The sequence below is a fragment of the Paramacrobiotus metropolitanus genome, unplaced genomic scaffold (genome assembly GCF_019649055.1).
Source record: "Paramacrobiotus metropolitanus isolate TYO unplaced genomic scaffold, Prichtersi_v1.0 Parri_scaffold0000176, whole genome shotgun sequence".
Lineage (NCBI taxonomy): Eukaryota > Metazoa > Tardigrada > Eutardigrada > Parachela > Macrobiotidae > Paramacrobiotus > Paramacrobiotus metropolitanus.
Window position 1 is genome coordinate 1 of NW_026570396.1, and position 68,681 is coordinate 68,681.

The window sequence follows — 68,681 nt, forward strand, 5'->3', positions numbered from 1 at the left end:
GCATCCAGAAAAGGTCTCTAAGGAAATGTGTGCTCAAGCGAAACCACCTTGTCGCAGGAATAATGTACGACGGGAATTTCTGATGCTGATAAGCATGTGTGAATACAGGATCTGATGGAATACCAAGCCAGCCAAAATGAAGGCATAATCAAAATGTCGACGAAGTCCACGTCTCATTAGGTTTACGCTACGGTAGCTCCGTATAGTATATCGCAGTTTGCCTACTGCCCCACTCCTCTCTAGTTCGGTTCCCCGCCGCTGCGTCACATACTCAGAGAGAGACGCTTTGTGTCCAGAAGCGAATTTGACAGGCTGTTTACTTTTCCACTGGTCAAGCCGCTTCCAGAGTGGAAGCCACTTGTTCAACCCATCGAGATACAGTATGTGACTCATCGCACTGCTGTCCGGCAGTCGCCGGGCAGACGAGTGATAAACAAAATTTTTATCTACTGCATTAATATTCTGTGCTAGCTATCAATAATGCGCTGCTTTCATGGATATTGTTTAACAGTTTTCGATTAGGGTCTTCGGTTACGGGCATTAAACGCTGAGAGTTTAAAATTCAAATATAACAAAAGTTTTCTTTAAATTTTGAAAACTGAAAAGTCAGTTTAAATAATACGGTAAAAACAGTGCTTTTATACGGTGCCTTTACCGTCGCTATAGCAGATTACTAGTAAACCCAATAACGCAGATCGAAGATTTGAATGTTCATTTTAAAATAAAGAATGTTAATAGGTGATCTTCCGTATTAATAGTCCGTTTTTAATTTAAATCTATGGTAGCCGTTATTTTGGCCTGTCTCACAAAAAAAATTTATTGAATTCCGTGGTGCGAAACCGGGTCGCTTTCACGATGCAACAATGATGAACAAAAGTGTGTCGTTTCGGATGGTCGCCGTAACAATTGTCAAACATTACCAGAGTGAAAGAAAAGAAACCCCTAACGAAGTTGACATCTTTAATTGCTTGTGTCATAATTAAGCAACTCTCTATTCGAGCCTGCAGGAAGTGATCACTCTACAGTCACGTATATGTACGCAACGGTTGTTTTTCAATAATCCTAATTCATTCTGCATCTGTCGAAGCGCGGTGTACATTAATCCACTACGAACAATAGATATACATAGTAATTTTTCGACTATATTTTTACAATTGCTAGCAAAAGTGCAAAAATGTTTGCTCAGAAAAATGTGCTGCTTATCTGTGTCAGTATATTTGCCTATTGTGGGATAACTGCTGCCGACAATTACGTGGATAAATCTTTGACGGGAAAGCTTTCCGTGCAAGTTGGTATAACTACTGCCATAGTACGAATGAAGCGAATTTAAAATAACAGACTTCAGTGATTCTATGGTACTTCATAACAGATTAGTTATGGTCATTCTCGATTTGTCAGAACATTATAGGAGTGATTTAGTACTATTTAAATACGGTATTTTTAGCTCATAAGGGAGTTTAAATCTCTACACGGTCTACCGAATAATACACGTATACAAATTATACCGGCACGTATACACGTATACGTGCCGGCACGTATACACGTATAGAATTATTTATTTATGCGCTCGTCCAGCTTACGCTGCATAAAGTTGTGTAAAGTGTATACTCGGTAGACCGTGTAGAGATTTAATGTACAATTAAATTTGGCATTTAATTATGGTTAATTTACTTGAGCGGAAGTGATTCTTTTGTATTCTACTGGCGCTCATTGCTTAGCAACAGTCTTGTGGTGGGTTGTACTCCTGAAACGTGCATACAGATTATTAAGTTATTCGAAGTTTCAGAACAGTTGCGGCTGCATCCTGAATTTATGTAGTTCTGGTTTGCATGGTTTTTTCTCCCGTTCCGCCCGCCCTATGCGCGGAGGCTTTGTCATGCTAGCATCCCATGTGCAGTTTTGTTCATAATAAAGGGGAGGTTCGGCTTGCAAGGGATCGGTCTGATAGCCAGCACCCGCACACCTGATCGTGGGCATTCGGGGCTGCTATACAGAAAGGTTGAGCGCACGGATGTGCCTCAATCACCGCTTCCCGCACAACCGGCATCTCAAAACGCCCAAACATGTCGCCGTCGCTGCCTTCGTACAATGAGCGAAAGAAAATTAAACTCCCTTATGAGCTAAAAATACCGTATTTAAATAGTACTAAATCACTATAACGAGCGCGGTATGGAAACTGTTATTTTAGGTGATTCCAAACGGAAGTCTTCGCAAGATAGAGAGACATTTTTTGGCAGCCCCACAATATGGTTGAATGCAACAGTGCCGGTTGCTTTTGCCGAGAATTTATCCGGTAAGTCATTTCTCTTTTTACAGTAAAGAACCGCACTAAAAGATTAACAAAACATTTGTAACGAAACAAAAGCAAGAATGAAAAAGTGCGTGTACCAGTGCACGAAACTCTTTGTAAAGCGACGCTCACACAATTTCAGGCAACGAAACCAATGCACTCCTCGACGTGCTCGGGAAGCTGGAGTCACAAACCTGTCTCCGATTCCCAGTGAAGTCAAACGAAAAAAATTACACCTTGTTCACCAAAGGGCCGGCGTAAGTGCAAAAATGAGCTCCGTTAGCCCAAAAGGACGCTCAAATTACTCAATCGTTCTCGTTTACCCAGTATACTTATATTTATATATGTATTCCAGATGTGCTGCAAATGTCGGGATGCAAGGAAAGCGACAATATGTTTTCTTATCAAAAGGTACGTTTTACGTATATATATTATTTGTTCTGTTATAACAATACCCAATGCCTACAATAGAAGTACTGTCTAGTACTATCGTACTACAAGTACAAGTACACGACGTATCGATAGTTTTGAACAACAACACACCAGGTACAACGCTGTTTTCAATATTAATAATATCATAATAAATTTTGTTATTTATCCATGCAGGCTGTTTCACGCCAGCTCGAGTAGCCCGACAACTAATGCACGTTCTAGGTAAGAACATCTGTGCTCTATGGTCTGGTTCGGTTTGAAATAATCTATGTTTCAAGAAAAAATTCTTTACAGTTATCTGTTTTCATCATTGTTCGTCAGTATCGATATAAGAAAAACGTAACGTACCCCAGAACATCGAAAGGAATATTTTACTGTACATTTTATTCTCTCTTAGGTGTATAGTTATAGCAGAGTACAGTATGCAATCTAATAATGCTTTGTAGGCTTTCACAGTGAGCTGAATCGCCCAGACCGGGACCAGTATATCGAGATCAACTGGCAAAACATTCGAACAGGTATAGTAGTAACCAAAAACCAATTGGCCACGTAAAACGTTTTAAAAGTGCTTTTAATCAAAAAGCTGTGAGTTGAGTTACACAAAACAGCAGCCAGAACCAACATCGTTGCAGGGTTCGTGCGGAGCTTCTCGAAATATTTGCCGGAAGCATTCCTCACACTGGATTTTCCATTTGATTTTGAATCTGTCAGCCACTTCGATGGAAACAAATTCGCCAACGATCCTGATACATGGACCGTACGATCCAAAAGTGATCCCAACGAACATTTAGGCAGCTCCAATTCTTTTAGTGCATCAGACATGGCAAAGGTAAACAAAATTTACTGCCAGTCGCAGCTGGACAATTCAATATTTGGGCATTCGGGAATGAAAGCGGTCAGGTAATTCCATATTGTTCCATCTGTGCCGCTCTACTGGTCTGCAATTTTTCTGGATCGATGTGGAAATAATCCGTAATATACTGTACGACATCTTCTTTCTTCTGCAAATCGCTGAATCTGATTCGCTCAGATTTCGACAGTATTTTTCCGTCATCCATATTAAATGATGGTGGAAAATGCGAAATGGACACGACGGATCTCTTTGATTAATCTGGAGCTAAACAAAAATATTAATGTCACAGTAACTGTTATCAGTTCTAACACGGCAACCAAGAAAAATGCGCGTGAATTCGGTTCTGATGTACGAATTGTGGCTATGTTTTAACATCGCGTTTCATGAGTTAAACAAGCGATTTTAGCAACTTACCCAGTCTTCAACACATTCCACAGGTGTCACATCATAGCCAGAAAACAGAGCAGGATGTAATCAAAAACCCCGTTAGCCGACATAACTCCATCAGCACCTGTTGCAGCCACACACCGATCAATATCTGCGTATGTTTTAATATCACCGTTAGCGAAAACGGGGATCCTGACGGCTTCTTTAGCAATCCGAATGGCATCCCAGTCTGCAGGCTCGTTTTTCTGCTTCAGTGTTCGTCCGTGAATGGTTATGAAAGAAACACCAGCCGCCTCGAGTTGCCGGCATAAATCCACGGTTTTGCTTTGAAGCAAAAAAGCTTCGAATAATTTTTTTATTACGTGACAATTAATATTATTCACTAATACCGAAAATCTTTTCTACAAAACCTACGAGATATCCTCATTCACTCGAATCTTTATAGATTTCGTAAAACTAGTTTCCGGAACCCGGTTCCACAGCTGCCGCACCATATCTTGGATCAGTTCAGGTCGACTCAAAAGATATCCTCCAATCTTTTCTCCAATCGCCCACCTTAGAAATTATATCGTCAGCAACAAGGTTAACAACACAAATACCGGAAGGAGCTCACTTCTGAGGGCATCCACAATTAACATCAATCCCGTCGCAAAGCCTATACGATAAATTTTACAAACAATCGAAATTCCTGGTGAAACTCACTGCACTATAATCATTTGCTGAAAAACGAAATTAAATAATTTCCGCGCGCGTACCCAATTACATGTTCAGCTGCGTCCAAAAGAATTTCCGGTGAGCTAGCACCAAACTGAACGATAAGCGGGAAATCATCTGTGAAAAAAGACATACTATGTGAACTTTACTACTATGCGAAAATTTCCGAAAACCGTACGGCGAAGACTGTCTACACAAAACGATCGTTATTTTTTAAGACACACCGAGACACCACTCTCACTTTGATCAGTAGAAAAATCAGCATCGCGAGCCTTAGCAGACTTTCTGAAAGTATCCGCAGTAATCATCGGGCTGAAAACCACGTCCGCCCCCCATTTTCGCATTAAATGTCGAAACTGCAACCTGAAAAATTGCGTATGACTCAAAAGATTTTATGGTTCCGTAACACCGGGAAAACAAAAGTGTCTATTTAACAAGCAAAAGTTCAAAACTTCCGCACATATCCCAAATACGATAATTTTTACAACGAAGTGAAAGCCAAAATACTGTAGCTCAAAGCTGGTGTGAAAACTTGAAATTGATATGAAGAGCAGCCAGAAAATGTTGTGTTCACTTACTTAGAGTACCTCACCATGGGAGCGCAAATCTTCAAAGGTTTCTTCTCGTCCAAAAGTTCGAGTACACCAGATCGTTTCATCCTCATTTTATAGCACCACCGAAAGAACGACTGCAAATAATTGCTCTAGGAATTAAATGAAAGCAAAAGTTTGGCGTCCGTACTCAATGCGATTTCTAAATTTTTACAATTTTACCTAAAAATGTTACTGAGATGTGTGCTCAGCTCTGTACGCTTTGGGTTGTTGTTTCCCCTTTCTACGTTTTCAGCCAAATGGCATGCCATACACGGCGCTCAGTAAGTACTGTAATGTCTTGCTGGACTGTGGCGAATGTGGAAAACGTTTTTCGTGTTTCAGCTGTCTGTCAAAACTAGATTTACTTCAACTTCAATTTTATGTTCCCTGAATCTCTCACTTTATTTTTTCGCATTGTTTTGAGTTGACTAACCACCTTTTTTATTAAAAGCGTATGAAGTGACCCATTTGCGATTAGAAATGCTGCAGATCGAACAGGATCATGCTGAAACTGCCGAACAAGTCGCGGAGCAGTTCGATTTGGAACCCGTCGTAGCTGACATCATGCTAGCTGAGGTTGATCACCACCTGGTACAGCTTGAAAACTGGTACGAAAAGTGGCAAAAACTCAAAGACCGAAAGGTATGCAGTGTCGGACTTAACTTGGAGACTTCAAATACTCGCCGTTTAAAGGATGGCACCAGCTACGCTTTTCGGTTTGCAGGGAGCTGACCTTACTCGCGGTCAGCAGAAGTATGCGGCCATGCTGCAAGAACTGGAACGCTCAGAAGGTGAAAAACTGAAACTGGAAACGACACTGCAGAATGAAATCCATTACCGTGACCAGAGCGGGACAAGGTATCATGATCAAACCTCAAACTTCTTCCAAAGGCAACTGCTGCCTGTGCGATCTGGTGCCCGTCAGGTCAGTTATTATAGTGTTTAATAATCCTAGCCTTTCCCGTATTGTAGAATGGATAAAGTTCGTCAAAGACTGGATGTTCTCATCGAGGATGTGGATTGCCTGTCGGATGTTATTCAGCAGTGTAAGTCGCCAAAAACCCGGAGTGTGATGAGATACTTAATCACAGCTGTACTGTCTGTACAAGGACGCAAATTTTATGGTTATACATACATGATAAACCAGCTCAAGAGCGAATTAACGTGTAAATAAGAATTAACGTGCAAATAAGTAATAATTTTTAATAATAAGTAATAATTTTTAATAATAAGTTAGAGCGAATAACGTGTAAATAAGTAATAATTTTTTCTTTTGACATTGTTCTAATTAACATGAGCTTATCGCAAGAGACAGTAAGCTGCGTACAGAAATAAGATATGCAGGTACAGATAAAGTAATTTAGAGAAATTTACCGCATGCTCTTGGATTACTCTTATTCGTACGTTGCTTATCCCTGTCCAGTTAACAACTCTTTCGTCCCTTCGGTTGTTGTTGTTGTCTTGCTTTGCTGTAGTGAAACATAAGTTTCATTTAAATTATGCAATTGTATGTATTTAAATAATTTTCATCCCATGTGCTTTTTAGAACCATTGTTTTGGGTGTTTTCAATTCTGTGTGGTTCTTTTAGATGACCTAGGTAAAGAAGCGGTTGAAAAAAACAATGCCTCCCGTCTGGAAAAGCAAAAGGTATGTTTGCAATTGATACTTACATTTTTCCTGAATTTTTCATTATTTCTTGCAGTCAGCCATTATTTACATGGGTCATTACTTTTCAGCAACTACTGTTTTGGTACGAATCGGCTAAAAAAGATTTGGTCAAACTTGAAAAGCATCACAAAAATAAAGGTCAGTTTCCATGCTCGACTTACTTGGCTTGTTTCCTTTGTGGAGTTTTCGTCATTTTAGCCCGTCAGAAAGAAGAAAGCCTCGTGAGCCTTGCAGCAGCGGAAGCGGATCTCAGGCTTGAAGTAGGCTATAACTTTCGCTCAGTCGTTGGTAATTTTCACATTCGATAAGGAAAAGTGCTTTAATTGTTCAGCTGGAGACGCACCGGAATTTTCTATCCCGACTCGAAATGGATTTAGCACGGTTGAATGAAGAGCAAAAAAAACAAGAAGGTGACAACACCGACAAAGCAGATGACATCGGTAACCGCAGTTTTGTTTTGTGTTCGAAATAGACTGAGCTAGGTTGAATCCGTTTGCAAAACACTTAGGGCAAGCAAAAAGCAGCCTTTTGGAACTGCAAGTCCAACTGGAATGTGGCAAATCGGCTCTCAGCCTTGCGGAAAAAGACGCGGAGGGAATATCTGTACGACTTCCTTTTATCTTATTTTAGCTTCTTCCTCTGGTTAAGTGTTGCCGTGTATACTTGTTTGTAGTCGGAACTGCAAGAAACCAAAACGGTACTTCAGTTACGTCGTGTGGAATATGAACAGCAACTGTGCAACTTGATGGCTAAAGAAGCAAAGTTATCTGCTCTTCGATCCAACTGGGAAGAAACCATTTTGTCAAAGGAAAAAGTAGTTGAAGACTTAGAAACAGCTGGAAAGTCATGCCAGAACCGGTCAGTTTAGTTTTAGTAATTTGTTAGTAATTTTATTTTTAATTTTTGAGATTAAAATGGCTTCCGTAAAGTTAAGGTAGCCGTATACCTATTTAATCCTGGATTATGCAGTGTTGAGAAATTGTCGACGTGATTTGTGCCCTTATTTTCAGTCTTGATGCTTTGGAAGTCGAAAGAGTTCGTTCAAAGGGAACTTTGGCTGAACTGCAGCTGGAACACGGTATAATACGAAAACTGTCTTTGTGGTTGCATTAATTTGAGGCTCTCTCTATTTAGGCAAGAAGGATTTTCACATTGCGGAATTGAAAGACCAACTTCAACTGCTCCAAAATGCAAATGTAAGATCGCTCGCTACAGTCTGTATGGTGTAGAGAATCCTATAATGGAAATCCGACAAGTTGATGCCATTTAAATTGCGGTATCTTAATTTGGGTTACGCGCGCTTTTACGATTTTAGGAAAATTTCCGTGAAAAACATTCAACTGCTCAAGATCAGTTACGTTGTATTGGAGATGCTCGTGATTCCTTTGAGAAAGCATCGCAGGAGAAAAAGAACGAAATTTTGGTACGTACCAGTTCCATAACATTTTTATGTCTGCATTTCTTGAATCACGCTAGATGCAAGGGTAAGGTAGACACGGGCGTTGTCTGTGTGCACGGGTGACCCCGATCACCGATCAAGAATTAAGAACGTTTTAAGCAGTCATTCAGTTTGAAAATGTTTTAGCTCCGGCGGTGTTTCCGGTGTAAGCAGTGTCGACCTTTTTAATTTCAATAAACTATTGGCAGGAAACTGTGAGCAAAGAAAAATCACTTCTTGAAAGTGCGCGAAACAAGAAGGACTTTCTGGCGAAGTTATGCAGTCTGAAAAGGGAAGAAATCAGTTCGTTGCAGGTACATATATCCTTGACACAAATACTTCAGTATTTGATGTCCACATTAACTTCCTCGCATTTTAAAGCAGACATTATGCTTTTAATTTAACAAATTATGTGTTATAGACTCGCGTCCAAGAACAGAATGCTGCAAACGAACTGGAACAGCAACGGCTTTCCCAGCAGGAAATTACTACCATCATGTTGAGTCCGTAAGTCGTCCATTGCGCACCTAGATTTCTCCTATACGGATAACGCCTTCGAATAAACCTTACTTTTGTAGTCCACCTACCCAGCAAACAGAACAACCGGCACAAAGCAAGCCGGGTCAACCAACATTTTTGCAACCACGTCCGCCTGCCGCGGGAAAGATCATGCATCCACGACCCGGTCCAGTGGTGCCACGAAAGCGTGCCCTTTCTATGAGCAGTAACGAAAGCGAATATGTTGACCTCCCAGTAAGAAAACATTAATTCTAAGAATTTGGAGAAGTAATATTTTGAACTGAATGCGACTTTCACAATTTTGTTGCAGACTAGCGTCATCATGTCGGAGGATTCGGTTCGTGGAGATGATTCCCCAAAACGCGTTCGCGAGGCAGCAAATACTGTAAATCGAACTTGAGTATTTCAGCTCCCAATTGTTTACTGGCTTAAATTTTATTAGATTACTATTATACTTTGCAAATTTAAGTATGCGGCAACGTTCCCCCATTTTTTAAATATATGTGATTAATAAACAAAGAAGTAATATTACCCATTTGTACTGAGTAGGCCTTACCAAAACGGTTAAAGAATAAAATAATTACTCATACGAATAAATCGGTTAGTTATTTCTTGAAATTTTTCTTTAGCAGGAATTCTACAGCGATCGCGCCACTGCAGCATCCTCAACCATGAAAGCTCGGATGAACAGAAAGATCTCGGAAGGACTGAACAGGAAGGGTATGGCTCCGCCGAAAGTGCCCGCTCGTGGTCGGCGTGGTGGGTTGAATCGCGGTAATCGTCATGGCCGTTTGGAATTTTTGTGATTACTTTAATGGAATCTGTTCAGCAATTGCGACACTAAGCTTTCCCCAAGAAAAGTCCGTTAAAAGAAAACAGTTCCCAGACAAAGGTTGAACGTAGAATTCTGTTGCGTTACATTTTGTTCGGTTTCGTTGTGCGTGATCAGATAGGGGTCGTGTTTTGTTGGCTTTTGGAGATTATTGTTTGGTTTGGTTAATTACACGACGTGGCGACGGTTAGTCGACTGGTTGCGGTGCCATATTCTTTCCAAAGTACTCCAATTTTGGGCATAAATAAGTTTTTGTTATTTTCGATGTGGTGTTTTGCTTTTTCTTTCTGTTATATTAAATGCCAGAAATTTGAGAAAATCTTTGTGCTTCTATGTGATTTCCGATATTTATTTTAACATTATTTCGATATTTATTTGAACAACTTTTTGTACTACATACAAAATCAAAGGAACATAATATACGAATACCGGATACCAAGTACTTATCACTTTCACAGATATCTTGTAGGTGCACTTTGTTAAGTGGCGCAATTTTTATTGAATGAATCTGTCAGTAACGAATTTAAGTTTTGAGGAATATAATAGAATCTGGAAGTCTAGCCTCAGCGGTTTTGCAGCTTGACCACGACTTCGAAAGGGCAATCGGTGTCCTTTAGGTCTTGTCTGAATAACTGAGCGTGCTGCCAAGCTTCGCTTCCACTTCCACCGTGCAGTTCCGCAACAATAGAGAAACTGTGAACACCTTGAAGATGTTTGATCTTTTGCTCTTCTCGTTGGTGCTTATTGCTTGGGTTGATCTCCATTTTTACTCCTTTATCGCTAATGAACGTGGCCTTGACACATCCGTTGTGATAGGTTTTGGTTGGAAACTTCAATTTCACCGTTTTCACTGAATATCCTGCAACATTTTTTATATCTACAGTATATACCTACTGACACTTCAAAAATTGTAAAATATAAGTTGTAAATTGTAAAATATAAGTTTAAGCAGTATTTTACAAACACAACAAAAAGACGGTTACGATATGTGGCAATAAAGTGCCTGTGTAGAGCTGAATTCTCACCGGTCCCAGAAACGTCAAATCGCCATTCGATGCGAGCGCTATCACTATTCGGCACACGAGCAATGTAGGCCTTTTTCCAGTCATGTTCCACTTTATGAAACATATTACGTTCGTCATAAACACATGACCGCCATCCTGTAAAATTGTTTTAGTAAGCATTACCACTACTCATAAAGCAAACGATTCATGTGAACTGTAGCATACCGGAACTTTTTTTATCGTGAGTGGTGGATCGCACATAATAATCGCCACTGGCACAGTATTGCACTTCCATTTTTTTATGTCGAACTTCCTCGGTCGAGGGCTTGAATACAAATCCCACATTGCCACCGCCCTGCTGTTGGGCATAATGGGGATTACTAGGATGGCCAGTGACAGGAAATCCATGCCCACTCGCCACTGAAGCGCCGGGATAACCGGGCGGAAAAGTTCCGGGTGGCAGATGACTGTGAGCCGCGGGAAAGACCGGGGACACATTGACATGCGGCTGGGGCACACCCGTCGCATACCCGGGCGGTACTGCTCCGGCACCCGCATGGGCAAACGGCTGGGCGCTGTGCGGAAGATATGGGCGTGGCACTGACACGGGAGGGACTGGTTGTGTCGGCGTATACAAGTTCGGATATATTGGTTGTGAAGGGGGATAACCGGCAGTTGGCATCGGAGGCCCCGGATACGGAGGCGGTGGCATGGAATGGTTCATAGTCGGATTGTAGGCCGGATTGTACGCTGGCGGACGATTCGGATCCATCTTTTACCGAGGTGTGTAGCGATGGTACCACAAAGTATAATTTAGTATCGTAATTAAATGTAAAGGGAGGTTGAAATATGACAAATTAATGGCGTTTTAATGGCATGTAGCACTAACTGTTGTTGCAGATTTTAAATTCACATTCGCGGAAAACCAAATCAACCAGTGTACATATACTGATCGTTTGGAACTTTATAACCTTCAACACGACACCAGTGAGTAATATAATATTTATGCATCTGTCGTCCGAAAGAGGAATCGTCAAATGAAACACCGATAAGGTTATCGCTGTTTGATTAAGGCATGGACATTGGACACATTGCGTTCAACTCGCATAAAGAACTCACAGAAAATACAAATCATGCAAACGATTAAAAATTAATTTTACAGTATAAGTACATAAGTACATGCCCATGGCACTGCTGGGCGCTGTCTATGGATACTACCTCGTATTACATGTAAGTACTGTATCAATCAAACATGTATCACATATTCGTATTAACATATTCATATCACATATTCATATTCACATATGCCGCGCCTAAAGCTCGCACAACACAATGGTTGTGTATCTGATGCGCGATCCGGCTCGGAATTCTAATTACTAAGGTATCACTTCCGGATCATGACCTAACATGGGTTAACTGAGAAAAAATCATGTTAAGCTGGATGGATATACTTTGCACACTACAGGAGTAGCCATACTTACCGTATAAGTACCAAACGGTACGCTTTGGTTGGAATCTTTGTTTGGATGATAGCATGTTTTATTCTTATAATCAGTTTCACATTTTGAAATTTTCGACTATGGCTAGTTATTGAATCTACCTACAAAATTAAAAGTGTTTGCAAAGCTGTCGAACATAAAAAAGGTAAGCTACTCGCTACTCCTAAATCCTGGTCAACTTTGGAAATCACAAGCAGAAAAACATTAACCGCGACTATCAATAACAAACACCACCATCTGCCTTAAAACAATGTTGGGATGTTACTTTTGATCATTTGTCCTACTGTTATATAAACTATCAATTTAATTACTCGCAAAATGCCTATTGTGCGAATAATACCATATTTCAAGTAAAATGTGAACATTCACATTATCTGCCTTAAGTGCTCAAAAAGGTCACATTTTTAAGGGAATTTGCTATTTTATGGTGCAAACCGTTTTCAGTACACATTTATGAGCAGCGGTTTAGCTAGTCGCTAGTCATCCATAATAATTTCCTTTTGAGATGCCTTCTCGCTTTGGTTTTTCTTATAGTTCACTGTTGACTCCCGACATTGCCCAGCAAACCACCATTTATTCATATTTTCATACGATTTACGAATCCGCTCTTTCGGTGGGCGGTGCAGGAGTTCGCATATTTTACAAAAACTGCTGCTCTCCCTAGTGGGAATTCCTGGCATATACCACAGCGGATTTGGGGGGTATTTCCAAGCGAAATGTTTTAAATACGCCTCTTCATTCCGCATTAGATGGATTAGATATTCCGCCAACGCTTTGGGAGATGGATAATCCTCGACGTTTATCACCGCACCGGGAGGCAGAAGTTTTTTGTAGTCCGCGCCTCCGAGTACAATTGGTACGACGTCATTGTTGAGAGCGCGATACAGCTTTTCGGTGGCATAGCCTTGGCAGATGCTGAAACACGCAGAAATTTTGGCACATCAAACTTGACAACATACTATTAGATATTTACCTGTTTTCAAATGACAAATAAAACTTAAAATGCTTGATCAGATCTTCCGAATCGCAGCCATTGGCGCCGTGCTTATGCCGGCATGGATCCGGCTGGTCACATTTGCCTAATTTGTCGATGCTGACATATTTTCCCAGTTCAGCAGCATAATCCTCCCGCTTACTGGCCGTGTCGCAATGGGATACCAGCCACAGGATGTCACGCTTGGAGGCATACCACAGTGGGTCGGTTAAGGATTGATTAAAATGACGAGGCGTGTATCCTCCTGAAAATCAGCAGTCTATAATTTAAGACAGCCAATTTTGTTATAAATGCAAATACATAGATACAATACTATTATGGATACGTATACGTACTATTATCGCATCTGTATTGTAAATTTTTAGATTATGTAATTAGCATGATTATATTAATACATACAATATAAATATTATAACAAATAAGTATTACAAATGTACTATTTTAATTTAGATTTTATCATACATACCAGTATGTTTAATATATCCAGTTTATAATTACGTACAGTGCTATAAATCAGTTTCTAAAACTATACTCTCCTAAACTGTGCACTAACATGAATTTTAATACGAATACGCTCACAAAGTCACAATCAGTTGTCATGCATGTTATCATTAAAATGATAGTCCGTTAATGATACTGCACCTGTGGCTGTATATAAAAATGTTATTTTGAAAGGTTTATGTAAAACTGACTACTAGCTTTCACATCTCCGCATGTGCCTTTATTGAAGCGGATCAACTGTAGAAAATTACCGGTGTATAAATCGGATATATGTCGGAGTCCAACCGATACGACATGGTCAGATTGAAGAAACCCGGATGATTATCCCAAGCGCGATAATTCATCAGCTTCTTCGTCGTATCAGGTGATTCGTCCAAATGAAAAATATAGTACACAGACCGATTCCTGGCGGACTGATGGGGTAAGTCCTTCGGGTTAAAATCGGGCATGTAAAAGATGATCGCACTGGCTTGCTTCCGCTCATTGCGATTCGTGACGGCGAGACACCGGCTTTCTGGACAGTTCTTGAACCAGCCGGGCTGATTGTGCTGGTCATACGCCAGCTGTTCGCTGTTCCACTTTGTCCAAATTAGCATTTTTTTGTACGCACCGCCGGTGTTTGTGGAACTCTCGGCTATCATGTTCTGCGATGAAGCAGAATCGTTTTTCACTTCCGTATCGCGAAAAACCTTGTCATAGTAGTAACGCTGATCAAACAACAAAGTCACGCTGTCAATTAGACGCGAGTGTGGAATCACGGTGTAAATGCAGAGAAAACTTAGCAGTCCCATAAGAACAAAATACGTATGCCGTTTTTCTGGCTCCATTGGAGTTTCGCTGTCTGTAGTCAGCCATCAGTGGGAAGGTAAATAAACATTTACGTGCAGATACAGTTAAATGCTAAGCAGTTCGAAACTATGAAGATTTTAAAGTGTGATGGGAATTTTTCATCAACCATATTGTTCATTGATGATCTCTGAGCAAAACGTTGGTCACAGTCTCACAGACAATGCGCGGAATATAATCTTCAGCTACCGGTCAGACGCACGCAGGTTTATACGAAGGTCATGAACTATCACTTGCCTTGAGGCATACGAAAGGTTCGTATCGCAGATATTGTATTGTAGAATTAACGAATGTCTGCGTACTGAAACATTTGAGTAGTACTTTCTTTTGTAACAAAATGCTCGCGGCTTCCACAGACAAATTTTATTTGCTTTAAAAAACAAAATAAAACGTAAAGGCTAAATATGAACAGCAATGAACAACAGCGCACTCAGATACGGGTTAAATACGTGACACACCATACCAGCTAAAACAACTTCAGGATTAGAATTTCGGCAACAGTTGGTCAGTTTGAAATCTAAAGCATTCAACGAAGACGGCAAAATACACAGCATATTGCATAAGCCGTTACAAGCAGTTTATTTAAGTATAACAACGTAAATGATATATCGTCTGTAAAATATAAAACGAAAAAAAACTGTCTGCTGAATAAAGTAAGAACTTTGGTAAAACAGTGAAAAATCCTAAAATCATTTGGTAAAAACCAACTGACGGCCATCCCAGTCTCTCTCCTCCACGTTTTGATGTGCAAAAAAATTGTCCAACATTCTGCTTGGCCCAGTATTCATTCTCAAACATATATGGCACACACTCAAAAAACTGGAAGCTTGGAAACTGAGCCATTCAGTTATGGGATTTCTGACTATCCCGCAGCACTGTAGGTATATTAATAACAAAAGGTTGCGTATGAATACTTCCGCCGGCACAGTTGAGCATCCGGGTCGCCATAAGGAAAGATAATGGAAAATTATGGATATATGTTGTGAGATAATTGTAATATAAGTAATCCTGCAAAAAAAAAGAGCAACATACTAAGTTTTGGTTGCGTAGATCAGTCCATTTAATTTAATTAACATATACAGTACTTGCATTATTAGTACAAATATATCAATCAGATCGTAACATTTTATGTACCGCATATATATGATTTAAAAAATTGTTAGACGTTCTCAGTTGGCAGCTGCAGTATGCTTTAGCTGTCAGTGGTAGCATAAAGATAACGCACAATTAACAAACAAGCAATATGAGCGCAATACTTACTTGCTAAATATCGGAGCATACATAATTTAATCGATCGCTGATTAAAACATGCGACCATTGGAGTCTTTGGGCTTTTTTAATTGTACTTTCATACGCTTTTGTCCCATTTGGTAATTATTGAGAGCGGAAAGTGCGGCCTGAGCATTTGCGGAACTGTCATACCCCACAAAACCTGCAACCGAAACGGAGCACCGTTATAAATTTCAAGGAAGACTGTTAACTCAAAAATAACAATAAGTTTGGCAGTTATTTTTGTAAGTGCCAATATGCTCCAAAATTGGAGATAAGCAGCACCACCCAAGAACGCAAACGAACTCTGACTCAACAGAGATCTGTATTAGAAAATGATCCGCGGCATTTGCTCCACAAGAATATTAGTGAGTAGTAGCTTCATGTCTATGTAAATGTATGTATATAACGTTTCCTAAACTAAACAATATTTACGTTTAAAATGTTTTGCATACGCAAATAAAGGTAACAACAAAATTTACGTAGCTTGTATTAAATGCGTAGCTGATTTGTAGGATAGTTATACCCGGTTGTGCCGGCGAAGAGTTAAGAGTTGGCCAAAATGAAACCGATGAATAAGTAATAATGATGAGCAGTATAAAATGAAAGTAAATCATCTGCTTTAAAAGAGGCTAGAGTGTTTATAGCTGTGGATATAAAAGGTTTATTTGGTGTAGGAAGTGTGCAAAATCAAGTCAACTTGAAGGCGAGAGAGAGAAGCATGTGTAGAGACTGATCGGGTTAAACATTGGGGTTTTTTCCACATCCACCACCCGATGATAGCATGAGGGAAGCGGCGATCGTGGAAAACGAACCCAACTGCGGCTTTTAACGCATCAGGCCGCAAAATATCGACGGCATGCTGAAAAAACCAATAAGACCGGCGTCAATTTTCACCTGAATTAATCAGTGACGTCATCGGGTTATGCAGTGTACTACTTCCGGCCACATTGTGCCCGTTCATGTGGCCATAAGAGCTCCCGGAAGAGAAAGAGCCTACAACACACAGACACATACCATCACAGCAACCACGAACACAACGCGCGCGCATCTGCGGCCAGCCAATTAAACAGGTACAAATACCAGCGTCAATTTTCACCTGAATTAATCAGTGACGTCATCGGGTTATGCAGTGTACTACCACATTGTGCCCGTTCATGTGGCCATAAGAGCTCCCGGAAGAGAAAGAGCCTACAACACACAGACACACCATCACAGCAACCACGAACACAACGCGCATCTGCGGCCAGCCAATTAAACAGGTACAAATACCAAACAGAAACGATGACAGCACCAAGCTGCTCACTACTACAATACAATGATAGGCATCCCCATCGTCAGCGTAAGGCCGAGCGAAGGTGGTAGAAAAATCATTCCGAAGAGCGTGCAATTTGGAAAAGAGTAGGTGCAAAAGGTGACTACTACGTAACTGTACGAAGAAAGGCCATTCCAGAATACTCTGCACTTCTAATTACATTGTACAGGTACATCTGCAAATGTCATGTTGAATATAAGTAAGTAATTCTTACCGTTGGCATCGCCATGTCCGGAGTATAAACTGATACCCTGATACTGATTCAGCGAATGCGGAAAACTTTGGTTCATATTATCCCCACTGTGCATCGTATTTCCACCTTCAAAAGAAACCCCATATAATATCGACAACGACGATGACTACAATAATTAGATAAAAGACGGATACGAATCTGGTTGCCGAAATCCACGATATATATACAGAACACGTTGGGACATCACAAGGGAGATGCAAACAAGTCCACGAAAATAGTCGAGACCACAAAAAAACATAGAACAAACAAACAAACAAACAATACCAGATACACCACACTCTTTCCGTTTCTTCTGCAGCACGTGACCGCGCGCGACGGAACTTTCGACGGAGTGCCGTGATGATCTACCTGGGGCAAACTGATGGGCCGCTTGGGCTTGCAGCGCCAGTGCATCGAGCGACGGCATACTTCCGGGTAGGCTGGCGTTGCTGAAACTGTTGCCGGACAGATGACTGAGCGGATTACTCAGATTCTGACTGCCGCCCACGGTGCCCATGGATGTCGTGCCCAAGCTGTTGAACTGCGAACCCGCGGCGGCTGCGCTCAGCACCGGGTTAACGAAGGGGCTGGAGTTCAGTGAATTCATTCCCATGAGTGCCGCTTGCTGCAAACATTTGACTTGCATTAGATCAGTAGAACTTTTTTGCTTGAATGACTTCCTTGTTCCCAACCGAGGAGCTAATTTATCATGACCGTAAACGTTGAAGCTTAATGAAATTATTATCTTAATACTACGAGTAGTAACTTTGCATATATTTGGACTAGCTAAAGAAAATTTCTTCACTAAGTAAAGAGAGATCTTGAAATGGTTTTGCAACCCTTTATGTCGTTAGAGGATACGATAGTCCATTTTCGGGTATATCGATCAGGAAGAGTAAAGTTGAGCACAAAGCCGAAATAATTGCATGTACATAGTGTCCGTCTTGGTTACCTGAGCGTATGCATTGGCGGAGGCGTTGAGGAGCAAAGGATTCAGTAAACTATTCAGTCCCATGTGGCTTGCCATTTGTTGCATGCGTCGAACTTGGCGTTCTTTTTCCGTATCAGCAATTTTGACCACCAGGCTCGATGATGCTCCAGGCATTGTTTGTGCTCCATGTAAGGCGGAAATTGCTGACTGTGCTTCAGCAGGAGTGGAGAATTTGACAAAGGCACAGCCTGTTAATGACAGAAATTAATTTTATCGTGCGAATGCCGACCATCCAAGATTATTAATTTGGTCCAAGAGGCTTCGCAATTTGCGACTGTATGCTCTTATAATTCAGATCCTTTGCTGTTGTCACCACTTTTATTTTGTATCGTATGGTCATGTAAAGATCGAGTCAGCCGGTAACACATTACTGATACAGTATATTGCTGTACTTCGCACGGTCCAGGAAACACATATAGATATATTCGGTAGCAAGGATGATTTGTTCGTGCGAAAGATAATCAATGAATAAATTAATTAATTTTGTATATAGCTACATTACCACAAATCCGCATCGTTTATATGCTGATCCAAGCAATCGTAAATTCTTTAATGCTGGTAAGACGACAAATACTGCGGACAGCTGACCTATATCGTTTGATTCGCGATATCAGCAATTCGTCAAATCGTATCGTATTCCGTACAAACAGTAATCGTATCCCCTAACGGGAGGATTTTTATTTACAGTAACATTTTACCGGCCGTAATGGAGTCGATCACTAAAGTCAGTTTGGGGTCAAGCAAAGCCCAGCAGCGCGCCTGAGCACAGTGGGCACTTTACCTCGACTAGATCCTTCGTTATTGCGCAGCACCGTACACTCCTCGATGTTTCCGTATGGCTCAAATAATTTACGAACATCCTCTTCCGTCTGCTGTTTTCCCAGCATGCCCACAAAGAGCTTTCGATCCTCTGCAAAATAATAACGGTCAACAATTCATCCTATCCATTATGCATCACTCTAACCGCTAATCAAAATCGTCGCACGGTGTGTATATGTAAGATGTGGTATAGAATATGCGAAGCGTTTTCGTTGCGCATGCAGGTAAACTTACCGGCTCGGGATTCACTATCCGCCGGCTTCACTTGAATTGGTCGTGTCATCTACAAAAAGGTGTATGTATATATACAGCACATTCGTTATGTTGGCTCTGTTAGCCATTCGTGCTTCAAAACGTTTTGATCCATTTATTTTGGCAATAGCCCTTTCTCAATTCCGTCTGACGGCTTTAGTGTAATTACGAGTTTGCTTTGCAGTTGCCTGGCATGTAAGGACAATCTGAATAATGTGTATAACAGCGGTAAATGTACCGTTCATTTAATAACATACATAAGTGGCGTGTGCGTTACTGATTACGCAAATGCCGACGATGAAAAATATTTATAAACTACCCAAAGGACTGTGCATGGTAGACCCGCTACAACACCACTTCAAAGACACCAAAACATAGAATTTCACTAGGTAAATATACGAAAGGATGCAGTCCAAATAAGCAGTGTCTAAAGTAGGTGGAAAATACTCTAAACCTGATTTCAAACATATAAGAATTGTTTTCGTTGCGGTTACAGGCGCGTGTCGACATGTTGATCATAAAATACTGCACTTATTATGTGTTTGTGCGCATAAGCACTTATTCTAGAAGCGATATATAGCAGTAAGCATGCATTGCGATTGCCCTATGCACTTTACAGTAATTAGGGACTTATATTTTGTAACTACAATACAGTTTGCGCAGATGCAATGTGCAGATATGTAGATGTTTTTCGTATGGCGAAGCAATCCATTTCCCTGTCATTTCGCCAGGGCAAGATTAGCAAAAGAAAAATCTCCTGAGTACCATGGTCAGCCGGTTTGATGTACACTATAAGAACGTTGGATGCGTGTCTGGTCTCATACAAAATAACGCCGCATTCATGAGGATTGTCAAATATTGATACTGTTGTAATCTCCAAAGGCCGTCGTTATGCCATGGAATTGTATACGTAACTTAACTACTTGCCCGGATAACGACCCTAGGCAATCACTTGGGAATGGCTGCTGAATTTTCCTGGACAACAAAAACTCTTGCGCTAGAAAATTAGGATAGAATTTTTATCTGCGCGCCGTTTATGCGCTTTTAAACTAAACCTGTCAAATTTATTTGAAATTACGGGGCGGAAAAATTTCCGTCTAAACCTAATTAACCGAGTTTCTTTCAGGACAAGATCGAGTCGTTTCGTTTCTTTCAGGACAAGATCGAGACAATTAAATTCTGAGTCGCTAAAGTAAATATGAAGTCCTATGCAGATGATTATACGCGAGATGTTCGATGTTGTAACCTTTCATGCTACGTTTAGTTTCATTGTTGTTCTCCCGTTGTCGTCTTGCATTGCTGGAAATTAGTCACAACGTGGAATTTCTGGACTTTTCTTGTTGCATGGATGTTCGCCAGTAATGAGAGTTCACACTATGCGCAACGGAAATGCGATAAATTGACCAGCCAACTCAATCTTGTTCACAGTATTTGATATTTCAGAAATCATCTGAATCGGGGCGTCAAATGGAAAGCTTTGTTTGAGTACCCATCCATCGTAGCAGAAGAACCTCGTCCATTTTGCTGTTTGTAAGTGCGCATATGCATACCGAAGATCGGTTAAAATCCGGGAATATATGTATATCAGCCGGCGATGATCGAACTCTAGCCAACAGGAATAAGCGTATCATCTTGCATCATCTGGCCCCGGCTGTCGCACCCCAATGACAACACTCCTCATTTGCATTCACATCTATCTCATTCAGGCTTTTATTCCCTATCATCCATCTTGTCCTTTTTGTTAGTATTGGTTTATCCAGTTGGCAAACGCGTTCACTTCCCCGATATTACAACTTGTCTGATATATACACGCTCGCGCTATATAGGCACACAGAATACGGGTACATAGCTCTATATAACGCGGTGCATAAGGATCTGTTCCGACTCCGTTAAGCCACATCTCACCATCATGCCAGTACTTTTCATGCAAGCCAAATGATCCAGAGAGAAAACGACTGACTTCCGGTTCACTAAGCAAATTACTAGCTTTGAATACAATGCTTTTTACGATCGAGGCCCCCCGAATCCCGTCGGTAACATTTACCACGCTGACCATAAAACCCAACCGACATGGTATTCACCCTGTTACGCACCGTATGTCTGTACTTGTACATTCACAATGGATGTGTGCAATATATCGCATGCAGCCGCACCTTTGTCGTTATGTGCTCTAATTTCGCCATGCATTTTAAAAGCGCTTAGTTCGCTTAAATTAAAAGAGCCAGAACCGCAACGTTAGAAAGAAAAAGGAACCTACACGGCATTGACTAGGCTCATTTCCCTTTTCCTTGTATCACAATACGATACAGTTAAGTGCAATCCCAAAATGGTTTAACAAACCGAAGATAAAAGCCCAAATACACGAGCATTTTTGTTTTTGGTACAGTCTTCTTGAAGAATTATGGGCGAATGTGAATGCTGTTGTAAAAGTAACTCTCAATATACAAGGTTTTTCGGTTCATGATAGTAAAACGTTATAGTGATTTAAAATGCAAAGGTTTTTTGGTGTATTCAAAGCTATATCTCTTGACAAGAGTAGAAGAACAAACTGGCAGAATATTTTCCTACCGCGTGATTTAATGAAACAATTTCAAACGTGCTATACATAATTTGAGGAGTCATGCCCTGATTACAGAATTAAAATCTGTATATTCCATTATTTTTATTGAGTTGAGTTCAAAATACTCTACTTCCATCTGTTTGACCGGCAAACTACGACGTTCCTTGTTTTACCAAGATGGTTAAAGGAACATAATGCATAACTCACAAGGTTTTGACCCATTCTTAAAAGTATACCTGGATACCGTGTGTTTCTCTACAGTAGTTGAATGCCGCCTGGTTCATATAATTATGACACCAAGTCGGGACAGTTTTACTGAAAAGTTAAGTACTCAAGCAAGCTTTACACAACTCTTTTTAACCTTAAAAACTCAAAATGTGTTACGAAACAAACTTCGCAATTTTTGTAATGAAGAACTTACCCCAGGAAGGGTTTTTTGTTGATGAAGGGTGTTCTGACATCTGATAGCACTTTCGCGGTCACAGTATGTAAGGAATGCGCAACCTGTAAAAGTTTAAAAATAAATATGCAGGAAAAGGAACATTTGTAATCAAAGAAGGCAGCGACAGGAAATTCTAGAAGTGCATGACCATGCCTTTTTACTTAGTGCAGTGTTTATGTTTTTGTACTGTACGTTTTGAGCATGACAAGCTGTATAAACCCTAGACCTATACAGTATAATATTTTCCCAGAATACTGTAATTACGTTTTTATTTGGTACATTTTATAACTTTTCTTACCCGAAATTAAGTTATGAACATAAGACAATCTTTCACATGTTTTATTTCCTTTGTCGCAATTATAAATATTTTTTCAAAATAGTAGTAAAAATTAAATGCGCCAGAAACAAATGTGAAAACCACAAATTATGCACGGTGTCCAAACGCAACTACAGTACAAATAAAAAATCCAAAATGGAGGTTTTTTACTGCACGCTTAAGAAGGCACTATACTGCATTGAATGGATTGCATTTATAATATGTACAACACATGCTAAGTATGTCAGTTGCCGAGTGTTTTATGTATTTGTAAAATTTTTACTGGAAGGTAATGAAAAACAATCCGCAAGTTTATTATTATGTGAATGACGAACTACGAATCATTGTACGTTTTCAGTGTACAGATATGGCACAAAAGAAGAGCGCACATGCGCAAGAGCGAAAGTTTTATGGCTTGATTTCGTAAATCCAGCTTCAGATTAATTATCTATTTTCGTCAAATTAAAAAGATAATTAAAATAATCTATTTATCTCTCCTAGATCCATTTCTCGACTTCGAGTTTTGCGAGACCTGACATCTCTAAACAAACTTAAATACAGAAGATCTAGATACTGACACTTCAGTATAGAGGGATCTGACATTAAGCGTGTGAAATTTGAATTCGTATAATTTATATAATCCCATGTATGCACAAAATTATACAATATTATTCGACTGTGGGAACAGCATATTCACCAAATTAGAACAATTTCTCTCGTACAAAATTTTGCCTTATACCAGAAGTTCAGAACCGTGTTATATATAGCTACATCTAGTGCATTCGTCATCCGGCGATCGTTATAACAACATATATAGTCGCCTTCGATCCACTGCATTGACCGGCGATTACTCAGCGCTGTGACACAAAGATATTTTATTTTTCACGTCGCCTGTGCTTCTCATTCTCGGTGCATTTGTGAAAACCGGATTATCGTTTAATAATGTCACCCGTACAGCTGCATTCTTATGACATGAATAGTCTCGAACGGAAGAAAATAAAGACAACTCTAAAACCGTGCCTTAGCGCCACTGCTTATAACATGACCGAATGGAAAGTTATGAGACGATTGGGTATGTATTAATGCTGGCTCTGGCGACTGTTTGCTTGCCTGCTTTACTTAAGCAAGCTCCAACGCAACTATTACATCGACATATCCCAAAGTGCACTCCGCGCTTTCCGGTATGCAAAGTAAGAGAGCCGGAGCCCCGATTGACATGGAAAAGAGCGAGAAAAGAATAAAACTGCCCCATACACAGCTGAGTGAGAATGTGCTTCAAGTTTGCCTGATCGGGAATGTGTATAAAGTTTTCCCATCAAATCTAAACCAGCCTATCCATAAACACCGGCATTCTTTCCGCCGTCGTTCTCAAGCACATTTAGCAATCAAATATGCAACGCACGGACAGGCGACAATTGCTATCCTTATCGCCCAGGGTTGCCCATATAACACATCATGCAGAGCAGGGGAATAAAATACGGGATTTTTATAATGCATGCAACCGACGCAGCCGCACAGTACAGTTCGTATCTGTTGCCGTATATATGCTGATGGATAAAGCGGACATTTCAGGACAATTTAAAGCTTTAAACTATCTGCATCAACTCAGACAGTATCAGCTGCGATGAATGATTTCTGTCTGCACAACTGTGCGGTCCGGTCTCATCCTATTGGAGGCTGTATGAATGCTCTACGGTTACATCGGGTCAATAATTGTCTTGCGCGACAAAGGCCGACTAGCTGGCACTGGTCAGTTGGGGTAAACAGACCGTCCTAATTTAGCCCGCTCTTACGATCAGACAGATGGTCACTGCCTGTACTGGTCAAGCTTCATTCTAAAACCATAGTAAACAACGGTCCAACAATTTTCTAGGTCAGCTTTAACTGAGAACGTCACCGGACGCGCACATTTTCTAAGATATTTTTCATTTTAGATACGCTGTTCTGAGTAAAACAGAAAACTGAACAAACCGCTGCAAACGGGAGAAGCAATACAGTAAGCCATGACCAAACTAGTTTGCCACGCAACTATAGTTATACCAGGTTCTTAAAATTATTGATAATCATAAACACAAAATGTTTGGTTGGCAATAATGATATACTGCAGCTGCTAGCATGGCACATTGTAAAGTATGTAATTTTATAAAATAAATATTTCGAAAAATTACCATTGCTAGAGTGTTGTGTGCTTTATGAGTGATGCCGGTTGATGATGTGGACGCATTGCACAAATAAGCATGTTAATACGCATAATATACTAACCAGCCAAACGGCATTCCACTTGAAACTGATATTGCAACACACAAGTTCTAAATCAAAATTGCAAGAGAACGAACTCGTGCAAACTATGCACTTTTCCACGGTAGCGAGCGCTATCATAACATGCGTTTCGCAATCGTTATCTATACATTTCCAAACGCGCGAAGCTGGCGACTGTCTGCTGCATGCAGCATGCTGATTAAATTGTGCAATCTGTGAGCGGCCTACCGGCACGCTCCAACACGAAAGACTTCGATCTTTTAACCAACTCCATCAAAAGAGAAAAATCGCTCACATCTCCGGATACACCACAGTCATTAAAGTTTACCAAAACAAAAGGAAAAGCTTTACAAATGTGAAGCCTTGGTAAAATAAATTCATTCGTCCCTGTGTAAATTTCTAAAGAAATTTATCTGTCCGTTAATAAGTAATGAAGCGTGATCCGAGTACATTTCGGTCTTTTTTTGAGCCTTTCTAAGTCAATGATGTATTAAAGCATCCACGTATGTGAAAACTAGGGATATAAATAACACCTACACATTTTTTTTCGGTTTAAAATCTCCGAAAATGAACGAATTTTCATGCTTTTATTTAAGTGGTCTAGATCGTTAAAGGATACCGGCAAGTACTGCAGTCAGCGTGGAACCCAGCTCCTCCATTAGCAATGCAACCCATGCGGAACGTTCTCATTTACTGCTGGAATTAGTGCATTATTTTGAGTGTGATAATCAGTAACAGGCTATTTTCTTATGCTGTTTTACAGCCAAGGCTTAAACATATTCTTAAGACAACCCCGCAAACGTTTTTACAGCGTAAACATTAAATACGCAAAAGTTGTCAAAATCCATAAAGTAAGTTAATCTTACTATATACGTTAAGGTGTAATAAATGTGTACCTTTGTGTACTCCGGTATACTTGTCTTTAAGCACAATGAGTTCGTGTATTTTTCCAAACTGTTCAAAAAGAGGCTTGAGATCTTTTTCCATTAAATGCCGAGGAATTTGGCCGACGAACAATTTGATGGCATCGCTGTCTTTAGGCATGTTTATTATTTTGTTGCCATTAAAGCCGTTGGATACATCGGTAATGCTCTGTATATGGTTGGATGTTGGTCCAGGGGAAGAAGAACCCGATGCAGAATTGGAGGATGTATTCGGATTAGTCGGAGAGGGATCCAAGCCAAGACCGTTAACCGTTGCCGTTGCCATCTTCATTCAAAATTGTATGGAATATAGTTCACACACAGGAAATAATCACGCTACAGAAACAATAACTGACGGTATATGAGTATTTCGTCGCCGTGTTTCACTTGTCAAATATATTTTCCTGATATTTTCTGATAAGGTATCGATGTAACAAGATGACAATCTTTCCTTATGCGATGGTCGACATACGGATATTATAATTGTATGACTGGATGCCGGATGGTGTGCTTTTTGAATATACTGGTATATCGACAACAGAAGACGGGAATATAATATACACAACACTCCAAACGATAATTGGAAATGTACAATTTAATACACAGTAATAAAACTATTCTGATATGTAACGATGTAGGGATACGATAATATGCAACAACCAACAACAGGAAGCGCAGCAAAGCAGCCGGGAAAAAAACTACTCAACGAAGCCACACACTACTAACACGCACAACGCAAATTTGACGAAATTATAAGGAAAAACGCGTTTTTCCTATAATTCGCACAAATTTTTGTTATATCTACCACAGGACACGAGCACTGACTCAAACCGACAAAGCCTCAAACCAAAGCTCAAGTATAAAATGTGTGGCACTACATGGCACAGAATACGAAGTGAAATGTGTTTCATGTCAGTAGTTTCTCCAGCAAACGCCGCCATCGAGTCGGCAAAATTGTGTGCGATTGGTACAGTACATGGATATATCAGTGTGCGTCGCTGTACTACTATTCGTTTTGCTGAAACAGTTCGTATGAAACATCTGGACGAGTGATAAGGCGGTACTTGAAATACTTGTGCAATCATTTTAAATTCTATCGAGCATGCATATGGTAGGCTGTTGCGGCACATGCGTCGCATGATTTCGACCGAGGATGTATCGAACGTGGTGCGGCTTTTTAGTTTTATACAGCAGCAATTTTGATTTTAGAATTAGGTTATCATGCATAACATTATGTCCCAAATCATAATTACTATTGATAGCTGTAAACTGGATGGCGAATAATTAAATCCTTTGTGAATTTACTTCACCATTGCATAGTTAACTGTGCAATTGCGTCTGTCAGCATTTTTATTTGCATTTCCTTATGCTTTCGAAGGAGTTCCAAAATTTATTTATTAAGGAATTGAAACATAGTACAGATACAGCAGGTTTCTAATAATTTACATTGGATGCGCAAAAGGACTGCTGCAATTTGATATGTTTCGTAATTCAGCGGCAACCAACCTATAATTATATTGTAACTAGTGCTGTAACTCCAGTACAGCATTAGGCACTTGTACAGATACTTTAACAACGACTTACTGAATTATACATTTACAGTATATTAAAGGAAGAAACTGTTCGTTATTAAAAGCTCCGTTCCATGTACCTCCTCAATTAAACTGCTGCATCCGGTCGCTAGATTTCAAACCCAGTACAAAATAGTTTTAATTAATAATTATTTACTTTATTTAATTTAATTTTTAGTTTTAAATATTTTACGGTTTTTACCAACTTTAACCATTGGACAGTTAGCAAGTGCCCGGTTTGTATCAGGCAGCCGGTTTCGACGCTTTGCATATTACCGGTTTACCACATGGGATAAATTGTGTGGCACTTCTAAACGTTCTGCACCATTTGGGTTGCTATTACCAGCCATCTTCAGCCCCAAACCAATCCCAAACGACGAAAAAGCGCATCCGGTGTGACGCAGTGTTCTTCTACATAGAACTGCAAGGGAACGCAAGCGCATGCACTAGCTATTTCCAACGTCGAATACTTGCAACGCTAAAATTTTTATGATTGCAGTGCAGGAGTCATCGCTCTTTTTGAAATTACATATGTTGAACCATTACTTAGTTTAACATAATTTAAGTCATTTGCTTACAAGTTAGCTGCAAGATAGAGCAAAAAGTGTTTTTTGAAAGAAGCATTTTGTTCCCAAATCGTCAAGCAGTATTCAGCTGGACCAATGTATATATTAAATCTTTTCTGTGGTTTTTAGCTTTTCTGTGGTTTTTATTTCTTGAACAATTCGATATAGTATATTGCAGATATGTATTAACCTTTAGTCAGCATAACAAACAGAGGACGCATTATTTTCACCAAATTAATTAATCAGAAAGCACGCTGCACGTTGGCTGGCCTGCGAGTATCTATGCGACTGATTAATTTTTAAGAGTACTGTAGCCGCCCGCACAAGTTGCCCCACAGAGTGAGGTATACGGATATTTGCACCCACATTGCTCACTGTTGATCGCAGTGTGTGCAGGGAGAAGACAACGGCCGGATCTGCCAGTGGAGCAATTTGTGCGGGCGGCTACAGTACATAGTGTAGCCTGTGGTGCTAACGCTCTACAGACGGTATAATACGCTAGAATAAGCGATTAATTTCATGTCAGTCGGCTTTAAATTCCCCGTGGTTATGGATTTGCTCTAACAGCATATGAATGAGTTTACAATATATCCGTATCACACTTTGAATATATGAGCACCATCTGGCAGCCATCGGACATAATTAGAAAATGCTCATATCTCCGCACCCGCATTAAGCTATTTATACACACTTTACGGGTGAAAACTGAATGTCCTTCCTTATTTCGTAGCACCGCAGTGTTGGAACTTGGAACCGTACGTGTGCGATCCGCCGATCTCTCAGCTAACTTGCAAATTCAAATGATTTCAGCATCCGGAATTTTACTTATTTATTTATGCAATAATTTGCATCCATCCAGGTGAAATTACGTAATTTGTAATGCTTAAAAATGTGTATGATAACACGTCTAATTTGAAATAATACCTATTATTATTATGCCCGCTTAGCATTTGGCCATTTGTAATACATGTACAGTAAAGTGCAGCACGTGCGTGTACATCTTCCCCCCCATTACATTAATTATTATAGACAGATTTTGGTTCTCACGTTTATTGCGGATGTTTCTGGTAATTAAAGAACCAGCAAGTCTCTCACAGTTAACGCAAAATTTTAAACCAACCAAGCTTTTGATTGGTGTGGTTGATCTGCCGAATTCGCAATCACTGTGTTGCAAATACTGTACATACGAAGCCGGTTGCATGTTACGAATGATAGCTTCGCTGGCAAAGAATTAAATTCAATTAATACAAAAATATTAACACCTAAATTAGTATTAATTACAAAATTATATCGCATGTTATCTTTCGCGATGATCAACCGGCAATTCGAAAGGTAACCTTAAAGTAACTTTAAATACGTTCCATCCCCGACTGTTATTTTTGCGATCTCATCTGTCACCTTTTACCGTACGGAATAAAATGGCCTCACGTACAGTGCCTCGTGAACTCTACTCGTAGTACTTCTGATCTATGAAAACCATTCGACGTTTTTAGACTGTAAGCGCTAATTACAATATTCGCAAGAGATGCAGGGGTTAAGCAGATGCGCAAGTCTGGCGCAAAGCATACCCATTCATTCCTCAGATCCAGCGCGTGTGCTCTGATTAGCCCGCTTGATGGGTGCTACTGGGTCAGGTTTGTTGATCAACCTGGCAGGCTGTCTTCCGCTATCAGAATTTTACTTTTCTAGACGGTTGATCACGGTCATTGTCCGAAGGCTGAGCTTTTGTTTCAGGGACAACGACCGCAGAACATATTACTTGCATCATCCAGCAATTATCCTGGAACAACCAGCAGCTGCTCAAGACGTGTCCAGTTATACAAACAATACTGATAGCACGTTAATTAGCTAGATTAGTGAGGGTGCTTTACGTAACAAAACGCGTGCAGGGCACTGACTTATCGCTTCGCATAAGGTAAGCACCGATTACGGGCATCTCTCGCATTCAAAATACGTTGTCTTTTGTCGGTTTATTAAATTTTTTTTAAATAATAAAAATGAAAGGACATATTCAAATTACCAATGCGTAAAAAAGCTTCCGTTAAAATCTTAAAATAAATCTTTGAAAAACAATTTTCGGGCTAAAATAAAACACTATAAAATAACGCGTACGGAACGGTAAGACGGGACGGTAAATTAAAAAGGTACTTTAAGACAGATTCCAGCAATATGAGAATGCAAGTGACAATACTGGGCGCGGCAAAAATTAATTTGGAATATTTCTCGGAAATTCCTAACATTTCTCCAACTCCTTTTCCGCATATCCAATTTCTCGCATTGCCTTCTGGATGGGCTCGTAAACATCAGGATCTTCAATTGTTACCGGTACCTGTTACAGCAACAATAAACTTGACAGTCGCTAATCAGAATAAATACAAAAAACTCGTAAAATCTGGATATTGAAATAATTTCAAGATTTTTTATGGAGTTAAGCGAACGGCAATACAAGTTGACTTACCTTCACGGGGCGATCTTCAGCTAAGCAGATGAGGCTGGGCCGAGCAATTTTTCCCGATTTTGTTTTCGGTAATTTCGGAACAACACAAGCGCTCTTAAAGGAGGCTATCGGTCCGATGTCATCGCGCACGGATTTGATTATCTCTTTAACAATATCACTGCCTTTTTTATCGCATGCTGAAAATACATTAATGTGCTCTTGTTATGAACCCTATCGGACTATGCGCAGCCCGTAACGAGTAACATACCAGATTTGACCACAAGTAAACCAACGGGAACTTGACCCTTCAGTTTATCCTTCACTCCAATTACGGCACAGTCGGTAACGTCCGGATGTCGCAGAATTGCCTGAAAGCGCCAGTTCATGCAGAATGCAACCTGATACAGCAGATCTGTTGTACCGCAAATAAGCGGTGTTAAATGAGTACTTCTTCGATTGCAGATGTCGAAATTCTCACTCCCGAAACGTTGATGATATCTATAAAAGCAATCACAAAATCTCTCCACTTTTTACGGGTTTGGCAATTCCGAAAAGTTAAAATTACCATCCATTCTGGATGCGACCGTCACGTATCCATCTTCGTCGACACTTCCCTATATTCATAACAAAAACTATAGAAAAATCAGTTCCACCACATTTTCCACGCAATTGACAGCATTGAAAACAAGGATGCCGACGTGCAGTTTTTGATATTGATCAGCCTCCAGCAGAAAATAAAACAGTTAAGCAGTGCAGAGTACTTACCGCATCCATTGTATCGTAATAGCCCTGAAAATATTCCATTACTTGAAAACCCTCAACACAACCCACACCGAGAAAAGCTAACCGGGTAACGTTCAAAATACGTTTTCTTGAATCCCTCGTCATTCTCCCATAAACTGGAAAACGCTCCCGGTGGTAACGGTAATCTATTTAACCATGCACCGTTCTCCACACAGATGTACTGATAACGAAGCAATAGGTTCAAAGAGTAAGTGGTGGGACTCGTCTTACTTGACTGCAATCCGACCAGTCTGGCCAACCTTCGCTTCTTTTCCGGTTTCAGAGTCCAAAATTCTAACTGAACAGTAACATATTATTCAGATTTTTACAAATCACGTGAGCTGGTTTAGGTCGAGTTTACTAATGGTAAGTAATATCCCGCATACAAGTCAGTTCACAAAACTACAAAAATCTGAAACGTTATGAAAAATTATTAGTTACTATTACCATCGTAGCCCGGTACAGCATGGCCGGATGAATGCGGTGGAGGATCGAGATTCGAACCCAACCCACTGCACGTCGATGTTATCGGCCATCCAGTCTCTGGAAATGTACGAATCTGGACATATAGTTTAAATTTTCATTGAATATTCGTCGGAAGTCCTGCTATGTAAGGATAGGCTCAAGCCCATGATTACAAGCCTCACATACCAGTTTGCCACCAGTTATCCAAAACTGCAGCGTTGAACGTTTCTTTCGTCCAAGCCTTGGTTCCTTCATCACAGTGCTCTCCCGCAATGTAGAGTAACTTCAAACTAAAACGTACCGACACTGACAGTCACAAGAATACCCACGCTACTGTACTTACATGCACGTTTGCAAATTATTTAAGCTTGTCGAAGAAACAATTTGCATTTTCAACTATGAGCTGTCCAATATTTTTTCAAAAATGTCACATCAAAACCAGAAGCTACCTTTTGATGTCATGCTTCCGGCCAAATTTTCCCTCGGGATCCTGCAGAAAAATAAAACTGGAACACAGTTTATATATATATCAGCAAGATTCAGCTCCAAGCCTACCACTTGTCGAAGCGCTCGCATAGCGGTGGGAGTGGTGAACATTCCCTTAACTTTATAGCGCTCAATTAGCCTAAAATAGCTACTACCATCCGGTGTATCGGTGACCTTTCCCTATAATCCGAAATCGGTAGTGATACAACTAATAATACTATCAAGCAGTAAGAACAAATAAGCATCCTTTTACTTCGTAGATAACGGACGGGTTACCGTGCAGCAGCGGAGCGTAACAGATGTATGAATGGCCCACCACCCAGCCAAAATCACTCGCCGACCACCAAATCTCTCCCGGTTTCATTCCGTAGACATTATACATGGACCAATGTAGTGCTACCGCGTAGCCTCCTGCTGGACGTACCACGGCCTAAATCACCAAAATCCTAGGAAAACTCTGCGAGTAACCGTTGTTCTTACCGGCGGGTTTGCTGACTGCATGCTGACAATACAAGCTTTGGAAAATACCGCGAAATTGGCCAAAAAAAAGAAACAGCTTCTAACAGCAATACCACATTCCGCAGAAGGTAAGATATTAATCTGTGCCCCAGAATTCACACCTTAGGTGTTCCAGTTGTGCCGCTTGTGTAGAGAATGTACAGCGGATCCATGGCGTCGATCGGCACGCAGTCAACACTCTTCCCCGCCGCAACTGCTTCATGCCAATCGGAATCACGACCACTGGTCCACGAACTGCGAGACTGAAGAGAACTGCACTGAAGACTCTTACGACTGTGGATAAAAACTGTCCAATATAGATACACACCATTTCCGGACGCTGGAACACGACAACGTGCTTTGGCTTGTTAGTTGCTGTATCAATGGCATCGTCAACAATCTTCTTGTAGTCCACTTCACGGCCTCTTTCAATGCCATGGGACCCGCAGATCACTGCTACTGCCTACAACAGCAGAAAAGTCTGAACACAGACTGATGTCTTTATTTGTGTATGGTTATGTGTATACTTGTACTGTAAAATCACTAAAATGTATGTATTTGAGCACCCAACCTAAAAGTCTGGAGTAAGAGGCTTTTAATGAACTTTACCCAATAATAAAGGTTAGGGTTAGTTAGCGTTGCATCAGTATTTCGTAGTAGTATTTCATGGTTCAGATGTTCAAATAAGTGAAAAATCTGGAAAAATCACGATATGCAAGTTTTCATGCTAATCGTAGTTCCCTCCAGGGCATGCTTACTAGAGTAGGGAAACAAAGTTTTTACCTTAGCATGAGAAATTCTGGTGGCCAATTCTTTGGCGGCAAAACCTCCAAAAACCACGGAATGAATTGCACCGATTCTAGCACATGCTAACATCGCCGTCACGGCTTGTGGAATCATCGGCATGTAAATTATGACGCGATCGCCCTTTTTGACTCCGAGATTCGACAAATGGGCTGCGAAAGCTTTTACCTGCACACGACGCAAGTTAATCATTCTACTAATTTTAAGTACAGTGCCGTAACTGTCGACACATTTTACAATCTTTCAAGCAGATTAACCGTAAGTAATTTTCGTCACTGCTCGTATTGGTATACCTCTCTTAAAATTTCGTCGTACGTCAGGGAACATCTTGAATTTGTTACCGGACTTTCGTGATGCAGAATGATCTCGCCTCCTCGACCCTCATCACAGTGCCGATCCAATGCATTATAGCACATTAATTTTCCATCCGGAAAACCTGAATAGCGTCAACTTCACAGATTACTTGTACACAAGATAAATTAATTAATAATGTGCAGTTTTTCAATGGTTTTGTACTCGTTTGTTGTGTACACGTACTCGTATAATAATTATATAATAATCATGAGTACGTACTCACCTTATTCACATTCATAAACAAAGTAAGTAACAACTCCAGTCTCGTAACCATATGCTGTGGTACTTTATGTAAACTTGCAATTATAATCATGTTTGCAAAATTTAGAGCGAGCACAAATGAGTAGGCCGTTTTCGAGAATTGTAAAGTAGAGTGTGCAAACAAAAAATCTAATAAAATTTGTAAAAACCGAAATGATTTCCGGTACTTTCTTATGGTTAGGTATTTGCAGCACTTGTACTTTACTACAGCGCACTGCCGATGTTCATGTCGCAACTAAGCGGCCAGAAGAGCAAACTCTGAGCGGAAAAGATTACCTGTCTCCTGATATGCAAAGCGTAATCTTTTAACTGTAAGTTTCAAACCCGCTTAACTTTGTACAAATCCCAAACAAAATTTGCATGGCAAGCGTTGGCGGGTTACGTATAGTCGCATACCATTTAGTAAACGGAGAATCTGTGTCATCTAAAACTTTGTCCTTCTTCTCATCCCACACCAGTGCAGACGCCAGGTCTTTCCAGTATTCCTCTCGTCTGGATAGAGATTTCAGGTAAGTTTTAAGGTATACGTCTTCTTCGCTGGTCGTTGCATCACTCTTTGCAATTTCTGCATTGCGAACATTCGCTTTCACATCTGCATTTCGATGACGAACCTGGCGATAATGAGTTTCTGCGATCAGCTGTTTTCCAGCTGACTGTGAACAGAATGACAGACATAAAACAGCACGGTTAAGCTTTGTCGTCGAGGCTGGCTTTAGTGCGCGATGGAACATCAACATTTTCTAGTCCTTTTATCAACGAATACGGTGAAAAGTGACGATTTATGGTAAAATGTGACAGCTTTGCAGCCCAATGTCCAGGTTGCCGTTTACAACTCTTGAAATTATGTAGTTAGGTACAAAATATCATAATCATACACTCGCGAATGCCAACAACACCGAGAGAAACAGACCAACATCTATCTGCCTGCTTTGAGAGTCTGACGATGAATTACAATCGTAGACTTGCCAGCTGCTGTAGCTTATGGTTAGTACACATAACACATAGGCTGGTGACACAGCCACTGCACCTACCTTATTACGCAGTGAAAAACAAGTACAAAATATCTGTATTTACTAGTATAGAAGTATAGTTTTATTCAGCGTGAAACTTTAACGAGTTTATAAGCCGATCGCCTCTCAGTAGGACATCTGCCTCGGCATGCATACGTACTTATTCTTCAAAATCTGCACCAAAATTTGTAAAACAAGCATCAAACAATCGCGGTCTGTATTGTACTACTGATAGTATTTGTTATTTTATTAACATATACAATTCATTTCTTTTTTCTTCTGCAGATTATTGCATAATAGCCTTAGTTTAGCAAGATTTTGGTTTGGATAAAAACAATACTATTATCCGTAATAAATGTTTTATATGTGCTCATTACCACCATACTACTCGTATAAGAAGCCCTCTTCTATAATTATGTGCTACCAACACCAAGTCGTGATCGGTGATAACCATAAAAGCACTAAGGTAAATTTTAGGCTAAACTGTCGAGTGGTTTGCTTTGGGCCGATAAAAATTTTTTTGCAACAAAATTTTTTTAAGATCGGCGGTACGAAGCAGTCAGAGGTTTTCTGTAAAAGTAAAGTACTTGTTGTATCTTTGTTTCTTGAATGATTATACAGCCTCAGCCGACTCCGGAAATAGGCGGCCTAATCCCACAGAATATTTCGTCTAATTTAGCTGATTCTGGTACTGTCCGTGACAGAGGCAGCGTTTCCGCAATAAAAATTTAAGTTCGTGCAGTATTCAAAATTTATTGTGAGTGGTACTGTGGTGCTAACTTGTACACGATTGGTTTACGACTTTACGGAACTTCAGCAGGCGGCACAGCGTACTGTACAACCGATGGTTGATTTTTCACAGCAGAGTTTCTGTATTCTGAAATAAAAAAACGCGCAATCTCGACCGTTTTTTTATTGTGAACAGCAACGTTTTTCACCCTAATCTCCGCAAGACCTGCTCCGTAACACTTGTTTATTCAATCTTAGCTTGCTACGTGAGTTATTTGCTGACGCTGTCATACACCAGGACGGCAGGACGCCTTCGTCGGAACGGTCCCATGATGTTGCAAAAAAGAAGTAATATTTTTCGTAGTTTTGCTTTTCTGTAGTAATACTGTAATACAGGTTACAGGTATTTAAGTATAATATGTATAAATATATATAGAAGTTTGGTAGTGCACCGAGGAATGGTAGTGCGCAAAAGGTTGTGCACGGAATGAAAGGAGTACAAAAGGTTGTGTGCGGAGTGAAAGGGTGTGAAAGGGTGTGTACGGAGGATCACCTTTATTAAATGGCTAAACTTTCAGAGTATTAAGTAAATTAATTAAGTACTTTAAAGCGGGTCACCGGCACTTCTGCGAATGCACGTAGCAACATACAGGTGTATTGTACTTGACTTCCGGTATCGGTTTGAAAGCTATTATACCATGACTTCCTCCATGAGTCACTCCATGACTTCATTCATTGCACCGTCAGATTCACGCTTACAGCACGTGGCACAATACCGTAGTACGAGTACAAGTGAACTGTATGGTGCCGTATGATGTCAGAGCGGTGATATCATTTCTGAACCACCCTTTAAACTATTAAAGTAGAAACGCCGGTATATAAATAATATAACCAAGGCATTTTGAGTTGCCTTTATTTTTGTAAATTTTACTACGGTACTGTATTTTTTCATTCTGATTTCAGTATTTTCACTGTTTTTGTGATCTGAGCTGTACCGTATAAGCCTGTGATAAACTAGGGTAGTATTAGGCGAGCGCAATAAATTAAATTAAGGATCTCAAATCTCATTGTCAGTCCAGATTTTCTGATCTGTTTTGTACTGTGATCTGTGACAGGCAAGCGCAGGGGGCTCACAGGTGCCTTTATTGTACAAATAAAGGGGAGCAAATACCGCGTGATTGCGGGAGAAAAACAGAACAAAGCCAATGTCTGGCAGAAATCAGCAAGTCAAGTTGCTGCGAGCGAGTTCTACGCGTAATGAAATGTAGAGAATCGAATGTGCTGGCGGCAACGGCGTCACGCTGTCCAGACACAAGGAATGTGAGTGCGCAGACTGGACTCGTATCCAACGCGAGCGTATAAGCGCTGAGTCATACAGCGAGAGAGAGGAGCGAGAGAGCAAGTATGCTCAGTGAGTGCGCCCGCGGTGTATCCGCTAAGCGGAGAGTGCAGTGCAGCCACTCACGTACGTACAAGAGAGGGCGAATCCGCATGTGTGCAGTGATACGCATACGCAAAGTGGCGTATCTATCACGCAGGCTGTCGTGCCTCTAACATGCCTCTGGGCGGGAATCCGAGCTCCTGCGAGGATGCTCCGACTCAGTACCGCGCCAGCGTCGCACCTCTCCGGTCGACCCGTGTGGGGTCGCCGGTACGCGTCCTCTTCCAATGGGAGTCCGGTGTCCGTTGACCGTCCCATCCTTCACCTCCAGATCCATGAGAGGCAAGCAACTCACGGCCGAAAATCTGGAAGCCGCTCGGGGTTCGTTGTTGGACCGGTATCGCTTCTGTTGGCAGGCATCTTGCTTCTGTTGGCTCGCGGAGAAAGTAAAGAAAATGTAATGACGGTTAAACAGCGCGAAGTAAAAAGTAATAACGTTTAATCACAATTCCAGTGAGCAAAAAGTAAATGCAAAACAGATCTGGTTATAGATTCTAAGTAAAATACAATTCCGTTTGTTAGAAAGTGTATAAAAATACTAAAAAGAGATCTGTCCGGGGGCTTATTCCGACTAGGATGACGTCCACGGGGTCTTGGGTTTCCACGGGGTCTCCTGTCTAAATGCAATCCGGTGTATCGGGTCCGGGGCGTCGGTTCCCGGGTTACCCAACGTAACCGGTAAACTTGTGCGAGGTCGGGTAAGCACGGCTGACACTTACGTCCGACTCGTATCCATCCGTTCCGGAGAAATTAAACCGAGGTCATTTGACCAAGGTCGACCTCCTGGTGAGTTTAACCAGTGGTCGAGGAATCCGGCTAAGTCCCGAATTCCAAAGTTCAAGTCGGACAAAACCGTACTTGTGTCGTGCGACTTCTGTGGTCGCCAAGTGGTAATGCCGGTAAAGTGTGGTCGGTTAAAACCGTTAAATCTGCTACCACGAGCCTGGTTGTGACTTCCGATGCGAACTGGCTCGAAGGTCCGGTCGGAATTTCTTGTTCCTCCCATCCGATGATGATTCACTGTTGTCATCCGACCTGTTGTCAGTTGGGATGGATATCCGACCTGAGGTCGGCGATAACGCACCTCCATGGTCGACCTCGGTAACTCGTGTTATTTAGGCCCGTGTGGGGCCATACAAGTCCCGTTAGGTCGAATTCGTCCACTTCAAGGTCGTTTTCAATTCCGTTCTTTCATTTGGTCATCCTTCACCGACCTGTTATCGGTGACTCCTGATGTTCGACCTGAGGTCGGGTATAATGTTATCCAACCCGTGGTCGGTGGTGATGTTGTACGGCCTGAGGTCGGTTACCACGTAACTGGTCCGGTCGAGGGTCGTACTTCGGTTAATCCGCTGATGTTCCAAGCGGTTCCGAACGATCCGGTGTTCTTAACCAACTTCTGTGGTCGGTTAAACCGGTTATCCGACCTGAGGTCGGTGACAATGTTATATCACCCGAGGTCGGTGATAGTGTTATACAACCCGAGGTCGGTTATCCCGTTTCGCAGGTCGACCGAGGTCGATTTCATCCTTCCGGAAGTCGTTTTCCGTGGACATCTTCAATGGTGTCTCCATTCACCGACCTGTTGTCGGTTACTTCACATATCCGACCCGAGGTCGGGTACAATGTTATCCGACCTGAGGTCGGTGAGTCCATGGTTCCGTGTTCAACCGAGGTGAGTTACGGTTTGCAAGCTCGAAGTGGAGCCATACAAGTCCGTTTCGGTCGAATCACGCTCCTAACCGACCTGTTGTCGGTTACTTTACTTTATCCGACCTGAGGTTGGATGTAATGTTATCCAGCCCGAGGTCGGTGATTCTTCGTCCAGATCGATTCCGTCCGCTAAGAGGTCGTTTTAAGCCTCTGGGCCTCCATCCGGGCTCCGCAGAGTCGTTCTGGAGCAGTATCCGGTTCGTGCCTCTAACATGCCCTGGTTCGGGTTCGTGACTTTGCCTCTGGGCGGTCGGAGTTCCGTCGAGTTTGGCGGTTCCATGGCGTCTGTTGGCCATTCAGCATGCACTCTTGGTCGCTTGTGGTGTCAAGGGACTTCTGTGGTCCCACTCCACAAGACAGACTCTTTGGTTCAAACTGGCGTACGATTCTCGCGCCTTGGCAGCGTTGTGCCTCGGGCCCCGACTTATGTCAGACTGCCCGTTCCCATCCCCATGCAGCATGCAAACTGAGGTAGAATCAGATCACTTGACTTCCCTGGTTGGAGTTTCTTCATTCTGTTCCACGAACCTGTGACGCCTTGCCACTTCTGTTGGGGGGAAGACATCACACGTCCGTAGGGGTCTGTATGGGGGTGCAGGCCGTGTGTTCTAACACGGTTTGCCTAGGATGTTCCATTTGAGACATGGGGAAGCAGGTCGCGGCGGAGTCGTTGGTACGCCGGTAGCCAAATCACCGTCGCTGTTCCTCTTCAGGGAATGACAGCACGTTCGAGACGCGCGTAGTCGTGGTCACCGGTGAATCGGTTGGTTTATCCGATATCCTCCGGGGGAGACTGCGGTTGGACTCCGGGTACAGGTTCCTAGTTGAGAGCCTGTAGGTCTGGGTTCAAACGGAGAATCCGTCCAGACTAAGATCGTGGTTAGATACCGCGGTCTGCGGTCAACATTACCGACTTCTGTGGTCAGTAAAGGTTGCCGTATGGCTATCCGACTTGTGGCTTCCGTATGCTTCCATCAGGTCGACGTCAGTTGGTCGAGTGACGACATTTCTGAGGTCGGCTACCGTTGGTAAAATCGACTTCTGTAGTCGATCCTAGGTAGCAAGTCGTAGTTGACACGATCCGCTTCGTTGCGGTCCGAGTGGTTCCATGTTATTTTGCGGGCTTGTTATCCTGGAATTCTCGCTGGTTTCTACTCCGGAGTCCGGTTGCCGGAGTGTTTCTACAGCTTATTTCTCGGATGTAAAGTTGAAACGTCGCTGACTTCTGTGGTCAGCTAGGTTGTCCGAGTTATACTGACTGGTTCCGATCATCTACTTCAGGGATGGTTGACTTCTATGGACAACTGAGGTAGTAGATCGTGGTTAACCAACACGGTCTGCATTGGGTATATCCTTCTGTACGACTTGTCCTTCGGATATAAAGTTGAAACTTCACCGACTTCTGTGGTCGGCTAGGTTATCCGAGTCGTAACGAGGAGGTCCGAGTTCTACCTTAAGGTTGGTTGACTTCCGTGGTCAACAAAGGTAGTCGATCGAGGTTCTGTGGCACGGTCTGAGCCACTTCCTTTCTTAGTTTGGCTTCCTCGGGAATGGTCAACTTCTGTGGTTGACTGAGGTAGCGAGACATGGTTAAAGTCGCGGTCTGCGAAGTTAAGTCTCTGGGCGGGAATCCGGTTCTTCGCTCCTGCCTTTGGTTGATTCAATGCATCATGTCGTAACAGGTCGGTTTTGACTTTTGTGGTCAATTCCGAACCATGTGACATTCCAAACCGATGAGGATACCACTGTCTGCGGTGATGAAAGTTACTGGTCGGTTACCCGGTCCCAAAGTCGGCCACGGGTGCCAGGCAAACACGGTGTGAAACAATTTCGCACCATGTTAGCGTAATCCTCTCGGTCTATACTCCAGAGTCGGTTGGCCGGAGTAATTTTCTTCGGTAGCAGAACGTGGTTCACGATATGCTATGTTAGCAGGCCGGGGCGTCTGTTGTCTCCGGTCAAAGCAGATGTGGTTCTCGATCTGCTCATGCCATGCTGGGGAACTGAGGTCAGTTGCCCAGTTCGTTCCAGGGGATTCCTCGGGGGACGTACCGGTACGGTGAAAGAACCGGAACACCCAGGTCTTGACCACGCGTTTCCGGGTCTGACCGAAGAATCCGGCCAACTTATGTGGTTGGCTCTTCTGGCTTATTCGTGGTTCACGTCCGCTATCTCAGGATCTGTAAGAAGAAGTAAAAGTAATCCGTTCCATGTTTCCACGTCATTTCTTGACGGTGCTGTTTCTCAGCTGGGCAGGTTCTCTGCCAGGTCGGTTCTCTGCCAGGTCGGTTCTCGACTCCGCCGTTTCTCGGCTGAATGTCCCTTCCTTACTGTTGAAGTGGGGGACTCGGGTTCGCATGTGGGAACCTGTTATCCCAAGGGGACTGAGATCGGCGGGTCTCCACCGAAGTAGTCCTCATCATCTTCGTCGTCAGGCTGAACATATTATTCAGATTTTTACAAATCACGTGAGCTGGTTTAGGTCGAGTTTACTAATGGTAAGTAATATCCCGCATACAAGTCAGTTCACAAAACTACAAAAATCTGAAACGTTATGAAAAATTATTAGTTACTATTACCATCGTAGCCCGGTACAGCATGGCCGGATGAATGCGGTGGAGGATCGAGATTCGAACCCAACCCACTGCACGTCGATGTTATCGGCCATCCAGTCTCTGGAAATGTACGAATCTGGACATATAGTTTAAATTTTCATTGAATATTCGTCGGAAGTCCTGCTATGTAAGGATAGGCTCAAGCCCATGATTACAAGCCTCACATACCAGTTTGCCACCAGTTATCCAAAACTGCAGCGTTGAACGTTTCTTTCGTCCAAGCCTTGGTTCCTTCATCACAGTGCTCTCCGCAATGTAGAGTAACTTCAAACTAAAACGTACCGACACTGACAGTCACAAGAATACCCACGCTACTGTACTTACATGCACGTTTGCAAATTATTTAAGCTTGTCGAAGAAACAATTTGCATTTTCAACTATGAGCTGTCCAATATTTTTCAAAATGTCACATCAAAACCAGAAGCTACCTTTTGATGTCATGCTTCCGGCCAAATTTTCCTCGGGATCCTGCAGAAAAATAAAACTGGAACACAGTTTATATATATCAGCAAGATTCAGCTCCAAGCCTACCACTTGTCGAAGCGCTCGCATAGCGGTGGGAGTGGTGAACATTCCCTTAACTTTATAGCGCTCAATTAGCCTAAAATAGCTACTACCATCCGGTGTATCGGTGACCTTTCCCTATAATCCGAAATCGGTAGTGATACAACTAATAATACTATCAAGCAGTAAGAACAAATAAGCATCCTTTTACTTCGTAGATAACGGACGGGTTACCGTGCAGCAGCGGAGCGTAACAGATGTATGAATGGCCCACCACCCAGCCAAAATCACTCGCCGACCACCAAATCTCTCCCGGTTTCATTCCGTAGACATTATACATGGACCAATGTAGTGCTACCGCGTAGCCTCCTGCTGGACGTACCACGGCCTAAATCACCAAAATCCCTAGGAAAACTCTGCGAGTAACCGTTGTTCTTACCGGCGGGTTTGCTGACTGCATGCTGACAATACAAGCTTTGGAAAATACCGCGAAATTGGCCAAAAAAAGAAACAGCTTCTAACAGCAATACCACATTCCGCAGAAGGTAAGATATTAATCTGTGCCCCAGAATTCACACCTTAGGTGTTCCAGTTGTGCCGCTTGTGTAGAGAATGTACAGCGGATCCATGGCGTCGATCGGCACGCAGTCAACACTCTTCCCCGCCGCAACTGCTTCATGCCAATCGGAATCACGACCACTGGTCCACGAACTGCGAGACTGAAGAGAACTGCACTGAAGACTCTTACGACTGTGGATAAAAACTGTCCAATACAGATACACACCATTTCCGGACGCTGGAACACAACAACGTGCTTTGGCTTGTTAGTTGCTGTATTAATGGCATCGTCAACAATCTTCTTGTAGTCCACTTCACGGCCTCTTTCAATGCCATGGGACCCGCAGATCACTGCTACTGCCTATAACAGCAGAAAAAGTCTGAACACAGACTGATGTCTTTATTTGTGTATGGTTATGTGTATACTTGTACTGTAAAATCACTAAAATGTATGTATTTGAGCACCCAACCTAAAAGTCTGGAGTAAGAGGCTTTTAATGAACTTTACCCAATAATAAAGGTTAGGGTTAGTTAGCGTTGCATCAGTATTTCGTAGTAGTATTTCATGGTTCAGATGTTCAAATAAGTGAAAAATCTGGAAAAATCACGATATGCAAGTTTTCATGCTAATCCTAGTTCCCTCCAGGGCATGCTTACTAGAGTAGGGAAACAAAGTTTTTACCTTAGCATGAGAAATTCTGGTGGCCAATTCTTTGGCGGCAAAACCTCCAAAAACCACGGAATGAATTGCACCGATTCTAGCACATGCTAACATCGCCGTCACGGCTTGTGGAATCATCGGCATGTAAATTATGACGCGATCGCCCTTTTTGACTCCGAGATTCGACAAATGGGCTGCGAAAGCTTTTACCTGCACACGACGCAAGTTAATCATTCTACTAATTTTAAGTACAGTGCCGTAACTGTCGACACATTTTACAATCTTTCAAGCAGATTAACCGTAAGTAATTTTCGTCACTGCTCGTATTGGTATACCTCTCTTAAAATTTCGTCGTACGTCAGGGAACATCTTGAATTTGTTACCGGACTTTCGTGATGCAGAATGATCTCGCCTCCTCGACCCTCATCACAGTGCCGATCCAATGCATTATAGCACACATTAATTTTCCATCCGGAAAACCTGAATAGCGTCAACTTCACAGATTACTTGTACACAAGATAAATTAATTAATAATGTGCAGTTTTTCAATGGTTTTGTACTCGTTTGTTGTGTACACGTACTCGTATAATAATAATTATATAATAATCATACGAGTACGTACTCACCTTATTCACATTCATAAACAAAGTAAGTAACAACTCCAGTCTCGTAACCATATGCTGTGGTACTTTATGTAAACTTGCAATTATAATCATGTTTGCAAAATTTAGAGCGAGCACAAATGAGTAGGCCGTTTTCGAGAATTGTAAAGTAGAGTGTGCAAACAAAAAATCTAATAAAATTTGTAAAAACCGAAATGATTTCCGGTACTTTCTTATGGTTAGGTATTTGCAGCACTTGTACTTTACTACAGCGCACTGCCGATGTTCATGTCGCAACTAAGCGGCCAGAAGAGCAAACTCTGAGCGGAAAAGATTACCTGTCTCCTGATATGCAAAGCGTAATCTTTTAACTGTAAGTTTCAAACCCGCTTAACTTTGTACAAATCCCAAACAAAAATTTGCATGGCAAGCGTTGGCGGGTTACGTATAGTCGCATACCATTTAGTAAACGGAGAATCTGTGTCATCTAAAACTTTGTCCTTCTTCTCATCCCACACCAGTGCAGACGCCAGGTCTTTCCAGTATTCCTCTCGTCTGGATAGAGATTTCAGGTAAGTTTTAAGGTATACGTCTTCTTCGCTGGTCGTTGCATCACTCTTTGCAATTTCTGCATTGCGAACATTCGCTTTCACATCTGCATTTCGATGACGAACCTGGCGATAATGAGTTTCTGCGATCAGCTGTTTTCCAGCTGACTGTGAACAGAATGACAGACATAAAACAGCACGGTTAAGCTTTGTCGTCGAGGCTGGCTTTAGTGCGCGATGGAACATCAACATTTTCTAGTCCTTTTATCAACGAATACGGTGAAAAGTGACGATTTATGGTAAAATGTGACAGCTTTGCAGCCCAATGTCCAGGTTGCCGTTTACAACTCTTGAAATTATGTAGTTAGGTACAAAATATCATAATCATACACTCGCGAATGCCAACAACACCGAGAGAAACAGACCAACATCTATCTGCCTGCTTTGAGAGTCTGACGATGAATTACAATCGTAGACTTGCCAGCTGCTGTAGCTTATGGTTAGTACACATAACACATAGGCTGGTGACACAGCCACTGCACCTACCTTATTACGCAGTGAAAACAAGTACAAAATATCTGTATTTACTAGTATAGAAGTATAGTTTTATTCAGCGTGAAACTTTAACGAGTTTATAAGCCGATCGCCTCTCAGTAGGACATCTGCCTCGGCATGCATACGTACTTATTCTTCAAAATCTGCACCAAAATTTGTAAAACAAGCATCAAACAATCGCGGTCTGTATTGTACTACTGATAGTATTTGTTATTTTATTAACATATACAATTCATTTCTTTTTTCTTCTGCAGATTATTGCATAATAGCCTTAGTTTAGCAAGATTTTGGTTTTGGATAAAAACAATACTATTATCCGTAATAAATGTTTTATATGTGCTCATTACCACCATACTACTCGTATAAGAAGCCCCTCTTCTATAATTATGTGCTACCAACACCAAGTCGTGATCGGTGATAACCATAAAAGCACTAAGGTAAATTTTTAGGCTAAACTGTCGAGTGGTTTGCTTTGGGCCGATAAAAAATTTTTTTGCAACAAAATTTTTTTAAGATCGGCGGTACGAAGCAGTCAGAGGTTTTCTGTAAAAGTAAAGTACTTGTTGTATCTTTGTTTCTTGAATGATTATACAGCCTCAGCCGACTCCGGAAATAGGCGGCCTAATCCCACAGAATATTTCGTCTAATTTAGCCGATTCTGGTACTGTCCCGTGACAGAGGCAGCGTTTCCCGCAATAAAAATTTAAGTTCGTGCAGTATTCAAAATTTATTGTGAGTGGTACTGTGGTGCTAACTTGTACACGATTGGTTTACGACTTTACGGGAACTTCAGCAGGCGGCACAGCGTACTGTACCCTGGACCGATGGTTGATTTATTAAAGGTGACCACTCCGTACACACCCTTTCACTCCGCACACAACCTTTTGCACTCCCTTTCATTCCGTGCATAACCTTTTTGCGCTACCTTTCATTCCGTACACAACCTTTTAATTTTTTTAATTTTTTCACAGCAGAGTTTCTGTAATTCTGAAATAAAAAAACGCGCAATCTCGACCGTTTTTTTTATTGTGAACAGCAACGTTTTTCACCCTAATCTCCGCAAGACCTGCTCCGTAACACTTGTTTATTCAATCTTAGCTTGCTACGTGAGTTATTTGCTGACGCTGTCATACACCAGGACGGCAGGACGCCTTCGTCGGAACGGTCCCATGATGTTGCAAAAAGAAGTAATATTTTTTCGTAGTTTTGCTTTTCTGTAGTAATACTGTAATACAGGTTACAGGTATTTAAGTATAATATGTATAAATATATATAGAAGTTTGGTAGTGCACCGAGTGAATGGTAGTGCGCAAAAAGGTTGTGCACGGAATGAAAGGGAGTACAAAAGGTTGTGTGCGGAGTGAAAGGGTGTGAAAGGGTGTGTACGGAGTGATCACCTTTATTAAATGGCTAAACTTTCAGAGTATTAAGTAAATTAATTAAGTACTTTAAAGCGGGTCACCGGCACTTCTGCGAATGCACGTAGCAACATACAGGTGTATTGTACTTGACTTCCGGTATCGGTTTGAAAGCTATTATACCATGACTTCCTCCATGAGTCACTCCATGACTTCATTCATTGCACCGTCAGAATCTCGGTTTTCAGCTCCCATCAACCTTTCACGCTTACAGCACGTGGCACAATACCGTAGTACGAGTACAAGTGAACTGTATGGTGCCGTATGATGTCAGAGCGGTGATATCATTTCTGAACCACCCTTTAAACTATTAAAGTAGAAACGCCGGTATATAAATAATATAACCAAGGCATTTTGAGTTGCCTTTATTTTTGTAAATTTTACTACGGTACTGTATTTTTTCATTCTGATTTCAGTATTTTCACTGTTTTTGTGATCTGAGCTGTACCGTATAAGCCTGTGATAAACTAGGGTAGTATTAGGCGAGCGCAATAAATTAAATTAAGGATCTCAAATCTCATTGTCAGTCCAGATTTTCTGATCTGTTTTGTACTGTGATCTGTGACAGGCAAGCGCAGGGAGCTCACAGATGCCTTTATTGTACAAATAAAGTGGAGCAAATACCGCGTGATTGCGGGAGAAAACACAACAAAGCCAATGTCTGGCAGAAATCAGCAAGTCAAGTTGCTGCGAGCGAGTTCTAACGCATAATGAAATGTAGAGAATCGAATGTGCTGGCGGCAACGGCGTCACGCTGTCCAGACACAAGGGATGTGAGTGCGCAGACTGGACTCGTATCCAACGCGAGCGTATAAGCGCTGAGTCATACAGCGAGAGAGAGGAGCGAGAGAGCAAGTATGCTCAGTGAGTGCGCCCGCGGTGTATCCGCTAGGCGGAGAGTGCAGTGCAGCCACTCACGTACGTACAAGAGAGGGCGAATCAGCATGTGTGCAGTGATACGCATACGCAAAGTGGCGTATCTATCACGCAGGCTGTCGTGCCTCTAACATGCCTCTGGGCGGGAATCCGAGCTCCTGCGAGGATGCTCCGACTCAGTACCGCGCCAGCGTCGCACCTCTCCGGTCGACCCATGTGGGGTCGCCGGTACGCGTCCTCTTCCAATGGGAGTCCGGTGTCTGTTGACCGTCCCATTCTTCACTTCCAGATCCATGAGAGGCAAGCAACTCACGGCCGCAAATCTGGAAGCCGCTCGGGGTTCGTTGTTGGACCGGTTTCGCTTCTGTTGGCAGGCATCTTGCTTCTGTTGGCTCGCGGAGAAAGTAAAAAAAAAAGTGTAATGACGGTTAAACAGCGCGAAATAAAAATGTAATAAAGTTTAATCACAATTCCAGTGAGCAAAAAATAAATACAAAACAGATCTGGTTAGAGATTCTAAGTAAAATACAATTCCGTTTGTTAGAAAATGTACAAAAATACTAAAAAGAGATCTGTCCGGGGAGCTTGTTCCGACTAGGATGACGTCCACGGGGTCTTGGGTTTCCACGGGGTCTCCTGTCTAAATGCAATCCGGTGTATCAGGTCCGGGGCGTCGGTTCCCGGGTTACCCAACGTAACCGGTGAACTTGTGCGAGGTCGGGTAAGCACGGCTGACACTTACGTCCGACTCGTATCCATCCGTTCCGGAGAAGTTAAACCGAGGTCGTTTGACCAAGGTTGACCTGCTGGTGAGTTAACCAGTGGTCGAGGAATCCGGCTAAGTCCCGAATTCCAAAGTTCAAATCGGACAAAACCGTACTTGTGTCGTGTGACTTCTGTGGTCGCCAAGTGGTGATGCCGATAAAGTGTGGTCGGTTAAAACCGTTAAATCTGCTACCACGAGCCTGGTTATGACTTCCGATGCGAACTGGCTCGAAGGTCCGGTCGGAATTTCTTGTTCCTTCCATCCGACGATAGTTCACTGTTGTCACCCGACCTTCTGTCGGTTAGGATGGATATCCGACCTGAGGTCGGTCATAATGTTATCCGACCTGAGGTCGGTGATAACGTACCTCCGTGGTCGACCTCGGTAACTCGTGTTATTTAGGCCCGTGTGGGGCCATACAAGTCCCGTTAGGTCGAATTCGTCCACTTCAAGGTCGTTTCCGATTCCGTTCTTCCATTTAGTCATCCTTCACCGACCTGTTATCGGTGACTTCTGATGTCCGACCTGAGTTCGGGTATAATGTTATCCAACCCGAGGTCGGTGGTAATGTTGTACGGCCTGAGGTCGGTTACCACGTAACTGGTCCGGTCGAAGGTCGTACTTCGGTTAATCCGCTGATGTTCCAAGCGGTTCCGAACGATCCGGTGTTCTTAACCGACTTCTGTGGTCGGTTAAACCGGTTATCCGACCTGAGGTCGGTGACACTGTTATGTCACCCAAGGTCGATAATAATGTTATACGACCCGAGGTCGGTTATCCCGTTTCGCAGGTCGACCCAGGTCGATTTCATCCATCCGGAAGTCGTTTTCCGTGGACATCTTCAATGGTGTCTCCATTCACCGACCTGTTGTCGGTTACTTCACATATCTGACCCGAGATCGGGTACAATGTTATCCGACCTGAGGTCGGTGAGTCCATGGTTCCGTGTCCAACCGAGGTGAGTTACGGTATGCAAGCTCGAAGTGGAGCCATACAAGCCCGTTTCGGTCGAATCATGCTCCTAGCCGACCTGTTGTCGGTAACTTCACTTTATCCGACCTGAGGTTGGGTGTAATGTTATCCAACCCGAGGTCGGTGATTCTTCATCCAGGTCGATTCCGTCCGTTAAGAGGTCGTTTTAAGCCTCTGGGCTTCCATCCGGGCTCCGCAGAGTCGTTCTGGAGCAGTATCCGGTTCGTGCCTCTAACATGCCCTGGTTCGGGTTCGTGACTTTGCCTCTGGACGGTCGGAGTTCCGTCGAGTTTGGCGGTTCCATGGCGTCTGTTGGCCATTCAGCATGCAAACTGAGGTAGAATCAGATCTTCACTTCCCTGGTTGGGGTTTGTTCATTCCGTTCCACGAACCTGTGACGCCTTGCCACTTCTGTTGGGGGAAGACATCACACGTCCGTAGGGGTCTGTATGGGGGTGCAGGCCGTGTGTTCTAACACGGTTTGCCTAGGATGTTCCATTTGAGACATGGGGAAGCAAGTCGCGGCGGAGTCGTTGGTACGCCGGTAGCCAAATCACCGTCGCTGTTCCTCTTCAGGGAATGGCAGCACGTTCGAGACGCGCGTAGTCATGGTCACCGGTGAATCGGTTGGTTTATCCGATATCCTCCGGGGGAGACTGCGGTTGGACTCCGGGTACAGGTTCCTAGTTGAGAGCCTGTAGGTCTGGGTTCAAACAGAGAATCCGTCCAGACTAAGATCGTGGTTAGATACCGCGGTCTGCGGTCAACATTACCGACTTCTGTGGTCAGTAGAGGTTGCCGTAAGGCTATCCGGCTTGTGACTTCCGTATGCTTTCATCAGGTCGACGTCAGTTGGTCGAGTGGTGACATTTCTGAGGTCGGCTACCGTTGGCAAGTCGACTTCTGTGGTCGATTCTAGGTAGCAGGTCATAGTTGACACAGTCCGCCTTGTTGCGGTCGACTGGCTTTTGGTTCTTACTTTAGGAATCCGGTTGCCGGAGTAAGCCATGGGTGCATTGGCAAGCATGGCCTGGAACACGCCGTAATGCCGTGTTCCGGGCCATGCTGGCGGAATCCTCGCTGGTTTCGACTCCGGAATCCGGTTGCCGGAGTATTTCCACAGCTCGTTCCTCGGATGTAAAGTTAGAACTTCACCGACTTCTGTGGTCAGCTAGGTTATCCGAGTTATACTGACTGGTTCCGATCATCTACTTCAAGGATGGTTGACTTCTGTGGTCAACTGAGGTAGTAGATCGTGGTTAACCAACACGGTTTGCATTGGGTATATCCTTCTGTACGACTTGTCCTTCGGATGTAAAGTTGAAACTTCACCGACTTCTGTGGTCGGCTAGGTTATCCGAGTCGTAACAAGGAGGTCCGAGTTCTACCTTGAGGTTGGCTGACTTCTGTTGTCAACAAAGGTAGTAGATCGAGGTTCTGTGGCACGGTCTGAGCCACTTCCTTTCTTAGTTTGGCTTCCTCGGGAATGGTCAACTTCTGTGGTTGACTGAGGTAGCGAGACGTGGTTGAAGTCGCAATCTGCGGAATTAGGTCTCTGGGCTGGAATCCGGTTCTTCGCTCCTGCCTTTGGTTAATTCAATGCGCCATGTCGTAACAGGTCGGTTTTGACTTCTGTGGTCAATTCCGAACCATGTGACATTCCAAACCGATGAGGATACCACTGTCTGCGGTGACGAAAGTTACTGGTCGGTTACCCGGTCCCAAAGTCGGCCACGGGTGCCAGGCAAACACGGTGTGAAACAAGCGCAGTGCCGTGTTTCGCACCATGCTAGCGTAATCCTCTCGGTCTGTACTCCAGATTCGGTTGGCCGGAGTAATTTTCTTCGGTAGCAGAACGTGGTTCACGATATGCTATGTTAGCAGGCCGGAGGTTCTGTTGTCTCCGGTCAAAGCAGATGTGGATGTCGATCTGCTCATGCCATGCTGGGGAACTGAGGTCGGTTGCCCAGTTCGTTCCAGGGGATTCCTCGGGGGACGTACCGGTACGGTGAAAGAACCGGAACACCCAGGTCTTGACCACGCGTTTCCGGGTCTGACCGAAGAATCCGGCCAACTTATGTGGTTGGCTCTTCTGGCTTATTCGAGGTTCACGTCTGCTGTTTTAGGATCTGTAAGAAAAAGTAAAAACAAAATTATCCGTTCCATGTTTTCCACGTCATTTCTTGACGGTGCTGTTTCTCAGCTGCGCAGGTTCTCTGCCAGGTCGGTTCTCGACTCTGCCGTTTCTCGGCTTAGTGTCCCTTCCTTGCTGTTGAAGTGGGGGACTCGGGTTCGCATGTGGGAACCTGTTATCCCAAGGGGACTGAGATCGGCGGGTCTCCACCGAAGTAGTCCTCATCGTCTTCGTCGTCAGGTTTCGGTGGTCGACCAAGGCGCCGGAAGACATCGGGTTTGCATGTTGCCGGTGGCTGCCCACTCTGTTGTGGAGTATCTTCCTGGCCAGGATGTTCCGCTCGCGCCTTCTTGGCTTTCTGGACCTTCCTACGGAGTTTGTGTGCGTTAGGTACTGCACCGGGTGCCAAGTCGTCCGACATCCCTTCTCCGTATGGTCGAGAGGTGAATCCGCTAGGTAGTGCCTTTTCTTCTCGGTACCATTTCACGAATTCAGCCGCATCATCATCAGGGTCTTTAAAGTCCTTTCGAATGGCGTACTTGGACGCGTGCCGTTCCTGTATGTAAAGGAGGTCGCGTAACCAAACTGCCAAGATGATGCTTCGCATGGGTGAGCCAAGTTGTGCGACGACTGTGTCGAGTTCTGGTGGTATATGGCCGGTTCGGCGTGCTCCCCACAGGGTGTAATGGCAAAAGTAGTTGCCCAACCTTGCTGCGAAGATATACCGTAATATGGTTGCGTTATGGTCCTCCGGTCCTGGTTCTTCTTCCGGCAAGTACTGGAGTAATTCCAGGGCCGCTCGAGCTGCTGCGATGACAAATGCCGGGTGGGCGTCGGTGATGACAAACTGAGCCACGCTCTCCAGTTGATCGCGCGAGTACTCCTGAGGTCCGAGCTGACTTAAACTCGTCCTCTCCGGTGTGGACAGAGGTATGTCCAACAGTGCCGGGTCAGTCATCGATGGCAAGGCGTTTGCTCGATTGATCGGGTGATCCACATTAAGGTGGTCGTTCATGTTGAACTCGCCCATCCAATTATTCAGTTGGAATCGGGTCTGAAATCCAGATCGGATGAGGAACTGGCGCAGGTTTTCTACCATCCGCCAAATGTTTGGTCGGTGTCGTTCCTCGTATCCCAAAGTATTCATGATGTAATTCGTCCGTTCGTTCGGATGTGCCATAACGACTTCTATTCCCTGTCATCGGGCGTTGTCGTAGCGAGGGTCGTCTTGGCTCGGAACTTGCACCGTTGGCATCAGAGCCATCTGGTTTGCCACTTCGACATCCATTTCCTCAGGTTGGTCTGCCGGTTCCGCCATGTGGGCTTCCGGTTCAGGTTGCTGTTCGGGTGGGACGAAGTTCCGTTTCGACTTACTAGTTGAGTCGACAACCAGTCCCATACTTGTCTTCTCCGGACTTGACCGTTTTCCAGGTGAAGGTCTGGTCGCTTCACTATTGCTCTGTCCGGCAGAGGCTCGTCGTTCCTGGATTCTGTGTCGAGCATCATGTCCGAGCCTATGTCGAAGGTCATGTCCGGCCAATGGTTTGGCAGGTCGGCGCTGCTGTTGGGTCGACGACGAGGCAACTGGTTGTGCCGAGGATCCAGGTTGGGGAATCTGCTGGGGAACTGAAGGCTGGGTTTGCGTAACCACTGGAACGACCTTCTGTGGGATCGTTGTCATCTGTTCCTCCGTTGCAGGGTGAAGGGTGACCATCTTCATGGTTCCGTCGTCCTGTCGCATCATCATTCGGATTGACGCGGTTTGAAGAGGTCGGTGGATGTCTCCGACTATTACTTCTCGAACATCGTGAATCACCTGAATCACCTGTTCCTTGAATCACCTGTCTGTGCGGCCTTCTGTGGGCTGCTGTAACCGAACGGTGATTTCTGGTTCATGCTTCGTTGGTCGTGGATGGACCTTCATTGTGGCAATTCTTTCGTTGACTGCCTTAAGTTTCGCACGGTCCTCATCCTGGCGCCTCAGGTCCTGTTGCTGACGGTATTCCAGAAGTCGGTTAGTTAGTACCGGTGGTGCCGTGTGAGTCCATCCAGGGTCGAAGCGCGGTTGCGTTGAATTTCCGACAAGTGATCCTGTTCGTAGGCCCGTAACTGGTTAATCAGGCGCTCGCTGCGAGCCAAGCGTCGGTATGCGTTAATGTTCCCAGCGACGACGTTTACGTACAACGCCGCTGCTTGCGTCGCATCACGACGTCCGACCAATGGAGTGTGTTCATCCGAAAAGGAAATGATGCAGTCCGCGCATGGGAGTCTGTTGCCCTGCGGAGTTGAGTTCTCTCTGCAATGTCGGCAGTCCGTCGTGTACGCCTCCGTTCGCGGCTGTTAAAAGAAAAATTAAACGATCCGTTTCTCGGATTCGTTATCCTATAAATGTTACACCCTATAATTACAACGGTCAGGCCAGGTCGGTTCTCGAGCTGGTCCAAGGCACTTATGTGGTGCCTATTGAGGTAGGTCGGGACATTCTGTTGTGTCCAAGAGGAGGCCGGTAATCATAAGTACTTATGTGGTACTCATGAAGGAGGTCGGTTCTGCGACTCCTTCGACGTATTTCACGTCTCCTCATCCGTTCGTCGATTCCACCCGGTTCACCTGGAGAGAGTCGGTTGACTCCTTCTGTTGCTCCGAGGTCGATGGATGCTTCGGTAAGTGTCCGTATCGATGTGTCGATGGTTTAAGGGCTTCATATCGTTCGCCTTCCCGAGTCTGATTGATGCCAAATCTCTTCTGGAAGAATCCCTTGTTCAGGACGAAGTCCAAGTCGTCGCCCAGCATGTACTTTTCGCCTCCTTTCATTCTGTTCGTGGGCTTGTACTTCGGGTCGACTAGCTGAGGTTTTTCGGCTTCCCATCTGAATTCGAACCTAGCTACCAGCTGATGTAGAACTTCGCCGCGGGTCAGTCCTTCCGGGTGCCACGACATCTCCATACACGCTTCGATGGCATGTACCCAACCTTCGTAAGTGGTCGGCGCCGGATCTCGTTTTTCCGGTGGAAACTCGTAATACATCCGCTTGGTGCTAGTATACGTCCGTATAATCTTGCTTTCGTTGTACCCAAGGTTGCAGTACCGGTATACGTTGCTCTGGCTTAGTTGCCTCCAACCTCCACCGATGTCGCCGATCCTGTGGTGCCTAAGGTGTTGAAATGCGATCTTCGGTGTCGCAAATTTCGGTCCACAGGTCGCTAGGGCCTGTAAAGCCGCAAAGGTATACATCCATCCCGGGTCGTATTCCGCGTGGGGGTAAGGTGTGAGCACGTTTGGTGGCTACCTTCAGGTACTTTACGTTCACGGTCGGTAATCTCGGAATCTCGTTCGGTAGGAGTTCCTGAGTATCCTCGTTCCATTCCGTGAGGAGTTGATTCGGGTCAGAATCTGGTGTTAGCCGTACTTGTTGACGGTAATTCTGAGGGACGTAGACATCACCACTATCCTCTTCCATCGGCTCATCGGCTTCGTTGCTGTTATCGGCCGGTGGGTCATTCTGACTGTCGGAAATCTCCGGTTCACCCTGCTGTTGGGGTTTTGAAGCCGGTGGAGGTTGATCATCGTCATCATCCTCATCTTCCGATCCCTTTGGTGTTTGATAGTCGTCGTCCTCATCTTCATCTTCTTCGTCCTCGTCTTCCTCTTTCGAGGGCGTCTTTTCCTTGGTCTTCGCCAACTTTTTTGTTGACTTGACCGGTTTAGGCTGACTCTTCCGTGGAGTCTTACCTTCCGGAGCCGGGGAAGTTTCCATCGGTGAGGCCGGTGGCAGAGATTGTGTGTCTCTCGCGGCAAAGCGTCCTGTTGTGGTCCGACCTGCCTTAGTCGCACTTGCTCGTCCTGGTGCCGGGGCGGTGTTGACATACGTTGCCGGTTCGAACGGTGCCCGAGGTCGGTTGATTGGTAGTCGTTTCTGTGACGACATACCAGACGCTCGTGCAATGTTCAACATATCCGCCGCTTCTCCGGATGGTTGTTCATCCGTCTCGTTGTATTCTTCAACAATCATTTCGGTACCCTCAGGGGAGGACTGTAGGTTGACGAAGGACATCCGGAGTTTGAAGTCGCGTCGTTGCTGCTCCGGTATAAACCGAGGTACCGTGTACCGAAGTGGTAGGTCGCGTTCCGCGTTCGTCGTTTGGAGGGAGAATTCTGCCACCATGGTCGCGGTGACAGGTCGCAAGAGGTCCATTATGACATCGATGTTTCCCTGGCTGTTCTCGTACATAACGTTGTATATACGGGCGATGTGAAGCAGGGAGGATCCGCGAGGGTTTCTTGCGTATCCGATACATCTGACGATTCTCGTCGGCGGGTCATCTTGATTCCTGGCCGCGGCACTCCTGAGCTTTTGGATAATATCGGGTGCGATCAGCTCGGCGATCCGTCCCCATTGTCGGTGGACCGCTACGGCCAATCCGAAGTCCAAGGCCCATGCTACTATTGCCATCATGAGCTTCTGTGTAAGCCAAGGTGAGGTCCGACCTACGATCCTTAAGTTGGTCGAGAGGTCGCGCACCAGTGACTGGTACACGTCTCTGCCTTCCGTTCGGGCATTCCTAACGCTTCGGACTATTTCGACGTGTAGTCGTACTGCATGGAATCCGACTGGTCGGTCGCCAGGTTGAGCGTCGGGTAACCGCTGACGTACGTCATCAGGGGCTAGCCATTCGGAAGCGTCAGTGTCTTCTTCGTGACTCCATTCTTCGTTCCGATCGCCTTTAAATCCTTCGTACGGATCGGCTTCCCCATGGTCGGAGATTTCATCATCGGGTTCCGAAGGTTTTTCTGATTCGTCGTCCGAGTCTTTCTTGGACGTAGAAGCTTTCGCTACTTTGACAGGTGGCTTAGGCGTCGTCTTAGACCTTTCGTATGGTCGTTCGGCCTCTGTTTTAGTTGCCATCGTACCTGCTCTAGCGATCAGTTCTCGCATCCGTTGTTTGGCTGCGTCGTAATCGTACTCCTCCTTGGCATTCCCCTTCTTGTCCGGCTTATGTGGGCCAGCGTCGGAGGTGTCAAGGTCGTCTGAGGATTTATGTCGTTTGGCCGGGTTAGGTTTCGGCGTTTTGACTGATGGATCCGACTTGGGTTTGGTCGGTTCCTTTGGAGGTTCCTTGGTTGCCTCCTTTTCGGCTTCCTTTCTGGCCTCTTTTTTGGCCTTTTTCTTTTCCCTTCGTGATAACTTAGCCGAGTTAGCCGAGTTAATCACTTTCGAGTCCAGTAACGGTTCGTCCTGGATTTGCACGGAAGGTTCGCTTACTGGTTGGGGATTCTTCATCTTGACGACCAGTTGACGCGTTGTCGTGGGGGTCGTTTTCGGGTCCGGTGCGAAGAGTTTCTGCCGAGTCGTAGCAGCCTGTTGTTGTGCCGCAGGTCGGGTCTTCTCCGCTCGGAATCGTTCTCCCATTCGTTTCATGACCTCTGCCATCCTTTGTGTAAGGCGTTCGTGTTCCTTACGGACTGCGTCGGTGTTTCCAACGAGGGTAGCGCGACGTGACTTAAGTGAGTTCCAGAGTTCTTTGTCCTCTGGAAATGCGGTATCCACGCTCACGTCCTGTCCCGACCGAGTCAGGTCCTGAACATGCTTCAAGGCCGGGTCATCGTGAAATTCGTGAAAGTCTTCAGCCGGTTGCTGCTTCTTGCTTCTCTTGCCCGGAGCTGTTGCCGGTTCGTTCGTTCGAGATTCATCAATAACCAACTTGGCTGGTTCCGAGGTCGATTCATTTTGTGATTCGGGTCCAACCTCCTTCGGGGACGTTGTGTCCATCTCCTCCGGGGTCTGCTTTGGTTTAGTTGGAGTGTTCCGGGGCGTAAACCTTCGTGGCTGTTCCTTCGGAGGTTGACTCGGCATCGTTGCCGGTTGAGACGCTGCCCGGTTCGGTGAGATCTGTTTCACCGGGGATCTACTCCGTCTCGGCGTTGTTTCAGCCGGTCGAAATCCGTATGACGACTTGGAGCTTGTGTATGCGTCCATGAGCAGAGTCTCTTGCCACGTTAAGTCGTCGTCATAGGTTGGGTCATCTTCGATCTGAGCACCCTTTTTGTAGCTGTGGTCAGATTCGTCGCTGCTGTCCGACATGACCCATCGAATTTTCTCGGTGACTTGTTGACCGGGTTGGGGGGCCATTTCCAGAGTGTAAGCGGCAGGGTTGATGCGGGGGTGACGGAGTAGTTGGACTGGCTTGATAATGGTCGCATCCAACGGAAGCTGTCGTAATGCCTGTCTTCCGCACCTCACAAACATCAATCGGCGTAGTGCCTTATCCCTGTCCTGGATTAGCGCGTATATCCGTTGGCCGAGTGCTTGTTGCTCGTCAATGGATAGCTTTCCTAGCCTCAATCCCTCTGTTAGGTGGGCTTCATTAAGTATCCGTTCCAGGTCGTAGTTCTTGGCCTGTCGGATTAACTTCTTGTGGACTCCGGACGTGAACACTGACTTTGTTGCCGAGGTCGGTTTCTGTGACTGACCCGACTGTGCTCCGTCCGTTGGAATTGCCTTCAGGAATGCCAACAGTTGTTCCTTCGTTCGGACTGGTGGAGGTGAAAAGAGTCTACGCGGACCTTTGCCGTCCGTGTCGTCCATCCCTTTTGTGGGCTCTTTCCGTGGTAGCCCGGGCAATGTTACCGGTCGAGCAGGTCGGACAATCGGCTTCGGTTGGCCGTCCTGTGGTGTTACTGGGGTTTCAAAAGTGTCCATGTCCACCTGCTCGGATGCTCCGACCTCGAGTTCGTTCCCGAGTGGCGGTACTTCATCCATGGGTTCATCTTGTTGAACCTCCAATGGTTTGACAGGTTGAACCGGTGGCTTAAGTTGCACCTTGGTCTTCTTCGCGGGAGTTGATTGTTTCAACTTGCGTTCCGCTTCTTGTTGCTTCCGTTTATAGACGTGTTCCGCGAAGCTGTCAATTTTGACTTTGAGAATCCGTAGCCGATCCTGGTTCTTGACAGTCCGTTGTGTCTCAGGTCGGAGGATGAACCGGACCTCCTTGGCATTGTTCTCCAAGTGGCCCAAGTTAATGTCGATCTGACAGTACTGCGGAGTCTGCGGGTCGGTTGAGTCCCGTAATTGGTAAAGTTCACCAATTAATCTGTCCGCGGTCTGCAGAGTTAGTTGGATTTCGTTATTCGGTATAGATTGTGGAACCGCGAAAGGGTCCTGGTAAGCCTCTAAGCCTGCGCGTGGTGGCGGGATTGAGGCGTCGGACGGTTTGCGTGTCGACTGGATTTGTGTGATCCGAGATCGACGGTCCATTTCCTTACGTTCTTGGTCACGGTCCCGTTCTTCTATGTAATCTCGGACTCGCGCCTCCAACCATGAAGAGGTCCTAATTATATGGCCTCGTATGCCGGGAGTCTTCAGCGCGTCCGGATGATGGAGTTGGCGGAGGAACTTCACGTTGGTTCCCCAAGCCAAAATGTCGCGGTCCAAATCTTGCGCTAACCGGCTGGTAGAATCACAAAAGATTCGACGGGCCTTCATTTCTGTGATGAGTTCCACCGTCTGATTCACCAGGTTAACCAAGTGGGCTGGTGCACTTGCTGGCATCGTCCCTGGGTCCGGTATTGCTGACATTATTCGGGCTTCGGTAACCGGGGACATAGGTCGGTCGCTAGTGTCCACTGGCTTTGGCTGAGCCGTTCCTACTGTTGAGGTCGGTGGGGCCGGTCCGACTGTCGAGGTCGGCTGAGTCGAGCTAGTCGAGGTCGGTGCTGACTGCTGACTTTGAAGCGCAGAGATTTCCGCTGTTAGTTCGCGGACCCGCTGTTGCGAGAACTTCAGTCGATCTTCGGCGACCCTTTTGTCGGCTGCCTGGGCTGGATCATTGTTATCCATGCCCGCAAGCCGTACTGTCATGTTGACGACGATTTCTTCCGCGTAACTCAGGGCGCTTCGTAACGTGGCGAAGTCCGATACTGATGGCTTCGGCCGGGCCGATCCTTCTGTTGAGGTCGGTTTCTGGTTCGACGCTATCCGAGCCATTGTTCTTCGGTGGCTCTCGGTGCGTAACTTGTCAATTTTGTTGCGAAGGTCGGAGACGCGTATCTGGGAAATCCTTAGTTGGCTTTCCAGCGCTCTCTTCACATTGGCCATGGTTGGGTCGTGACCTTCCATCTTATTAATCTGGACCTGGAGGTTGGCCGCAATCTGTTCTGCTCTGGCGAAGTCTGTCTTCAACCTCTTCATTTCCTCCTGGTCAAGTTCTGACTGTGACTTCGTGGGAGCCGGCCCTGTTCCTTGGGTCGGTGGGAGGTGAACCGTCCGTGGATTCGCCTCCAATATCTTCCACAAGTCGTCGACTCGTCTGGAGCAGATGGTGTGCTGTTGTTCCAGCGCCACTCTCAGACGATCTTCCGATTTATCCGCTGGGTTGAGATCGCGAAGCTGCTTGGCTAGGTTCTCCAGCACATCTACTGCTTCACGGTACTGATTTTCAACCTCGTCCAGATTGGCCTCTTGTTGGTCTCTGGCATGTTCAGCGAATTCAAGTCTATCAGCAGGTCCCGGTGATGGGGCTAGAGATGGCTCCGCTTCAGGTGGCGTCGCCTCTCTGGCTGGTGCTTGTGTTGGCACCGGCTGATATCTTTTAACATGGTCGATTATTGACCGAAGGGCTTCCTCCAACCTTTCCCTGGGTTGGCCGCATGTTGGAACACCCCATTCGCTAAGTGTTTCAGCGAAGTCCAGCTCGATCCGCAAGTTTCGATCCGTTCGTTCGAGGTCAGTCACTTTCGTCGGTGACATTGGTCGATTCAGCTGGTAATTGTAGATTTCAGCCACGTCCCGACCAGCATGGTTGATTGTTTCAACATGTTTCAAGACGTCGGGTATCGGCGTTGTCCGTACCAAAGTCATCACTGCTGTTGTGGTCGGTGCTGGCCGTTGTGGGGGTAATGGTGTAGCAATCCGAGTACACGACGGTTCCGAGTCGAGGATTTCTGTGATCCTCTCAACTACCGACCTAAGTTGTCGGCTCTCGGTGTCGTTCGGATCGACCTTGTCGACGAGTTCTTGGGCTTGCTTTAAGTAAGCAGCCAAGGTATCGATCTTCTGACGTGCCGTTCTAATGGCGTCTGGGTCCGTGGGCGTTAAATGTACGTAGGCCCTTTGAAGGTCGTCGAGCCGGTCCCAACCGTCCGATATGTGGGTGGATATCCGGTGTTGGCGGTCCTCCTGCACTTTGTTGTGCATGGCCGTCCTCGGCGACGTGGATGGGCTTTCCGAATGTGCGGAGTAGCCCGGGGATAATACACGATATCCCAGGTCCATTGGGGTTACTGGAGGTTGAGCGTCCTTTTCGATGACGTTTTGTCTTACGATCTCGCGGACTGCCGTCTGAAGCTGTTGCTTCTCCGGTGCTGTTGCGGATGGACCTTTCTTAACCAAATCCTCCGCGAGCTTTATGTAAGCTCGGAGGTCGGAGATTTTAATCAAGGCCCTTGGTTCAGTACCTCTCAGGACACGTTCGTAGATTGTCCGAAGCGTGTCTTTACCCTCGAGGATGGCTTTCCAAGCTGCTGGTGTCTGCTTGGACTCCTCCGTCTGGAGTGCCATCGCGTGGTATTTCTTATCCTGGTTTTGAGGAACTTGTTGTTCCGCCATCAAGGGTTCGTTTTGGATCAGAACTTTCAGTCGATCCAGAATGTTAATGAGCCGTCGAGCTTCGTTGTCCGTAGTTGGTCGACCTCGAGTGCTAAGGCGTTCTGCCGAGTAAATGGCTCTGTCGAGGTCGGCAAGTCGTTGTGCATTGCCGACTACCGCGCTCAATTCCATTATGTGGTCGGCCATGGTCCATACTTGGCGAAGTCGTCTAGCCTTGTTCAGTGTGGAAGCGATGGCCACAGGGTCGGGTATCCGCAGTTGTTCTGATCGCCCTTCCGCTGCTTCCAAGTTCTGGGACATGTGTGGGTACCTGTCCATCAACTGTCGGAGATGACCTATCTTCTGTTGGAAGGTCGTCAGGGGCAGTTGCTCTTTCGGAATGCCGTTTTGTATCGCATGTTGGATTTGGGCATTAGTGGTCCGAATGTCTTGTCGGTCCCTTTCAAGTCTGACCGCTTCTCCGAGTTCGACCATCGGTCTTGTCCGACTGCGTCGATACGGGCGATCATAATTTCTGACACACGCTGAAGGTACTGTAGCTCCTGCATGATCGGGTCCGCTACCGCATCTTGTTGAGTCGGTGGATTCGGTGCCGGTTGCACGTTAGGAACAATTGCTGGCGAGGTCGGACTCGGTTGAGCCGGTTGTATCGGCTGAGTCGGCGGGACGACTGCAAGTTCAGGAGGTGGTGTTCCCTCTTTCTCGATTTGTTCATCCATGTCCCTCATATAATGGTCCCAACCCATCAGCTGGTCCATGACCTCGGTCCATGCCGTGTTATTATCGGGTTGTTCAGTAGACAGCTTATGTAGCGTCTGTCTGAGTTCAACCGTCTGGTTCCAAGCATCTTCTCGCTGCTGTCTAAGTTCGTCCAACTTAGCTCGTTTCAGCTCGGCTTGTCTCCGCTTTCTGCGTTCCATAGCCTCCGAAAACGATGTCCGACTACCAATCTGTGTGGTAGACGAGGTCGATGAGGCTGGTTACTGTGGTGGGGGCATCGACGTAACGACTTGTGTGGTCGTTGTCGACGACGGTTGAGCTGAGGAGGCGGACGTCTGTTGGGCCGCTTGTTGACTCCTTATGCTGAAGATATTCGTGTTGTCGTTAATAAAGGTTTGAAGTCCGGAGATTCGATCCAGGATCTCCAATCTTCTTTCGTGGTAGCCGGGCGTTGTCGGTGTAAGTGTCGACAACTCGTGCGTCATGTCACGCGCCTGGTCACGAGCAATTTGGTCGAGTTTTCGTAACTCTCCCGTTGGTATTGACCTACTTTGAGTCGAGGTCGGTATGGGAAGTTCCACCGGTGGTGGTGGCGGAGGTCGCGGCAGTACGACTTGTGTGGCCGTTGCCGGTACAGTCCCGTGTGGGGCCTGTCCTCCGTACTGATTCAGGTGCTGAGTGAGCGACTGAATCAAGTACTGTGCCACATTCGGATTCCCCCACGGAATCGGTTGTCCCGGGAGTCCGATATGAGTCGGTGAAACTGGTCCAGCCATTGGTAAAGGTGGAACCACTCCTGCGACACGGAATGTTCCAAGTCTGGGAGGTGATAGGGTATTGTTCAGCCCTATTGCGCTGAACGATCCGAATCGTGTCGGTGACGTCGGAGTTATCGTTCCCATTCCTCCCGACACTGGTACGTATCGAGTTACTGATCCAGCCCATGTTGTCTGGTTTGACGCCAAAGTGGGCGTTGTAAAAATCGGCGGTGGTACGTTCACCATTCCAGGCACTAACGTTGGCACTGGATAGGTCGGACCAACTATTGTTGTTGGTACCGGCCATCGGTAAGGTTGCGTTTGACCGAGTGGGTCTCCCGCAGTTACCGTAACGGGTTGGTTACCGTTCGCGCCATAGTTGACGAGAAGTCCGCCAGTAGTAAATCCAGTGTTCGGTGGCAGGTGCTGCGGTGGTACAGGTCGATATTGAGGGCTCCGTTCTGGCCCGACCGTTAAACCTGCTAAGACATTAGCTGTATCGTTAGCATGCGGGTTATGTACCTGCGGCAGCGGTGTGTTGGTTGTCGACCGCGAATTATCCGATCGCGAAGTCGAGCGATGGTGAGTCGGGTAAGGGTGCGATCGGTTCGATCCGCTACCACTACGTCCACTGTTGGATCCGCTAGAAGGTGGGTCGTTACGTTGTCGGCCCGACATTGTTGTCTGCTGTTAAGGAGAGGAATACGGCGCGTTAGAATTCTACCAACTCCCCTATATTCAACTGAAGACGTTCCGATCAACTGAAGAGGTTCCATTTCGACACCAAAGGTCGGCCTTTACCTAGCAGTTACTTTTGACTACCTATAACTTATTCTAAGTTACACCTATGGCCCTATGACTGAGTCTGTTCTGTTGTGACTGCTTGTTTAGGTGTCTTTGGTTTTGCTGTTTTGACTGGTCTCTCCGAGTCGGCTCGTCCTTCCGAAATTCTATCGAGGATCTCCTTATGAGCTTCGTCTTCAGCGACTTCAGTCTCCTCCAGCACTTGTTGTGCTGTCAATTTCGGTTTCCTAACCGTTCCCATCTTCCGTCTGGGCTTGGTCTGTTCGACCTTCTGGTCGGTCACTTCGACTTCTGTGGTCGGTGCCGACGGGTCGGTTGGTTTAACCGTTCTCTTCTTGTAAGTCCGTTTTGGCTTAGCCGGTGCGGCCCCCTGGTCGGCTACTTCGACTTCTGTGGTCGGTGCCGCCGGGTTGGTCGTCTTATCCGACTTCTTCTTCCTCGTCGATTTAGTTACCGACTTCGTGGGTTCTTCCACAGGTTGATTGGATGGCTGAACCGGTGTTCCGAACTTGTTGTCCGACTCCTTTGGTTTCTCCAAGGTCGGTTCAGGTTCATCTGGTATCACATTTTGCTTCTGCAGTTCCTGCAAGGCTGGTGTCTCGAAGTCCATCGGCGGTTTCTTCCGAGGTCGACCTCGACCTCTTTTCTTAACCGTTACATCGGTTTGGTCGGTTAAGTCCATTTTATCCGGTTGTTCGACGGTTACTTCGGGCTTTTTACTCGACTTACTGGTTGCCTTCCCTTCTGTGGGGTCGGTTCCCAGGTCGTTATCCGGTTTCTTTTGACCAGATGACCGAGTTACTGGTCGATGTGCGTCGGCTGGGAAGTGTTTCACTCCGTCGACGGCTACGGTGTCTTCGCGTCCGTCTTCACTTCGGAGTAGTAGGTTATTCGGGCCAACGTAACTGATGACCGTCCACTCTCCGTCGTATCGTTCCATCCTGGCGGGGTCCTTTGTTGGGAATTCCACCGTTACCTTGTCCCGTAGTTTGAAGGTCGGTGACGACTTCTTCTTATTGTAGATTTCGGCGCTCCGTTCGAAGGCTTCATCGATGTTGATGCGCGCAATTTCGTGAGCCCGTTGAAGTCGTTCTTTAATCCGCCTGATGTAATGTTCTTTGTCCGTATACTGCTCCGGTGCGTTGGTTCCGGCCACCAGGTCCTGGGGCATGGTCATTTCTCGACCATACAGCATGTGATACGGTGAATGTTTTGTCGAGGCATGGACTGCTCTGTTCATCCCGCAGACGACGTATGGTAAGGCTCTGTGCCAACGGTGTCCGTCCTTCATGTTGCAGAACTTTCGTATTCCGTCCCATATCGTCTGCATTTGCCGTTCGACTTGTCCTTGACCTTCTGGGTGATAGGCCGTTCCAAGCGTATGTTGGATGCCGAAGATTCTTGCGACCTTAGCGAATGTCTTTGCCGTGAAGTGTGTTCCTCGGTCCGAGTAAATGAAGGTCGGCATTCCATACTTCAGCAGGACATCTTCCACGAAGAACTTTTCGAATTCCTTCGCGGTGTTCGTTTTAGTTGCCCGGGCGATGGTGGACTTCGTCAGCTGGTCAGTTACCACTGCGATGTATTGGTATCCTTTCGTCTGCGTTCGAGGTAAAGGTCCCTTGAAGTCCGCGTAGATGCGATACCAAGCTTCACCAATCTCCATCTTTTGGAGTTTACCCGGTGGGGGACGTCGGACCTTGTTGGTCAAAATGCATTGTCGGCATTTCCGAATGTATTCGAAGACATCCGTTGACATCCGTTCCCAATAGTAGCGCAACTTCAGTGCTTCTACCGTCTTGTCGCGTCCGAAGTGGTTTCCGGTTTTCCCATCATGTAGCGAGCGTATGATGTTCGTTCGCATGAAGAGAGGTACGACAAAGCATCGTTCCAGCTTATCGTTAATTGTCTTCAATCGATATAGGAGTCCTTGAGCCATCTGGTAGTGCTCGGTGTACTTCGACTTGTAGTCGAGTTTATCCAGGTTCTCCAGTTCATCGATTATCTTCCGTAAGTGCGGGTCTCGCAACTGTGCTTTCCGCAATTCCGTGTTTGTTGACACGGGCGGTACGAGTGTCTCGCCATGTGGGCTTGACTCGTCCGACTCTTCCGCTGTGTTTGCGGTCCGGATGGTCGGTTCCTGTGTGTTGAGGTCCGACGTCTTCGGAGCTGGTACGTTGACGACCTGTACTTCTGTGGTACTCAGGTCATCCCAGTCCGTAATGACGTTACATCCGGGGAGAGGTGGTGAGAGTGGAATTTCTGATGATTCCTTCTCATCCCTCTTCTTCTTCTTATATGCGTTATCCTTCAGACGTCGTAAGGTCCGTACGGTGCAGACTTTAATTTCGTCCTTAAAGTCTTCGAAGTTAGGCACCTGATCCAGCTCTTCATGTGGATCTTTGTCGTCACTCCGTTCGAGTGGCCACCTCGACAAGGCGTCCGCATTGTTGCAGAATACAATATAGGTTCTGTAATGCTCGATGGTCCGTTTGTACGGTGAAAGGTCCGTGGTCGATATAGTGCTTAAATTTCTGCACTGCCCATACCACGGCCAAACATTCCCATTCTGTGACTCCATAATTGAGTTCAGGTCCGTGTAAGACTCTACTAGCGTAGGCGATCGGATCTCCGTCCTGGGATAACACCGCGCCAAGTCCGGCTCCGCTTGCGTCACATTCGATGACGGTCTCTTTCGACGGGTCGAACATCGCCAGTACGGGCGCTTCTGTTAACGCCTTCTTAATTTCGTTGAACTCAGCCGTGTGGGCCTCCGTCCAATCCTTTTTGATATTCTGGTCCTTCCGTAGGAGCTCGTACATCTTTGATGTCTTCTGGGCGTATCCTCGGATGAACTTCCTGTAATAGTTAGCCAATCCCAGGAACGACCTCAGTTGGCGTTCCGTCTTCGGGTAGTCGTGTTGAGCTATGGCTGCGACTTTTTCATCGTCGGTTTGGACTTCGTCTTTACTGAGGACGTGTCCGAGGAACAGCATTTTGTCCGTTCCGACCTCACATTTGGAGGGTTTGATGGTAAATCCGGCATCTCTGAGGCATTCGAGAGTCGCTCGGAAAGCCTCGACGAAATCTTCGAAAGTTTTACTGAAGAAGATGATATCGTCAATGTATGCGAACACGCCTTTCTTCCGGGCTGATGCCGTGATCTTGTCCATATGCATCTGGAAGGTCGCTGGTCCGTTGCAGACTCCAAATGGCATACGATTGAATCTCCACATTCCCTCCGGTGTCACGAAGGTTGTGTAATCCTTGGAGTTTTCATCCATTGGAATTTGCCAAAAGCCGGACTGACAGTCCACTTTACCGTAGTACTCCATTCCGGCGCACTGGTCCAGTAGCTCGTCCGGGTTCGGTAATGGGTAATTGTTTTTCTTCGTTACTGCGTTCAACTTTATGTAGTTGATGCAGAAGCGAGTTCCGACCGTGCCGTCTCCGTTCCGTTTCGCGGCTAAGACGACGGGGAAACTCCAGGCAGCCGATGAGGGTTCGATGACTCCTTGGTCGAGCATCTCCTGCACATGTTTCTGGATGAATTCCCTTCCTATCCAGCTTGTTCTGGTGGGGTTCATCTTGATCGGCTGTGCACCTTGGACGTCAATGGTGTGTGTTACACCTTTGACATCTCCATATGGTTTCTTCGAGATTGGGAAGACGGTCCGGTATTCCCAGGCAACTGCCTTAAGTTGGGCAAGTTGTTCGTCGGTCAAGTTCTTACCGAAGTTCATGGAGTCGATGATTCTTCGTCGTTCCTCCTGGGATTCCGCGTCTTCTTCCTCTACTTGAGCTGAGCGTATTCTCGCTTTTTCGATTCTCTGGTCGTCCGTCATCATTTGGAACGGTTCGACTCTGCCCATGGGTGCGCCTTTTCGTAAGGTGACCTCACGGTGGGTATGGTTGGCTACCATGACGGTAAATCGTCTCCCGTCATGTTTCGTTACGCCATCCATCATTTCGACTCCGTCTCGTTGGGGGTCGGATCCACCAAGGTACATTAGTTTCTGTCCGGTGGATACTGCTACATCCATAACGACATGGACTTGGGTTATCGCCCGAGGTAGGAGTTTTGCTTTCCGTTGAGCTCTGACTCCTGTCGCCTCGAAAATTTCAAATTTTGGTGATGGCCTCGGTTCCGGTTTGGGCGGCCATGTCTTGGCGATTCCATGTGGGAGGTCCCACTCGACGTGTTCGTTGTCGATGTCCTGTTCGTACATGTCGCGGTACTGCATGTGGCCAAGTTTTATGCCCTTCTTCAGTATCTTCGGTTGATGGGTTAAGTTCTGGATGTTTATCCAGGCCGTGTCGATCTGAGGTCGGATCTCAATTTTGGCTTCAATCGGTCGGATAGGTCGGTGCTTCCGCCGTAAAGTGTAGAAGTAGATGGTTCTCATCGGGTCCATTGGTTTGGCCGTCCGTACCTTGATAGAACACGTTGAGTATGGTGGGAGAGAGACGCGCTCGCTGTTAAAGACCACTTGTCGGTCTAGCGGCTTCGAGTCGATGAACGGGTCCAGTGCCAAATGGTGAACTTGTGGGTGCTTGTTGCCCAAGTTCAGCTCTGTAATTGAGGTAACTTTTGCAATCCGGACCTTCTGTGGGCGCGGTTGCTCCGACTTCTGTTGGTCAGTCAAGTTAACCGATGTTGGTTGTTCCGTTGACAACTGCTGGACTACTGTCGTCGAAGGTCGGAGATCGTCTTTCTCCGGTTCACCTCCTCCAAATTCTCTCAGAATTTGGAGTTGTTCCAGTTCCGCTTGTTGCTCTGAGTCGACCGGCTTTTCCTGTCCGGTTTGTTCCGGAGGAGTGTCGACTATGAGTTCAGTATGGATGATGGACCGCAATGCTTTTGTTAGCCGGACGTCATAGGTCGGTTCTTCATCCTCCTCGGAAGAGTCATCCGAGTCGTCATTCCGCGGTTTGTCCGACCTACAGTTCCGTACTGACGGGTCGAATTCTTCATCATCATCCTCTTCGGATTCTTCCGAAGGTTCATTATCGGAGTCCGTGTCCGGTGAATCACTCGAACTTTGTACGTCCGAGCCATCCGAGTCGTAGTCTTCGAACTCTATGGCTGATCCACTTTCAAGGTCGACCTCTGGCATATTACCATGTCCGACTTCTGTGGTCGGTGGCACATTACCATTTGCAAGTTCTGAGGTCGGTAGGTCGGCCGTATCCGTCGGTTGGGTCGGTCGACTTTCTCCTTCCTGTTTCTCCAGGTCGGATGGCTGTGAGCTTATGTTGCTCAGCCATTGGTTAGCTACTGATTTAGTTTTCCGGCTTGAGTTCACCTTCCGATCTGGTTGCGGAGGGGCCGGTGACGACGGTCTGCCGTCAACCCAAGTCAGGTCATGATGGGTCTTCAGCGTCCGAATGACTCCATCAATGTTGTCGTTGCAGATTATGCAACGTTCCGGTCGGTCAGTTTCGCCGATTTGTGTGTTTTCAGTCGGTTTCTCCAGACTGTTGACGAACCTCACATCCTTCGGTGAGTGTTCCATTGT

The 68,681-nt window shown here is 45.0% G+C and overlaps 8 protein-coding genes across 13 annotated transcripts; 2 read left to right on the forward strand and 6 right to left on the reverse strand.

Moving 5' to 3' along the window:
- The first annotated feature begins 1,102 nt into the window (after positions 1-1,102).
- On the forward strand, positions 1,103-3,754 carry LOC129600414 (hatching enzyme 1.2-like). Its single transcript, XM_055498912.1, has 7 exons — positions 1,103-1,292; positions 2,189-2,293; positions 2,433-2,547; positions 2,646-2,701; positions 2,897-2,944; positions 3,169-3,240; positions 3,355-3,754. The coding sequence occupies exons 1-7, from the start codon at positions 1,175-1,177 to the stop codon at positions 3,624-3,626; spliced, it is 786 nt and encodes a 261-aa protein (XP_055354887.1). The 5' UTR covers positions 1,103-1,174; the 3' UTR covers positions 3,627-3,754.
- Positions 3,109-5,443, reverse strand: LOC129600415 (tRNA-dihydrouridine(20a/20b) synthase [NAD(P)+]-like). The gene is given in 9 exon segments (XM_055498913.1): positions 3,109-3,764; positions 3,767-3,839; positions 3,990-4,049; positions 4,052-4,286; positions 4,377-4,517; positions 4,576-4,617; positions 4,718-4,793; positions 4,918-5,039; positions 5,255-5,443. Coding segments are annotated over 9 exon segments (981 nt in total). The 5' UTR covers positions 5,341-5,443; the 3' UTR covers positions 3,109-3,618.
- A 198-nt stretch (positions 5,444-5,641) lies between these two features.
- Positions 5,642-10,027, forward strand: LOC129600423 (myosin-9-like). The gene is made up of 17 exons (XM_055498920.1): positions 5,642-5,911; positions 5,994-6,127; positions 6,242-6,315; positions 6,859-6,917; positions 7,007-7,076; positions 7,137-7,198; positions 7,270-7,378; positions 7,447-7,541; positions 7,612-7,796; positions 7,949-8,016; positions 8,073-8,134; positions 8,254-8,361; positions 8,586-8,690; positions 8,798-8,883; positions 8,955-9,129; positions 9,206-9,280; positions 9,525-10,027. Exons 1-17 carry the CDS (start codon positions 5,750-5,752, stop codon positions 9,699-9,701), a joined length of 1,806 nt encoding a protein of 601 aa, XP_055354895.1. The 5' UTR covers positions 5,642-5,749; the 3' UTR covers positions 9,702-10,027.
- A 76-nt stretch (positions 10,028-10,103) lies between these two features.
- LOC129600417 (peptide-N(4)-(N-acetyl-beta-glucosaminyl)asparagine amidase-like) lies at positions 10,104-11,716 on the reverse strand. Its single transcript, XM_055498915.1, has 3 exons — positions 10,957-11,716; positions 10,753-10,887; positions 10,104-10,586 (listed from the first exon to the last, which is right to left on the reverse strand). The coding sequence occupies exons 1-3, from the start codon at positions 11,501-11,503 to the stop codon at positions 10,291-10,293; spliced, it is 978 nt and encodes a 325-aa protein (XP_055354890.1). The 5' UTR covers positions 11,504-11,716; the 3' UTR covers positions 10,104-10,290.
- Positions 11,717-13,304: 1,588 nt separating this feature from the next.
- On the reverse strand, positions 13,305-14,712 carry LOC129600420 (uncharacterized). The gene is made up of 2 exons (XM_055498918.1): positions 13,977-14,712; positions 13,305-13,468 (listed from the first exon to the last, which is right to left on the reverse strand). Exons 1-2 carry the CDS (start codon positions 14,550-14,552, stop codon positions 13,433-13,435), a joined length of 612 nt encoding a protein of 203 aa, XP_055354893.1. The 5' UTR covers positions 14,553-14,712; the 3' UTR covers positions 13,305-13,432.
- A 240-nt stretch (positions 14,713-14,952) lies between these two features.
- LOC129600406 (CUGBP Elav-like family member 3) lies at positions 14,953-26,872 on the reverse strand. 6 transcript variants are annotated; one of them, XM_055498898.1, is made up of 10 exons: positions 25,923-26,870; positions 22,431-22,513; positions 19,432-19,480; positions 19,160-19,288; positions 18,340-18,566; positions 17,757-18,012; positions 17,370-17,474; positions 16,738-16,836; positions 15,832-16,003; positions 14,953-15,579 (listed from the first exon to the last, which is right to left on the reverse strand). In XM_055498898.1, exons 1-9 carry the CDS (start codon positions 26,239-26,241, stop codon positions 15,873-15,875), a joined length of 1,398 nt encoding a protein of 465 aa, XP_055354873.1. In that variant the 5' UTR covers positions 26,242-26,870; the 3' UTR covers positions 14,953-15,579; positions 15,832-15,872. The 6 variants fall into 6 exon arrangements, 4 of the variants coding, with proteins under 4 accessions (XP_055354873.1, XP_055354872.1, XP_055354875.1 ...); XM_055498897.1 differs by having other exon boundaries at positions 17,673-18,012; XR_008692048.1 differs by lacking the exons at positions 14,953-15,579; positions 16,738-16,836 and adding an exon at positions 16,367-16,702 and having other exon boundaries at positions 15,863-16,003; positions 17,673-18,012; positions 25,923-26,871.
- Positions 26,873-30,056: 3,184 nt separating this feature from the next.
- Positions 30,057-35,283, reverse strand: LOC129600407 (acyl-CoA synthetase short-chain family member 3, mitochondrial-like). Its single transcript, XM_055498902.1, is given in 19 exon segments — positions 30,057-30,415; positions 30,545-30,720; positions 30,792-30,891; positions 30,972-31,021; positions 31,089-31,137; positions 31,289-31,312; positions 31,371-31,452; positions 31,538-31,604; positions 31,754-31,849; positions 31,958-32,061; positions 32,221-32,261; positions 32,327-32,437; positions 32,511-32,687; positions 32,878-33,018; positions 33,084-33,218; positions 33,539-33,727; positions 33,853-33,976; positions 33,978-33,995; positions 34,571-35,283. Coding segments are annotated over 19 exon segments (2,121 nt in total). The 5' UTR covers positions 34,912-35,283; the 3' UTR covers positions 30,057-30,319.
- A 1,760-nt stretch (positions 35,284-37,043) lies between these two features.
- Positions 37,044-45,028, reverse strand: LOC129600416 (acyl-CoA synthetase short-chain family member 3, mitochondrial-like). The gene is made up of 11 exons (XM_055498914.1): positions 44,467-45,028; positions 43,741-43,885; positions 43,427-43,615; positions 42,971-43,105; positions 42,765-42,905; positions 42,398-42,574; positions 42,214-42,324; positions 42,111-42,150; positions 41,851-41,946; positions 41,647-41,742; positions 37,044-37,721 (listed from the first exon to the last, which is right to left on the reverse strand). Exons 1-11 carry the CDS (start codon positions 44,805-44,807, stop codon positions 37,513-37,515), a joined length of 1,680 nt encoding a protein of 559 aa, XP_055354889.1. The 5' UTR covers positions 44,808-45,028; the 3' UTR covers positions 37,044-37,512.
- Positions 45,029-68,681: the final 23,653 nt, after the last annotated feature.

Bases quoted from the DNA above. Each gene is read 5' to 3' on its own strand.
- LOC129600420 (XM_055498918.1), bottom strand. From the start codon at position 14,552: ATGGAGCCAGAAAAACGGCATACGTATTTTGTTCTTATGGGACTGCTA. The intron at 13,469-13,976 runs GTAATTTTCTAC...GCTGATTTTCAG, and splicing joins TATATCCGATTTATACACCG to GAGGATACACGCCTCGTCAT.
- LOC129600417 (XM_055498915.1), bottom strand. From the start codon at position 11,503: ATGGATCCGAATCGTCCGCCAGCGTACAATCCGGCCTACAATCCGACT. The intron at 10,888-10,956 runs GTATGCTACAGT...ACAATTTTACAG, and splicing joins TCACGATAAAAAAAGTTCCG to GATGGCGGTCATGTGTTTAT. The intron at 10,587-10,752 runs GTGAGAATTCAG...AAAATGTTGCAG, and splicing joins ATTTGACGTTTCTGGGACCG to GATATTCAGTGAAAACGGTG.
- LOC129600416 (XM_055498914.1), bottom strand. From the start codon at position 44,807: ATGTTGATGTTCCATCGCGCACTAAAGCCAGCCTCGACGACAAAGCTT. The intron at 43,616-43,740 runs GTATACCAATAC...CGTCGTGTGCAG, and splicing joins ACGACGAAATTTTAAGAGAG to GTAAAAGCTTTCGCAGCCCA. The intron at 43,106-43,426 runs GTAAAAACTTTG...CTGCTGTTATAG, and splicing joins CCAGAATTTCTCATGCTAAG to GCAGTAGCAGTGATCTGCGG.
- LOC129600423 (XM_055498920.1), top strand. From the start codon at position 5,750: ATGCTGCAGATCGAACAGGATCATGCTGAAACTGCCGAACAAGTCGCG. The intron at 6,128-6,241 runs GTATCATGATCA...CCCGTATTGTAG, and splicing joins CGTGACCAGAGCGGGACAAG to AATGGATAAAGTTCGTCAAA. The intron at 7,379-7,446 runs GTAACCGCAGTT...CAAAACACTTAG, and splicing joins CGACAAAGCAGATGACATCG to GGCAAGCAAAAAGCAGCCTT.
- LOC129600406 (XM_055498897.1), bottom strand. From the start codon at position 26,241: ATGAAGATGGCAACGGCAACGGTTAACGGTCTTGGCTTGGATCCCTCT. The intron at 22,514-25,922 runs GTACACATTTAT...AAACTTTTACAG, and splicing joins GTATACCGGAGTACACAAAG to GTTGCGCATTCCTTACATAC. The intron at 19,481-22,430 runs GTAAGTTCTTCA...ACCTTTTTGTAG, and splicing joins AACAAAAAACCCTTCCTGGG to ATGACACGACCAATTCAAGT.
- LOC129600414 (XM_055498912.1), top strand. From the start codon at position 1,175: ATGTTTGCTCAGAAAAATGTGCTGCTTATCTGTGTCAGTATATTTGCC. The intron at 2,294-2,432 runs GTAAGTCATTTC...ACACAATTTCAG, and splicing joins TTTTGCCGAGAATTTATCCG to GCAACGAAACCAATGCACTC. The intron at 2,548-2,645 runs GTAAGTGCAAAA...TATGTATTCCAG, and splicing joins TTGTTCACCAAAGGGCCGGC to ATGTGCTGCAAATGTCGGGA.